Source organism: Myotis myotis, unplaced genomic scaffold (genome assembly GCF_014108235.1).
Source record: "Myotis myotis isolate mMyoMyo1 unplaced genomic scaffold, mMyoMyo1.p scaffold_m19_p_1, whole genome shotgun sequence".
NCBI lineage: Eukaryota > Metazoa > Chordata > Mammalia > Chiroptera > Vespertilionidae > Myotis > Myotis myotis.
In genome coordinates, this window is record NW_023416313.1 from 163168757 (window position 1) to 163232583 (window position 63827).

Below are 63827 nucleotides of genomic sequence, written 5' to 3' on the forward strand. Positions count from 1 at the left end.
GCTCTGGTAGCCAGCCTCCAAGATGGACCTTAACTGCACATTACAAAATTTAAAAAATATTCTTAAAACACCAACTAGTCAAAAGTCAGTTGTGAGATTTATTGTAACATTTTATAAAATGTATTCCTTTCTTCCACACCTCCCCCAAATTTATTATTTATTTATTTTTTGGTAGCAAAAATATTTTTTATTTATAATTTACAGTTTCACAAGTGAAAATCGTAAGTTTTTACACATACAATTTCATTTTGTAAATTTGCACACATCTACAGAACTTTCACACAAACAAGCACCTGAAACTGTGCAGTCAGTAGGATATGCAAATACTAAAATGTATCTATTAACCAAATGATAGCTGAAGGCCCTGCCTCAGCTAGACAATTTATATAGATAGTTCTATATATACATAAAAAAATTCTTCACCTACATCCAAACAGCAGCTTTTTAAAAAAAGAAAAACATATCTTTCTCATTTTATTTAAACTGACTCAACTGTATCATTTTCAGTTTTAATTTCAGTGGGTGTTGCTATGCTCTCCTCTGTACAAGCTGGTGGGGTATCGGTTTGTTCTTCCTTAACTTTGGGACTTTCACAGGGTTCCTGCAATTCATTTTTGACAATGTTCAACATAATGTTCAAAGGGTTTTCAACTGGTGTCTTGCTGGGAAATGGTGTACAATCAAATGAAGATGTATTTTGATAAATCTTCATAACATGATGGATGATAAATCTTTCCATCCACTCTAATGGCATTCTTTAAATGCCACTCCTCCTCTTCTTCATCCCAGATTTGTTCAAATTGTTCTTGACAGATTTCACAACTCTCCACTGCTCCAGCTGGCCCTGCCGGTACACTTTGGAACTCCTTTTCTTTAGCAGCTTCCTGAGTTTTGAGCGCAACTTCATCATGCACCTTTTCAAAAAACTGGCTCTTTGCACGTTCTTCCAAATCAGCTATTTTCTCAAGTTCTATCCAGTCTATTAAACTGTAGTACCAACGTCTATGAGTGACTTTTCTGCTAACGTCTTTTTCAGTTCTATTTTGCCAATAATGCCAGTCCAAGTGATCTGCATAAACATCTGTCTGTGATGTTGTAAACCTCATTCCACAAGAGTAACACTGAATACCAGTGTACAGTCGATTTATAACACTATCATAATGTTGTTTTAACTCTTCAATTGTAAAATTGGTAAGATCTGGAACATCTTGATCTTCATTTTGATCTTCCTCCTCTTCAGTGGGAGGCTGAGCAGCAACTTCATTTACTTGTGTTGTAGCTGAATCAGGCTGGGACAATTTGAGAATTCCTGTTCTTAGCAGTTTTGAAAATAATTCATTTACATTCGCCTGACTGAGGCGATTATCAGGATATGCCTTAGGAAGGGCTCCTGAAGGATTCTGAACAAATGCTCCAGGATTTTGTGGGTGAACTGGTAAAAATTGTTGTCCCTGGCCAAATGGTACTGGTTGAGCAACACCAGTCAGAACCTGTTGAGATGCCTGAATGTTTCCTACTGTTATTGGAGCAGGTAAATTGCCAGAGTTTCCAAATTGAGAACTTTGAAGATTCTTTTCATCAAAATAGTGTCCAGAAGCTCTGCTAAGGGGATTTGAGAAACTCTGGTTCCCAGGGCCATGTGGTCCATTAAAATTTGGTCCTTGAGGTGAATCAAATATTTGTTCATGTCTTTGGAATTGCAGTCCTTGGGATGGGGCATTAAAAGCATTGCCAGGCGGCTCATTATATGGACCAGTCTGACCGAAAGAAACAGATTCAAGCCTTTGTGAAGGATGATTGTCAAATCGTGCGCCTTGAAGACCAAGGGGAGTATCAAACCTTGCTTGCTGGTATTGTGGACCATCAAATCTTTGAGGAACACCATCAAATCTTGGTTGAACCTGCTGTCCAGGTGGTCCATCAAATCTCTGTGGGCCTGGTTGACCAGTTCTTTCAAATCTAGGACCTGGTTGACCATGTAATCCATCAAATCTTGGTAAGAGTGATGGCTGACCTGGCTGCCCATCAAACCTTAAAGCATGACAACCTTCAAATCTTGGACCACCTTGACCCAGAGGCCCTTCAATTCTCAGTCCACCTCCTGGTACAGGACCCTCAAACCTCATTCCACCTCCTTGTTGGACTAAGGGTCCCTCAAACCTGATCCCAACCCCTGGTTGACCATGTGGACCCTCAAACCTAAGGTTTCCACCAAGTTGATTATGTTGTCCTTCAAACCTCAGACCAATTACTGACTGACCATGGGGGCCCTCAAACCTCATTCCAACTCCCTGCTGTAGCAAAGGGCCCTCAAATCTGATCCCACCTGCTGGCTGACCATGAGGTCCATCAAACCTAATTGCAGCTCCTGATGGACCATGACCCCCCTCAAATCTATGTCCACTTACAGGCTGACCTCGGGGATTATCAAATCTAAGTCCACCCACAGGCTGACCATGAGGTCCCTCAAACCTCAGACCTCCCACAGGTTGACCCCAATGTCCCTCAAACCTGAGCCCACCCACAGGCTGGCCCGCTGGTCCTTCAAATCGTAGACCACCTGCAGATCCCTCAAACCTCAGACCAGGGGAACCTTCAAACCGAAAACCACCTCTGCCTGCTTGACCAATTGGCCCTTCAAACCGCAAGGTGTCCCTACTGGTCCTGGAGGACCTTTAAATCTCAAAGGACACCTGCCTCCTAGCTGACCTTGTGGTCCTTCAAATCTCAAAGGACCACCATCCCCCATTTGTCCAGGTGACCCATCAAATCAAAGAGAACCTGGTGCAGGAGGTCCATCAATTCCAGGGCTTAATTTATTAGGTCCTTCAAAAATCATCTTGTTTGGGCCATCTCTTGTCACTGATGGCCTATTAGGTCCATCAAATAATGGTCTGTCTTCAGCTAATGCTGTAGTTGCTGATTTATATTGAGGCCAGCGAATCGTGATGCTGGGCTATCTACAAATGGTTTATCTGCATCTTCATATCTAGGTCGCTTAAGTGGAAAACAATCATTGAATGGTGACCTCTGCTCTTCTCGCACACCTTTAGCAGAGACTTGCTCGTCATGTCTTCTCTGGCCTTCATGGGGTGAAAGATTCTCAGCATAAGAAGGACTCCCAGATATAGGAGAAAGACGTCTTGCTCTTTCACTAAATTGTTCTTTTCTGTCAAACTGTGCTCCACTATTCCTACTTGCATGTTTACTTTTGGATGGCTCACATTCTATTCCAGACAACAAGGCATCAGTCAAAGGGTAGTCAAAAATATCAGGATCTAAGAGATCAAGTCTTGGAAATGAATGCTGAACCTGTGTCCTTTTCAGTTTTGCTTTATGTTCATACTAGGTTAATTCAGCATCAGATAAGAGAGGTTTCTTTTTTAATCCACCTTTATTTTCTTCTGGACTACCACGTACATTGCATCTATGTTTACCTTCTTGATACTGAAATAGTTGTTGAATTTGATGCACACCAACAAGGAACTCATCCTGTGTAATTTCACCAGATGCTAAACATTCACTCATCTTTTGAAGTAATTCTCTTTTGCTGGCAAGAGTTAACGCTTTAGGAATCTGAAGATTGGCATCTACACTTAATCGATGCTGTTGCTTTGGGGCTCGAGGTGACAAAATTCCTTTAGTGCTTGACCAGCTTTCCCTATGCCTTAGATGAGGAGATTTACTATGGTCGTCACCTTGTAAGCTTTTATTTTCTTCCCAACCAGATTTTCATCTTTTGTTAGACTTGGAACTTGACCAATTTTCTACATTCTCCTTTGGTTCAGTGCCTGCCTTTGTAGAACATTGACATGTAGTTTCTTGCGGTCATTCCTCTTTAGTCTTCTTTATTCGCCTTGGATCTCGAACATCCTGTTTAGTACTTCTCTTAGCATTTCTTTCTTCCCTGGAAGGTGGCACAAAGTCTTCCATATATGACTGCTTACCTCCAGATTGGCGAATCTTTCCAGCTTTGGCTGTCGAGGTTGGAGACATACTCCTTTGCCTTTGTTTGGGTGACCGCCTATCTCTTCTCTTAGGAGAATGTATAATTGGTGGCCGAGACTTGGGTGATTGTTGGGGTCCAGCCCCCGCAGGTCCAGGGGTCCCCAAAGGTGTGGACGGAGTCAGCAAAGAAGGAATGACACAGAGACAGCGTGCAGTAGATCAGCAGCCTAGCCAGGATCTCTAGCCAAGTTCTGTGTTTTATTGTCTTGTTACATCTGTATTTATCCCAGTTGATTTTAATCCTATCAATTTCTATTCCAAAGGTTAGGGTGTTTCTTATCTCCATTCCAGGGAGTAAAGATTATGTAGCTTAAGCGTGATTGTTCATAAAGTGATTAACTACCCAACTGGCACTTAGTTAAGGGGTTGTATTCCCTCCCTAACTTCAGGGAAAAGTCCCTACCTGGGGAAACAACCTCGGAGAGGTGACCTTGGTTAAAACACATAGCACCAAGAAGGGGAGCAAACATATTAAGAACAGTATGCCATATACGCCAGGTCCCTTGAAACATATGCTGTGCAGATGTTTCTTCCCTGCAGCGACTGTGTCAAGCAGCAAAGATGGACCGGCTTCTGGCAGGTGATCTCGATCTTGATCGCTTTCTAGTACTTGATCTCCCTGGTTTTATTCCCTATTTTTCTGAGTCTTCCGTTATTGCATCTTGTTTTTGTACAATGCCATTAACGATTTTATTTTGACTTCCAACCAGACTATGTTCAGATGATTTCATATGCTCATCTTTATCTTTTTTTTCTGAAGTTTTTCTCTTCTCTTTTGTATTATCATCTTTGCTATCAGTCTTATCTTGAAGATGTTTTTTTTTAATCTTGGATCTCTCCTACTCATGTCAGACAACCTTGGGCATTCAGATTCTTGATTTTTCAAGTCTTTTGTGTGAGAGAATTTGTTTTTCAAAGGTGATTTAGATTTAGATTTAGAATCTAACTGGTCAAGTTCTTTCTTGGTTATTTTTTTCACCTGATTTACTTTTTCCTTGTTTGGATGAATTTTGTTTTTCAGAAGATATAGTTTTACTTGTCTTAATATCAGATTGGTTTAATGTATTCATTGGGAATTCTTTTCTGTGACTTTGATCTTTTCCGTGAGAAGAATGCTGACTTATCCCATTAAGACGGGGATCCCGGTTTGTTCCTTTCAAGTCCTGAATTTGTAAGGATGGACCTGCACGGCTTTTTTCAGGTTGCAAAGGAATCTGATGGGGAGTTTTAACCTCCATAGGGGGAATTTATGAAACATGTAATTTGGATGGTGCAGATCCAGGACCTAAGTTGGATGTCTCCTGCTGAACACTAAGAGAAACTGCCAGTTGTGCTTTAGTCTGCTCTAGTTCAAGCTCCAGCTTTTTCTGCTGAAGTTCTAATAACTGTTTTTGTTTTGCAAGTAGCTGCTGCCTTATAGTTGTTCTTGGGTAAGATTCTTTTGTATATCAGGAACCATTGGAGGAGTGGAGATGCTAGGGGAAGTGACCACTGTGCCAGGTGTTGAAGGCTCTTCAGGCGATTTATTTAAAAATTTAGGGTTCACATGGATGCTAGGTGTATTCACATTGGGGGGTAGAGGTTTAATAGGCCAAGCAGGATCTAATAAATTGACTCTGACATCCAGGGCATAAAGTTTCTTCAATGGGAATATCTCATCCCATGTGGAACGTAATTTAAATAAACGTTTTCTAGTATTTTCATCCACCTTTTCAAACACACAAATAAATGTTGCAACTAGATTTGTAGTAAAGGTAATGAGATACTCTCGTCCAACGTTTTTCACGCTAGAATCCATAAGGTACATAACAGGAAGCTTCTCTGAGGAAGGAGCCTTGGCGGTTTGGGCCTCGATGAGAGAGAAGATCTCCTTGGCGAAGGGCAGGTTCTCCTCGGCTAGAATGGTCAGCATATTGATGTGCGGTTTGCTATTGAAGGTCAGGTCTTCGAGGGATGACTGATAATCCCGACAGGCGTCCTCCCGGGCCCCTGGGATACCGGGCTCGGCCGGTGTCGGCTCTGACATTGCGCCGCGGCCCCCCCGCCCCCCTCAGAGGTTCGCCGCAGCCGAAGCTGAAGCCGCTCTCGACACCCGCCTCCCTTCCGACTGCGCTTCCTCTTCCCGGCTCTCTTGCGGCTTCGGCCTCACCACATGCTGACCGCGGAGGGGGGTTGGAGGATGACACGGGGTGTGTGTGTGGGGGGGGGGGCCGCGGGTACGCAACGCCGCCTTCTCAGGGGTGATCTCCCTTTTCCAGCCGCCTCTGGAGCCTCTTTCTCCACAGGCACAAAATGGCGCCGGCGCAGGCGGCTCCAGCTCTGAAAATACCTGTATTCCCAACCGCTGCGTCGTGCGAACTGAGCTAGGGGAGGGGAAATGTGCGGTAAAGGGGCGGGGCCGTTGAGCAAGAACGAGCGTGATAGGCTGGCCGTGTTGACGTAACAAGCCCCGCCCCCGCCCTTCGGCAGAACGTCTGGCACGTCTGCTCGCTGCCTGGACCCGGGCTTTCGCAACACCTCGGGCTCAGAGGTGCGGTGGAAAAGACGGGCCCTCTCATTGGCCAGTTCGTAAGGGACTGTGCAGTCATTTGTTACCATAACAACCCATTCTGGGAGCCCGGGAGGCCTGGGGAGGCCCAACCCAACCGTTTAAGGGGAAAGCTCGGCCGGCCCCACTTCGCCGAGCCCTCTGCGAGCCCCTTCTTTACAAATAATAGCATATTAAAATTTTTTTCATAAATAAGTATGTAATGACTTCTAAAACCTGAAACTTGTTGACCAAGTAAGACCTAACTAGATAATTTTTCACTATTTTTAAAAATAGTGTTCAGGCTAGCCACTGATCAGCTTTGTCAATCATCCTCCTCCCGCCCTCCCCTGCGGCAGGGCGGGGTCTCAAATTTATCGTTTTAAATAATTGATCACTTAATACAGCTGGATCCACAGTGATAGTAAATTCTGTCTAAAATGACTTTGAACAATTCTAGAGTGCCAGAACGAGATCACAGAAATGAAATGCAGTTGTTGCAATACTATTTTCTGGAAGAACAGAAATCTTCAAAGTGTAAGCATTAAAACACTGATATATTCAATCAGAGGCCTATAGGCAAAGATACGCAGTGATTAAGTGACTTACATATACCTGCAGCTTTTCTTCCAAATATTAAATATAGGAGAAAACCTAATTTTAAAAATTCTCAGGTAGTTTTGATGGTTTATGAATTACAGGAGGGGCTGGAGGTTGAATTGATCACCAATGGCCAATGATTTAATCACTCTTGCCTATGTAATGAAGTCTTCATAAAAACACAAAAGGTCAGGATTCAGAGAGCTTCCGGGTTGGTAAACACAGACATGGCAGGATGCCTCAGATAGGGCATGGAAGCTTCACCCCCATCCCACATACCTTGCCGGATGCATCTCTTCTATCTGTATTTTGTATCATGTCCTTTTATAATAAATTGGTAAACTTAAGTAAATGTTTCCCTGAGTTCTGTGAGCCACTCTAACTAATTAATGGAATCCAAGAGGGTGGGAGGTCATGGAAACCTCTGATTTACAGCCAGTTGGTCAGAAGTACAAGTAACAACCTGGACCTTTGGTGTCTGAAGTCCAAGGAGAGGGTCTTGGAATCTCCAATCTATAGTTGATTGGTCAGAAGCACAGGTGTTAGCCTGGTCTTGCTGAAGTGGAGGGCTATTTGGTGGGACTGAAGTCTTTGCCTTTGGAATCTGATGCTTTCTCCAGGTAGATAATGCCAGGATTTAGTTGAATTGTAGGACACCCAGCGGGTGTCCTGAGCATTGCCTGGTAGTGTGTGGGAGGGGCGGGGTGCCGGGGTCCTGCCCCAGCAGGTCCAGGGGTCCCCAAAGGTGTGGATGGAGTCGGCGAAGAAGGAATAACACGGAGACAGCCAGGTTCTGTCTCTAGGTTCTTCAGCCAGGTTCAGTCACCAGGTTCTAGTCAGGTTCTCTTGCCAATTTCTGTAGTCAGGTTCAGTCCAGGATCTTTTGCCATGTTCTCTCGCTAGGTTCTGTCTCTAGGTTCTGAGGCCAGTTTCTGTCCAGGAACTTTTGCCATGTTCTCCAGCGAAGTTCTTCTGTCTCTAGAGAACGTTCTGTGTAGGTTCTGTGCCTAGGTTCTGTCTCTCTTGGTTCTGTCTTCTTACATCTGTATTTATACCAGTTGATTCCAATCCTATCAATCTCTATTTCAAAGGTTAGGGAGTTTCTTATCTCCATTCCAGGGAGTAAAGATTATGTAGCTTAAGCATGATTGTTCGTAGTTAAAGTGATTAATTACCCACCTGGCACTTAGTTAAGAGGTTTTATTCCCTCCCTAACTTCAGGGGAAAATCCCTACCTGGGGAAAAAACCTTTCTCAGAGAGGAGACCTTGGTTAAAACACATAGTGCCAAGGTGAGCAAACATATTAAGAACAGTATGCCATATATGCCAGGTCCCTTGAAACAGCAAGCATGGACCGGCTCCCAGCAGCGGGGGCGGGGGTGGAGGAGGGGGAACCACTCACATATTGAAATTAGTCTCAGAACCATTAGACAAATACTTCATCTTAACGTATTTCCAATGAATTTTTCATCTCGCTTATAAATACTCATTCTGTGTTTGTGGCTTACCCTTATTGTGCCTGGTTTTTGTCTCTTGTGCCAAACTTGATTTTATTTGTGCCTCAGAGTAATGCTTTTAAATTTGCTTCAGCCCAAACTTTGTACCTCTTCGGACATTCCTGACAGTCCCCTAAGTCAACACAGCCTCCCAGAAGCCCAGGATAGGTATGGAGCTCCAGGCGGGATATTTAAACATATAACCAAATTGTTATCTAATTGTTAACCAATATATTCCTGAAGTTCAGCATTAGTGAATATCTAGTAGGATAGATTATATAACAATTTGACCTTAAAGCTTAGAAATAAGGGTAAGCTTTTCTGGTATAGACTAACTTCATAAGAGTTATTTACTATTACTTACAAGGTGTCTGAAATCATAGCATAATCCAGCATTCAACATTCTACACAAACACAAAGACTGGTTGGACTGGCTAGGCCAGTTGGACTAAGTTAGCTGATCCTAATTATTTACTATTTTCAATCAAATAAATATTTAATAACTAGGTTTGTTATATCAAACAGCCATAAAGCCATTGTAATAGAATAGTCCCAAACTCGTTGGCAACTATGTTTCATGTCTTACTCTAGAATGTTTATATTATTCATATGAACAAGATATTGGGTTTTTTTTAGAATTTATGATTTATAAGCATAAATTGCTTGGGGTGAAAAGCATAAATATTTTCTATTGAATTCTTTTAACTCCTGCTTTGTTTTCTGAAATGTTTAGCCTCCATGTGTGCTCGTAGAGTTTTTTTAGTCAGCCTCTGTTTTAGTTTATTTCTGCATAATAAACCACCTCCAAACCTTGCAATGTGAAAACAACAGTTCTTTTATCCTCCCAGAACTCAGATAGGGCATGGTGGGGTTGTTTTGTCTCTGCTCCACTATGTCCTGGGCCTCAGCTAGGAAGACTCAGTTCAGAGGGGTGACTAGAAACTCGAAACTTTTGGAGGCTTTTCACATGTTGGCACCTAAGGTGGGATGATACCAAGGCTGGGCTCAGCTGGGGCTGTTGACCAGAGCACCTACATCGGCCCCTCTCCTCTGGCCTGGGCTTCTCACAGGATGATGGCTAAGTTCTAAGAGGGAGCTTCCTGAGAATTAGTGTTTCAGGAGACCCACATGGGAGCTGCAGGGCTTTTTATGATCTAGTCTCAGAATTCATATAATATCACTTCTTCCGAACTCTATTGCAGGGATCAGTAAGCTACGGCCAAATCCAGTCTGCCACTGTCTTTGTAAAAAAAGTGTTGATGGAACACAACCATGTCCATTCATATCATCTATGGCTGCTTTTGTGCTATGATGCATTCTTGAGTAGTTACCACAGAGACCATATGGTCGGCAAAGCCTAAAGTATTTACTATCTGGCTCTTTACAGAAATGGTTTTTTGAGCCCTGCCCTATTGATTAAAGCAATTACAACCCTGCTCAGTGTCAAGGAGGGGAGGGGGAAAGACCCCACTTGGTCGGAGGTCTGTCAAAGGAGGTGCCACATTTAAAAATACCACCTTAGCTCCTGTTTGCCCCTCAGATTTCAATGATTAAGTCTTTAATTTTGTCAGCTCCTGAAGGTAAATGGTTGGCTAATAATTCTTTCAAAGAAAGGTTAATATGTGTTCAGAGTAAATGTCAAGGGTAAAGAGGACCTTTAAATTCTTTAAAAGAGAAAAAAAATATGAGGGTGGGAGTGGCTGAGGAAAGATCAATGGAGGAAAAAGAAGACATATAATACTTTAAAAGTAAAGAATTTTTAAAAATAGTGAAAAATTATCTAGTTAGGTCTTACTTGGTCAACAAGTTTCAGGTTTTAGAAGTCATTACATACTTATTTATGAAAAAAATTTTAATATGCTATATTGGTATCATTTGTATTACTCCCCCCCCCCCGCCCCAGTTTCCTCATCTATAGAATGAGGGACCAAAATATCTGGAGGTAGGGCCCCCACTGGTTGGTTGGTTGGTTGGTTAGTTTGAATAGGAAGGGAGAAGGAGAAAGGTAGAGACATCAATGATGAGAGAGAATCATTGATTGGTTGCCTCATGCACACTCCACACGGGATCGAGTCCTCAACCCGGACATGTGCCCTGACTGGGAATTGAACCATGACCTCTTGGTTCATAGGTCGATGCTCAACCACTGAGCCACATCGGCCGGGCCCCACAGATGTTTAAAGCTCCTCAGGTGATTTTAATATATACCCAGAGCAGAGAAATGTACAGTTAGGTGAGTTTAGGCTTCTTTACAAATAAGATTATCTTGTTCTGTGATTGTAAATAGATATGAAAATGAAAAGTTTTCCCATATTTTTTACTTATTAGTATGCTACTGAGAAAATTATATGGAATGCATTTTACTATGATAAACCAACATTATTTCAATATCTCACAGTCGTTTGGCCTAGCTGATTTAGCATGAACCTAAGTCAAATATTTTTATTTTCACATATCTTTTGACCTACTGATTATTTCTGTCATTTCACACTGAAGTAAATCTTTTATTTTTCTTGTTTGTTAATAAACATGCTAGTGTGACACCTCTTTTCAGAATGACATTGAAACCTATCTGCACATATGTTTTAACATAGTGTTTCTCAAACTTAAGCATGAACATGAATCACTTGAGGAATCTTGTAGATTGATTCAGTAATTCTGCAATGAGAATCTGGCTTAAGAATCTGCATTTCTAAAAAGCTACCAAATGATTCCCATGCTGTCCAATCATCATCCATGCACTACACCTTGAGTAGCAAGTTAAAAACATACTCATCCAAAGTAGCTAGTTTAGCTCAGAATTGCAAGTTCAATCTCAGAACTGACTGAGGAAAAAGAATGGGGTCACAGGAAAAAGGGAAGAGGTGTTAGAGTGATTTTAAGTTGTATTGTACTAAGCATAATGGCACCTCTTATTTATTTATTTGTTGTTTTCTTTAAAAAGTATTTTCATAGATTTTTAGAGAAAGAGGAAGGGAGAGGGAGAGAAAGAGAAACATCAATGTGAGAGAAGAACATCCATTGGCCACCTTCTGCATGCCCCCTACTGGGGATCCAGCAGAACCAGGGCATGGGCTCTGACCAGGAATCGAACCATGCATGGGAGGATGCCCAACCAATTGAGTCACACCGGCCAGGGCTCTTTTTTATTTAAAAAACAAAAAACTCACTGAGAAAAGTATAGAATTCTGTTTTTATTTCTTCCCATAGGTTTTACCAATAATTACTTTCTTCTGCTGTGTGATACCTGTCCTCTATACTATAAACCTCATGCAGTGGCTAATCCTAAGGTAAGTTTAACAGCTGAGAGCTCCTTTTGTTAGAGACAGCATGGTATAGTGGCATATGCATTCGACTACATGTTAAAAGACCTGGATTCTTGTTTTTATCACCTTTGGCCTTGTGACCTTGAGCAGGTCATGTAATCTCTTTTAGCCTCAGTTTTGTCTTTAAATCTAGGCTAGTAATTCCTATTTACTGTACAAGGTATTTAAAAAAAGTAAATAAGATCGTCGTGAAAGTGCTTTGTAAATAACAATGTGACTTGTACACGTAACTTATTATATTTTTCACAGCGTATTCTTGACTTTAGACCCACATACAAGAATACATTGTCTATGATGCTGTTAACCTTCAACTATCTTCACTAGTACAAGGAGCACTAACAAGAATTAGATGATAAATAAGGCACCTGAAGACTTTCTCTGTCTTAGAAAGGCCTGTGTTCAAAGAATTAAAAAAAAATAATGGAGTTTTAAGAGTCATGGAAGAAAGTTTGAATAAAGATTCCTGGGAGAAATGGTGGTGAATGCATACTCTTCATCATCCTAGAGATTGATCACTGTCTCCTTTTCATTTCCTTATCTGGCATTAGGGAGCATCAGTTGGTATTGAAGCGAAGGTCTTAAACTGATTGTAATTAAGAGCCAATTTTGAATAAAAAAATAAAAGAAAGGAAACAGGTTTCTCTGATTTTTTTCAAGGATCTCAGTTTAGAGCAGTGGTTCTCAACCTTGGCTGCATGTTAGAATCACCTGGGAATCTTTTTAAAATCCTGATTTCTGGGCCTCATCCTCCGGAAATTCTGTTTCTTTGTTACTAATGTTGTGCCCCCCCCCCCATAACAAAGAAACAGAATTTCGGGGGGGGGGGGGGATGAGGCCCAGAAATCAGGATTTTAAAAAGATTCCCAGGTGATTCTAATGTGCAGCCAAGGTTGAGAACCACTGGTTTAGAGGAATAGTTAACATTATGTCTTTCCTTTACTCTCTAGAATGCATGCTGCAGACTAATTTACTCTTATAGTTATAGAGCAAACCAGGAGGTGTGGCTTTCACTACAGTAGGGGAGTAAATATATGAGTTTCAAAAAAATTAATTCAGCTCCTATGGTTGGTTAAAAGTCTATATGATGATTCAATTAAGTTTATGAATGACCTCGCGGTGATAATCTGCAAGTGGAAAATTGAGTTGGCTCTATATGTTAAGAGCACGAGGCAATTTTGCCTGAGCTCATTCAAGCAGCCATCTCTGCACTGGGGGACCTGAGGGAGGACCTGGAATGGAACCCCATATAAAGTAAACTCCAGGGGGATTGACTGAAACCAAAGTAAAACCACTGCCCAGACCAGTAAAGTGACCCATATGGTTCCAGTGAATAGTTCTTGGGATTTATTTAAGTAGAGAGGATAATACATTTTTATTGTGTTTATTTTTTCATCTTGCTTGCAGATTACTTTGGGCACAGTAGCCACAGAAGCTCTTAAGTGTAGCAGGAAACATTTTCTGGGGTATGGTAAGTAGTATATATCTTTTTCATTAGGTAACCTCCGGTGTTTTTATAAGAACATTTCAGAGACCCCAAAGCCTGGCTGGGAATAGAAGGTTTTTCAATAATTTTCTTGTAAGAACTTTCCACAATGATAGAAAGTCACCCTGCTGTTTATGTCACTTGAGGTCTTCCTGACGGTTCACTGCCTAATTCTCCAAATTTAAGTTCCCACACTTGCTACTTCCACTTCTGAGGTTGTTTCACGAGCAGAGTAGCGAATGTTTTTTTTAATTTGTGGCTGCCCATATCTTGTTTCTCTTTCTTGTTTGTAGACAGAGACACATCTAACTCGTCTGTACATTGCAGACTGTTGCTCTTTAAAATCATGCCTTAATGACTGGGGACTTTGCAGGAAGTGTGATGTGTGTCTACATGTCTTTTGTTAAACTTTTGGCAAAAGCCAGAGTACCAGACACTGATCCATGGAGGAAATGTAAGCTTCTAATATTGCATATTAGGCATGTAATATGGCTATATACCTATCCCTTCCAGAATAGTATGGATCTGGAATATGTATGTAGGCATTTACTTACCAGGTTTGATAAGCATTTTGGTCCTTTAGGGAAGAGTAAGGTAAAAGAATGAGAACCCCAGCGAATTTCCATTGAATTCCTTGAATGAACACACCCTAAATATGGTGTTCTTTTGGTCTGTCTAATTTATCCCTGGGAACATTGCCTGAATAGCAATAACTATTTTTATAGTAGCCCAACTTTCCAGTGTGTATGTTCCAGAAACCACCATGATAAAGATGTTGAGAAATCCCTTCAGTGTACTTTTCCTGCCATCCAGTCCTAATCTTAGGAGGAGACTGAGGAGTGCTAGTCTGTCCGCACACTTTAGGGTGGTTAAGGGGTCTCTTATACATTCAGGGTAGACCCAGAGAATAAGCCTTTGAGCAAAAGCTTCTCTTTAGTCTTGGGTTAGCTATTAGGAGAACTCCAGTGGGACAGTTTTGTTTTAGGTCTTCTGAGCATTTCTTTTTCCTTTAAAGAATTCCAGGGCATTCCAGCTTGGCTCAGAATATTTGGAGCTTAACAGAAGTAAATACAAAGCTTTCTTGGAATAGCTGTGAGCTAGAATAGTTTCACCCCATCCCCACCTCTGTCAGCCTGCAGTCTATGAAGCTTCCCTGAGGTGCAAATGTGGGTTACTCAAGGACTATGTACTCCCCAGGGATGCCCAAAGATGCAGATTCTATTGCAGCAGTGCTTGTCTGATACAAATAATATTGCTTTAAATCTGCAAGTTAAATTTTACTCTACCCAAAAGAGGAGGATAAACAAGCATCACTCTATACCATTACTGAGACCAGTATTCCTACTGTCTAACATGAAGTTTAATTCTTGCTTGATATGCCAACACTGTGAATGATATGACAAGACTCGGAGATGTGATTGTAGGAAATACTTCAAGAAAATAGATTGGGATTTTATCTTTTAAAGTTTATGAATTTCTTTCTCCTCTAATACTTATTAAGGAAGAAATTGCTTTTCATGGATTCTGTCCATGCTGGAAAACTGGGCTGATCTGAAGGCAGCTTGACGCCAATGTCAGACACATCATGTAGACAATTTCTCTTCTCTATTTTGGAGTCTGTTCTCTAGAACTCACACCCACAAAAATATATACTAATATAATCACAACAGTTTTTCACTGCTCTATGAGTTATAAAGGTAAAGTCTGGGGGAATATTCTTAGAATGCTATGAGAGAGAAAGTTATGGTGCAATATTTCAGGTTCCTGTGATGGAAAATTGTAATGTTACGTTGTTCTGCTTATAGGCCAAGTAACCAGTGTCACATGATCTGGTCTTTGTTCTGTTGAGCCTTTAATTCAGCAGTTCTCAACCTGTGGGTCTCGACCCCTTTGGCGGTCGAAAGACCCTTTCACAGGGGTCTCCTAAGACCATCCTGCATATCAGATATTTACATTATGATTCATAACAGTAGAAACATTACAGTTATGAAGTAGCAACGGAAATAATTTTATGTTTGGGTCACAACATGAGGAACTGTATTTAAAGGGCCAGACGGTTGAGAACCACTGCTCTAATTGCATCCACAGAATTCTTGTGACAGTTCTTTTCCATTGAAGAAAGATGACTGATGGTGTTTTCTGTTTTACTGAAGCTATAACGTTCACTATACTTAAATGAATTAAGAATCTCTAGTGACATAGTCTTCATGCTTTTCATCTAACTTTCGATATTTATTTTTATTATAGTACAGAAGAAACAAAGTTTGCTTTGCAATTGTTTTCTGAAATTGTTCAGACTTAAACAAACCCAAACCTATCAAATAAGACAACCGAGTGAGACTTTATTATCAAGATGAACAACTTAGTCAGACTGCCCAAGTTTTTGTCTTTGTCTTTTGTTGTCACATCGCTTTTCTTTTTTGTTAATCCTCACCCGAGGACTTTTCCCATTGAGTTTTGGACAGAGTAGAAAGGAGTAGGAGATACACAGAGAGAGAAACATAGTTGTGAGAGAGACACATCCATTGGTTGCCTCCTGCATACATTTAGACGCGGGGTGGGGGACTAAGCCTGCAACCGAGGTGTGTGTTTGTGACCGGAATCAAACCTAGGACCATTCAGTCTGTGGGCCGATGCTCGCTCTGTCCACTGAGCCAAACCAGCTAGGGCCGTGGTTCTCAACCTTCCTAATGCCGCGACCCTTTAATACAGTTCCTCATGTTGTGGTGACCCCCAACCATAAAATTATTTTCGTTGCTACTTCATAACTGTAATTTTGCTACTGTTATGAATCGTAATGTAAATATCTGATATGCAGGATGTATTTTCATTGTTACAAATTGAACACAATTAAAGCATAGTGATTGATCACAAAAACAATATGTAATTATAGATGTGTTTTCCGATGGTCTTAGGCGACCCCTGTGAAAGGGTCGTTCGATCCCCAAAGGAGTCTCGACCCACAGGTTGAGAACCACTGAGCTAGGGCATCACATCTCTTTTCTTGCCTCATCTCATATTATTCCAAATCAAATCCTAAATACCATATTATTTTATCCATAAATGCTTTCCATATACATTTGACTAAGGCCAGTTATATCAGGAAATTAAATTGATTTATAGGAGCCAATGCTTTGTGTACAACCCAAGTAAAAACAATGTTTTATAAAGTGGCAAATTATATGATAGATATAAATATCTATTGCACAATAGCTATTTCAGCCTTCTTTGACTCACTGAGAAGTCGCATGTTTTAGTTTGTCTACTGTGGTCAAAGCACAAACCATGTAGTCCACAAATATCCACAAAACTTCTTCTAGCCTCACATAATATCTTGCATTCACATAGAGACTCCGGAGTTTCCTGATTACATTAAAAAAAAAATGCCAGTTTTCAGTAACTCTACACATCAACACTTTCTACTCTTTAGTGTGCATTCAAGAATACATAAGTTTGACATGGAAAAGCTGAATTTTGCTGATTTATTTGCACATGTATCACAAAACCCTTTTAAGGGGCAAATTTTTTTAAACAATTTTTCTCCACATCCTTGAATGAAACTGACACTCTGAAAATGTGCCCTAGTTACTCTAGAGCTTTGAGAACTCCAGTTATAATGCTACAGTCTTAATATATCTAATTATAATATATATAACCCCAGCAAGAATGCTGCTGCTTGAGAACAGAACAAATCTGAATGTGTGTGTATTGGTGAGAGAAGGAAAGGTGAAAACTGCTCTAGGGCTATGACATGTATAAGACTTCAAGTTGATCCCTCTTCATGTCAGCAGGTATTAGGGCATTAATTTTTTGGCATGGAGAGAGTGCAGTAGATAATGATTTTTTGACCCCCCTCCCCCACTTCTTTCTCTACTGTTTCTCATTCTTTAACCCAGCTGCTAAATTAATCACTCTTTTCCTATCTTTCCCTCCAACTTTGTATTGTGGAGCAAGGGGAAAAGACAGGTTTGGAAGAAAAGAGCCTATCTAAGAGTTTTTTTCTTAGGAGCTGGCTCTCTGCCCCTGCTCTTGAATAATTGTTGACAGTTTAATTCATTTTTAAGTGCTGATCAAAACACAATTATCAGCAATTATTACAAAAAAGTATAGCAAGTCCACCTCATGAAACTCTACAGCTGGCAATGCTAATTGTCAGAATAAAATTGTCATGACATTATTCCATAATCTAATTTTTTTATATCTCTCTCTCTCTCTCTCTCTCTCTCTCTCTCTCTCTCTCATTAATTATTACATATCTCTAGAGTACCTACTAAGTGTGAGGTGGCAAGGAAAGCTCAAAGGAGATAAAACCTGCACATAAAGATATAATACAGCCGGGCTGGCAGGACTCAGTAGTTGAGCATTGACCTATGAACCAGGAGGTCACGGTTTGATTTCCGGTCAAGGCACATGCCTGGGTTGCAGGCTCGATTCCCAGTGTGGGGTGTGCAGGAGGCAGCTGATCAATGAGTCCCTCTCATCATTGATGTTTCTGTCTCTCTCTTCCTTTTCCTTCCTCTCTGAAATCAATAAAAATATTTTTTAAAATATTATAATACAAATTAGAATGTGGTATGTTCTATGTCAGTACTTCTGAGACCACCTACTACATCGATCTCTGGTTGTAGGGATCAAGAATCTGCATTTTAGCAAGCCTTCTAGGTAGTTCTCATGCACATTTAAGTGCTTTATATGTTTAAATATAGACATAGAAAGTCTAGAAAGTGGTCACTGGGACTCTGAGCACTTTGTTGAACCCAGAGGAAGCAGTTTCTGACAATGTTGTGGAGGGAAAACTTCAGATATAAGTGGTTGGAGTGGATGGTAAGAAAGTAGAGATGGGAAGTATAAACAAAGCTTTCATGAAATTTCACTCCGAAAATGGGGGTTAAGGGGGTGAGAAATGAGAGGTAGCTGAGAAATTATGTGATTTAAGGGAAATTTTTGTTAAAAATAACAAAAATTTGAACATGAGCACTTAACCTTTGTCTCTTTTTTAATAAGGAAAATAATAACCTATCTTGAAGTTTGTTAGAAAAGTCAAATGAGATAAAGTATGCTTTGTACCTAAGATGATGCCTAACATATGGTAGGTTCTCAATAATAGATGTTAATATTCATATACACCATTTTAAAAAATAAAAACAACAGAGTATATGCTTCCCATGTTACTTTGTTATCAGGTTTTTAAATATATATATATATTTTTTATTGATTTCAGAGAGGAAGGGAGAGGGAGAGAGAGAAATATCAATGAGAGAGAATCATTGATCAGCTGCCTCCTGCACACCTCTCACTGGCTTTCGAGCCTGCAGTGCCCTTACTGGGAATCTAACTGTATCCTCCTGGTTCATAGGTTGACACTCAACCAGAGCCACACCAGCTGGGCTGTTATCAGGTTTTTAAACTACTTTATTTAAAATCAAGATTGTACTCTAATCGAGGTATTTGGAAAATTTTCAAATAAATTGGAAGTTAACTAATTGGTCATGATTTGATCAGTTCAATCATTTTGATTTTGTAATTTCCTCAGCTTTCCTCCTTTTAGACTGAGTCTAATCTTTTTAGTCTAGCTTCACATATGAGCTACTTCCCTTAGTTTTTTTTTCCCATTGTTTTTTAAAACTACAAGGCAATCGTACAAATGATTACAAATGAATCATGCAGATCTTACACTGATTTGGTATATTAGTAGGTTTATTTTTATTCACATTTTTGAACATAACCTTTTATCTGTAAGTCATTTATGGAGTTACCATATGATCCAGCAAGCAATTCCACTCCTTACCCAAGAGAAATGAAAGCAAATGTCCACACAAAAACTTGCACCTGAACGTTCATAGCAGCATTATTCGTAATTGCCAAAAAGTGGAAATAACCCACATGTTGGAAATAACCCACATGTCCATTCAACAGTTGGAAATAACCCAAATGGCCCACAAATAAAATGTGGAATATCTATACAATGGAATTTTGTTCAGCCATAAAAAGGAATGAAGTCCTGATAAGATTATAAAATAAAACTTGAAAACATTTTGCTGAGTGAAAGAAGCACTTAACAAAAGATCACATATTGTATGATTCCATTTCTGTGAAATGTTCAGAATAGACAAATCTATTGAGACAGAAAATAGATTAGTGTAGGCCTAGGGCCTGAAAGAGAAATGGGGAGTGACTGCTAATGGGGTATCAGGTTTCTTTGTGGGATGGCACTTGATAGTCTGTGCCTGACAAGCTGCTATCTGGAGTCCCTGTGGATATGTTTCCGTTGAATGTTGTTTTGCCGAAGGGGTCTTTTCTCATCCTGCATCTGTCAATCAGGTTGTGTGGGTACTTTGTATAGAACACTCTATTTTTAGAAACCATTGGAAGCCTAGATGGATGTTCTCTTTCTTCAAAGAATAAATTTTTATTGCTTTAGTCAGGTACAGAGTAGTGCCAACAAGCAGGTATCATCTTATTCCAATTCCAGGCCAGAGATTCTTCTGTACAAGCCAGACGATTTGAATCTGGGCTGCAGACAGTGCAAGGGCCGGTTACTTTCACTTCACCTTAATTCCTGGCGTGCAGCTGCGGTATGCGCAGCCCACTGGGGTTTGAGGCAAAAGGAACATCAGTACTACTGATCCTGTCTTTATTTTAAAGTTTGATATTTTGTTCATCATGGATTTTTTTCATTAGGTTTAACTGCATTAAAGTTTTATTTATCTGGATTACTGAGAGTTTGGGTTCCCCTAAATTGTGTGCTCCCAGGTCTGCTCCCAGCTTTGGTATTTCTATATCTACTTTGAGATTTTTACATCCTGAGAGTTTGAATAGAGAAAGATGTTCGTTCCCCAACTTCCTCTAAAATCCCATAGTGATTTTCGGTGCACTCTCTCAATTTCCTCCTTTACCATGCTCTTTGGAATTAACTGTCTAAAGACTCCCACACTACCAGAGACTGAAGTGGATTAAACATAAACATTTATCTTCATTTCCCCCTGAAACTGCCCTAAAGTGATAGTAGCAGAATAACAAGGTAAAAACCTGCAAGGACTAAGGGAAAAGAGAAAATAAGAGCTGTCCAGAAATTTTTGGAAGACATGCAGCTGATGGAGGAGTGATGTCTGATCTCGATTTTCAAAGTATAGGAAGCAGAGACCCGCTACCGACAGAGACAGATAATGAGAAGCGAGCCAGCTCACCCCACAAAATCCCACTGAAATTGTGTTGTCCTTACTATCAGTCATCAGGGAGAGGCAACAACAATTTGCATTCATGTGTGATAGTCTATAATACTTATTTACTGTATCACCTCAAAGATTGTTGTAACTCTCCCATGTCACAATCTGGTCAGGTGGGACCTAGATCTAGTACAACTGAGCAATGTTCTAACAGACTATACTGATTATCTCAGAAACTGAGTCAAGCTTAAAGTGACCTTACTATGACCATAAATCATATAACGGAATGATTGAGGATGATTGATTGATTCCAAAAATCCTGGGCCTTGCACAGACTGTAATATTTGGGGCAACTGGATGAGCTAAAAGGGTAACAAAATGGAGTTTCGGTTGACTGTTGGGACTTTGCTGTGAGGCAGCCTTTGGCTGTGATGCGTATCTTCTAACATTGTTGGTGTATTGTGTCCTTTTCCTGCAATAAACTAGGTTAGTGAGCTAAGTGATGGGAATCTGAGTATTTTTTTTACATTACTCTAATTTCTGAAAAGAATGTATGCACCCAAAGAGTTGACCAAAAAAAATCAGATGGTTTCTGTTTGCATTCTCCTAACTATCGGCTAGTATTCGTATGTAGTTACAAGTTAACACACTGTTGTGGTCAGATCCATGATCTTTATTTTTTAAAGGCTATTCCTGAAAGGAATACTTTACTTTTTACTAGGAACAAGGCTTGCTCTACAATGTCAATATTAGATACTTTTATTTAAAAAGTTTATTCTTCTTATGACAATGGTCCATCTTAATATGCATAACTATTTCCTCTAGACAGGGAGTTACAAAGAGGCTTGGTGTTCCCTAGGAAGAGTGATAGCCGGAAGTTGTTGGCATGTTATCTGGACACCTGAGAACAGAGGGTGGGCCTCCTGCAGATCACAGAGAAGCCACTGGGTTGCAGGAGTGGTAGATGACAGCTAGAAAGCTGAGAGCAGCTGTAGTGGAGACTGGGCTGCTTCTGTTTTCCTCCACAACCTTGACAAAAGAGCATATGCAAGAGCAGTGTCACAAGATCTAAAAATAGGGAATTTACTAAGTCACTCAGTTGAGCTCTCTTTGCTGAAAATATTATCTTGTTTAATAACAATGCAAAGGCCAATGGGAGGGACAAGATGAGATGAGGAAGAGGGAAGAGTCCAGGATGTCTTGGTGGAGAGTCAATTGTGACATTGTGTTGAGCCTGCTATGTCTTTGCACATCCAGATAATGTCTACATGTAGCAGGACAAAAAGAAACTAGGAAAATTCCAGGGCAAGTGGGAAAGGGAAACTGAGACAAGAAACTTAAACAAGGCCAAACAGTTTGAGCAGCTTGCAGCCAGCGTAAGAACTGCAAGGCCTTATCTTCCCAAACCAAGGGCACTTGGGAGCAAATGTTTTATACCCTCCTCCCTAACCAGAAAATACATAGTTTACATCAGCCTGGCCTGGGAAAATAGAGAACAATGATCCAACAGGGCCAGCTAAACCCAAGGACAGATGAGGTTGGGGAACAAATAACAAAAACCTCATTAAAGCCAGACAGACCTGCAGTAAAAGCCAAAGCCCAAAGAATAACCCAAAACTCCCCTATACACTCATTTTAATACATCAGCATATTAAAAATGCACTGGGAAAGCTGATGAATATCCTACTGAAACCCTCCCCTAAGATTTTTTGCCTATAGAAAGAAAGAAAAAAAAAGAATAAAAAGCCCTCAAGACAAAGACTCAAAGCGGTCTCACTCTAGAGTATGCCTATGCCCCTTCCCGAGCATGAACTTTTTATCCTTCTTACATTCTAACGGTCCCCACAGGACTTGCAGCCAGGGGAGCGGTGGGCAGTGGCAGCTCTACCAGGGCTCCCTTTTCTCTGACCTCCCAGTGAGCTAACAGCAGCCCTGCCTTGGCTCACTGCTTTCCTATAACATTTCCAGAGCCAAAGCAGAGCACCGCCTACCAGGGGTGGGCAAACTTTTTGACTCGAGGGCCACAATGGGTTCTTAAACTGGACCGGAGGGCCGGAACAAAAGCATGGATGGAGTATTTGTGTGAACTAATATAAATTCAGAGTAAACATCATTACATTAAAGGGTACGGTCTTTTTTGTTTTAGTTTTATTCATTTCAAACAGGCCGGATCCGGCTTCGGGCAGTAGTTTGCCCACGGGCCGTAGTTTGCCCACGGCTGGCCTAGGCTCTCTCTCCACTATTGTTTCTTCTACTCTAGTTTCTTCCTTTGTTTCACTGTCCCCAGCATTAATAAGAATACTCTCAAAGCCATCTGGACTCATGTTGCGAAATCTTTCCTACACAAAGTCAATGACCCTACAGGCTGGCCTGAGGCAGACCTGCTCTTGGCCAGCCCCTGCCCAGTCACAGGCAGACAGTTGGGAACAGGACCTGGAGCAAGGATAGGGCAAGACTATAAGTGTAGGCATAGGGCCTCCTCCCACATGGCCCGTGGGAGTTATTAGTAGATATGTGAATGGGGTCACAGATGAGACCACCCAGGATCTTAAGAGAAGAGAGAAGGTCCAAGGACATCCACCTCTTAAGAGGAGGAGGAAAATAATTTAGAGAAGGAACTTGAATATCAATAAAAAGAGATGGGAGAGCCCTGACCAGGTGGCTTAATTGGTTGGAGCATCGTCCTGTACATGAAAAGGTTTCAGGTTTGATTCCCAGTCAGGGCACATGCCCAGATTGTGGGTTTGATCCCTGTCGGGGCACGTATGGGAGGCAAGGAGTCAAGGTTTCTCTCTCACATAGAGGTTTCTGTTTCTCTTCCTCTTTCTCACTCTGTCTTTTCCTTCCTCTTTCTCTAAAAATCAATGGGAACATGTCCTTGGGCAAGGATTAACAACAAAACAAAGGAGATGGAAGAGAGTGGTATTAATAGTATCCACTGGAAATGACACTTGAGAGGTCAGGCCAAAGATATCATCAGTACTTTGCAGTGCTAAGGTAGAAATCAGATAGCAGGAGATTGAGGAATAAATAAAAGGTGAGATAGTGGAGATAGTGGATGTATTCTGGAAGCTTAGCTCTAAAGGAAAATGAAGTTGCCATAGTTTTTGTTTGAATATTATTTTGAGCTTGATTATTTGCTGAGGGAAAACACACACACACACACACACACACACACACACACACTGGAGTTGTAGAAAATATGATAACTGATATAGCTGAAAGAGAGATTAGAATCAAAGTTGTACGGAGTAGACATGGTTGGTACATTTGTCTCTTTTTCTGCCTCAGTGAGAAAAGTGTCTCTTTGTAGAGGGTTGAGAAGTAAGCTTTAGAAATTTAGCTAGTGAAGGCAAGGAGAAAAATAACTTTAACCAGAGAATGCAAATGCAAATAAATTTGTACGGGATTGGAACAGAAAGGCTGAGGGAACTGACACATGATGGCTGCCATTTTTTTCTGTGAAAAATGAAGTAATATGATCAAGTAAGAGAACAGAGTGAAGGTTTGGAATAGACACTGAGGAGAATGTGGAGGGTGTGTAAATAGCATGATCAAGTAGTATTTTGGCCGGGGAATGTATACCCCAAGTGTGCCCCAATCCACACGATCATATAGATTTTTTTAAAGCAGAAGTCAGTCCAGGTGTAGGACTGATAGGTGTTTCTGTGAGGGACGAAAAAGACAGCAGGATACACAGGAGCAAAACTGTTGGCAAGGGCATGGTTGAAACCTATCTCCCACCCCCAGGTTTTTCATTAGTCAAAACATTTAGCATCTTGAACAGAGACTCTTTTTTTCTTTTCTGGGGCCTAGGATGAGTCCCTTATATTCAGAAGACATTCAGATATTTTTGAATGAGTAAATTAATAAACAAAATTGGACTCTGCTAAACATTTCTGAATACAAGAATTAGGCTTAAATTTTTATCTACTAGAGACGACTATAGTGATTATATCAGAGCATTAGAATTCTGTCCCAAGGGTTACATCCTGTAATTCGCTCAAAATAATTAGATTGACACCAAACTCTAATAAAACTCATTTTCTGTAACACAAAACTTTATTAGAATAAAAATACACATACAGTATTCAACATTAAAATTACTTCATATCACATGTAGGTTTTACCTCTGTTAGTTTTTAATGTCTTTAAAATCTGCACTTTAAATAATTTGCACATCTGTAAACAAATCTTAGATTACCAAAAGGTGTAATATATCCATTTGATGCTGAATATCAAAATTTAGAGATGAGAACTGGTAGTTATATCCTATTGCACTAAATATTTCTATAAAATTATAATCAGAGAAGAAAAAGAGATGAAAACAAATCACTTGAAATGAGGTAAGTTGTATGGAAAGGTTTTTAGTAGCAAACATCACCACTATTGAGATGAGAGTATTAAAAACATTCATGGAAAATTTACTTAAATGTTTGTATAGTCTAGGTTATTTTTTTAACAAATAAAAATTACCAAAATTCATTAGAAAAAGAGACAATTATCTGGTTCTACTTAAGATTTGTGAATATTCTAAATCTTTCATTAAGAAAAAAGAAGTGATACTATCATTCACAAGTGTAACAAAAAGTAAAAAAAAAAGTGAAGATTAGGACTAACAGTTCAAGCTGCCTTTTGGAAAGAAAATTAAAAACAGAGGTAGATGGTTAAATATTAGTGGCCAAGTTACTATATGCTTGAAGCCAAATAGCAAATAAATTTAGGAGCAGAAAGTAAGACATAGCACAAGTTATTTTCCTTGTAACAAAGAAAATGAAGGCTTAAGACCCCTGTAAAGGATATGATTGTTTAAAGCACTATAGTTCATGCACTTCTTAAAGCAGGAAAATGAACCTTGTCCCTACGCCACAAGCCCCATCGAGTGTGGTCAGTCAAAGTAGGACTGTAGGGTGCCTCGGCGCCGGACATCGCAGGTCCAGCAGTGGAAGCCTCCTCCCAGGGAATTGGCACTACGAATGTTAACCTTAACGGTACTGATACCTGCATTGAACGAGAGAGACGTGGCCAGTTAGATGGATTCACATGCAGATTCTCCTATAGGAAGTAAGCCTAAAGAGGGCAGGAAGCCTACAGTTCTGATCCTTAGGTCTATGCCAACCCAGGGGAGTCTTTCAATTTTATTTTCACCAATTATATTTTACCTGATCTGTTCCACTGCTTATATAAAACAGTCACCAAAACGTCAGCAAAGATTCTGAACTCTATTTTGTGCCACTGACTATTCACAAGACAACAGGTAGGATGAGCAGATATGTCTATCAAATGTTCAAAAAACAAGCAAGCACTAACATTTCAAGGCCTTTAGAATTATGCTGTAACTATTTTGCCAGACTGCTTCTAATTTTACCAGGTCAACTTAGTAGGAAAAGTCTAATTTACCCAACCTGAAAAGTTGGCTTTACTTACATACAAGCAAAGTTTATCTGATATGACTGATTTTATACCAGGCCACCTTAAGGAAACATTGAAACAGAACTCATATTTTCATATCCGGTTGTATGGTCATACCGGTACCAAAGGTACTGAGACAATCAATTAGTTTAATCTGGCACTATTTGTATTGACAAGGCCACAATGTGCCAAATCAACCAGTGGTATTTAGGAAGAATCTGTTGTGGTTGGCATAATGGGGTTTTAAAAAGAAAATCTGTTCTCCTCCCTCAAGAACCCATTATTTTGAAGGGGAAAAATCAGCTACAGAGTCACTAAAGGTTCCATTGGTATGGTCAGGCAGGGGAAGGCAGCAGGAGCCATCGGAAAGACTTACCTGAGAAAGTGAGACTGAGCAGGGCTTTGAAGAGTAAGAGTAGGTAGGGCAGAGGTAAGGAGTAGGCTTGGGATAAGGGGTGAGCTTTCAATACAAGCATATGTTTCCTGATAGATGTAGCTATCTTACTCAGATTTCTAGATCCATATTAATCCTGAATTGGAGAAAATTCAATTCCTTGAAAAGGTTTGCTTAACAAGTCCCCTGTCTAAAGAGAGTCTAAAAAGACTTTATTACAAAAAAAAAATTGTAAATCAGATCTTGGGTACTTGATAATATTTTAAGTTGAGAAATAATGAAGTCTTAATGGATAAAGAAACTGAACCCAAGCAATTGGGTTACTTAATGAAAACAGGGGTGGGAGGGGCATAGCATTAGGGGTTAAATCATTAGATTGGGCTCAGTCTGACTCTGATAGACCAATTCTTTTTATACTGATATTAGAGGCCCAATGCACGAAATTCCTGCAAGAGTAGGACCTTCTTCCCCCGGCTGCCAGCAGGCACCCAGGACCAGGCTTTCCTCCAGCCGCAGGCAGGCACCCAGAACCTGGGCTTTCCTTGAAGCCCTGGCTTTGTCTGGAAGGTTGTCCAGAAGGACGTCTGGATAATTAGCATATTATACTTTTATTATTATAGATTACATTAAGGAGAGATGTGTTAAAAGGGTCAAACATTTTTTTGGGGTAGTGCACCTGAAATAAATCAAAACATGACTCAATGGCAACAAGTGGACTACCTGGCTTTATTTAACACTCAAGATATGTCAAGTATGTTAAGAGTGATCAACACACATACTTCTGTACTCTATATAACAGCTATATGAAAATCCCTTCTTTCAACACTTTCCTCCATAGTATTAGAATACCTGGTCCATATTTTGAATATTAGGATAAGCAAACTCCTACCTAAATAAAAATCAGTTTTACTTTTTAGTTCAAAGATGATTTACTGACATCCTCTACTGCATTTCGTTACTTTGTTCACTGTGCTTATCATACATATGTCACTTATGTGTTAGTACCCTTTGTCATTTATAATATGTAATGACATTAAATTGTTTTAAAGTACCCTCAACAATTTCTTGTTTGGGGAAGGGCTGAATAATGTATATGCTCAACTACAAAGGGGCAGTTCTCCAAACATGGGCCCCAGGAGGTTAGGTACGTCATAGAAGATGGGTACACTTATTGCTAGGGGGGAGACTGAGGAGCCTGGGATGCACCTCCAACCTTTTGAGGTTATGTTGTTGAAAACAAAAATATTGTCCATCTACAAAATAACAACTTGGTACCTCGAAAAGGAACAGAAAAGGAATTAGATAAAGCATACATCAAACCTAGCTTGCCATTTCTTCAATTCTTCATATATGACAACATGCTTCATATATTGTACATACCCAGCTTCTCAAACATCTTTTGAATTGGGACCTCATTGGCATCCACCATAACACGTTTTTCATCTAGCATTAAGACATTCATGGAAAGCCATTTGGATGACATCCAGAGTGGGTGATCTAAAAATAGCAACAACTTTTAAATTGTGTCTGTAATCATTTTTATTTAAATCAAGGATTTGAAAGTGAAGAACATTAAAGTGACAGTTCAATTTTCAGAGTTCACTTTCCCTCCAAAATTTTTATCTTAAGGCCATTTATAAATGCTATAAATCAATTTATACTCATTACACATGTGGATTTCACTTTGTTTTATTTACGACGTCATTTCTTGCTTTATGAGATGTTATTTCATACTGATTTCCCCATCTTTTCACTTTCACTTTCTGTGGAAGGAGAGGGTAAACACAGTGCAGCGTTGTTTTAGTCTCGGTGGCTCTGAGCGCCAGTTCACTCCTTACTGCGGAAATGTTTTCTCTGAATTTCTAAAAATGTGGGCTGCTATCTATAGGTGAAAGAGTCTTGGTCACTGAAGTAATCACTTAAGTCTGTGAGTACATAAAAGTAAACATACCATCTGGAATGACTGGTATTGGAGGAGTAACTATGGTCCATCCTGCTTTCTTGAAAAGATCAATCTGCAAGACCGAAAAAAAACAAAGAGGCTTTCACCTATTCTTATCATTCTTGGTCTCTAGTAGCCTTTGTGATTAATAATTATTTTTGAGAAGCTATCTTCTCAATTGTCAATATAAAGAAATTAAATTTTCAAGACTTTGGATGATTTTCTCTGAATCCTAATTTAAATTATACATAAAATCCCCAGATTACCAGATTAAAGTTTAGAAATAACAGAAATGTTAAAGCTTTTAAAAATATTCTTGTGCTTTTCTCAGGTTCAGAAATTTTAAAGTGCCAACGACACTTTTTTTGAGAAATTCTCTTGAAAGAAAATGAAAATATTTTCTATTTAGTTATAAGAAAACAAAACAAAAATGTGACTGTCAATCCCATAGTCCATCCACTTCATAGTCCATCACTTTGTATCTATGACCATGGTATAAAGACAAATGTTAGGGTTGTACTCCTTAAGAACCCTAATTATCCTTAGTGACCTATTTATTATAACTCAGCTGTCCCTATGTTCACTTACCCACTTACTAGTAGTATAGCAATGAATTATATTGAAATGAATAACTAATCTTGGTCATTTTGTCTAAATTTATGGGATAAAAATGAAGAGTGACATGGTAAAATAGTGATTTTAAAGACATGTACTAAAGCCTAGCAAATAACAAAATCACTCACCAACCACCCAATTGGAAGTAGAGGGCAGCAGGCGGAAGTAAGAGGCTCAGGTGATGGGGACAGATCAGTTGCAATGCAGCGGCTCTGCTCTTCCCCCTGGGGTGGGGCTGGCTGAAGGAGGCCTGACCCACTAGAGAGGGAAGATATGCACTGCCCTGGGGCAGTGGCACTGCCCCAGATATGCAGGGATCATCTTGTTTGCAATGCAGCTGCAACTGGAACCTTACCCATGGTTTTGCTTTCTGGGATTTCAGTTACCTGAGGTCAACTATGGTCAGAAAATATTAAATGGAAAATTCCAGGTATTTTGAGAGAGAAAGAGAGCACATTCACATAACTTTTGTTACAGTATACTGTTATCATTGTTCTATTTTATTATTAGTTTTATTGTTGACTTCTTTCTGTGCCTATTATTTAAATTAAACTACTATAGGCATATATGTATAGGGAAAATATAGTATATATATAGGGTTCAGTACTATCCATGGTTTTAGGCATCCACAGGGGGTCTTGGAATGTATCCCCATGGATGAAAGGGAGCTATTGTAATACTACTTTGTTTAAGAAAAACATACATATATGTGCACAAGCTTGAGGCTCTCACAGCACAGCCAAAGTCTGATGACACTACACTGTATATGTCTGAATGTTGGACATCTTGTAGTAAATATAACAAGCAATCTAATTTCAATGATAACATTGTTGAATATTGCTGAATTTGTCATTTAAAACCATTAGGATTCATGGAAGTGCTTAAAATAAAAGTGGCAATGACTTCCATTGCTAGACTCTATTACTTTTCCAGAGTCCTAACAACTTCCTTACCTGGTGACACGGTCGGTCCGGGTTGGAAAGCACAAGACCAGGTCCAATGATATTGAAGGTGGCATCAATATGCATTGGATTAGGATCTTTAAAGGAGATGATATGCACTTTGTAGTGTGGAGCAAGATGCCTACGCATCCATTCAATGCCCAGGTAGTTTGTAACCTGAAAACAAAAGGAAGACATAAATCAGGAAACTAAAAATAGGATGGAAATATTTGAATTTGGAAATAAAAAAATACAATAACAAAATGTGTGGAATTTCAGAGGCATCCTTTATCAACCTGGCTTCTCTGTGCAAAAATATCTCTTCCAGCTCGAATAAAGTCAGCAGCATCAAAGCATGGCTCAAATTCAGTCGTTACAAATTTTCCCTGAGCAGCCAACTTGTGTCTATCTTCTACAGAATGGATGGGGTAATCCTAATTGGAACAAGAATGAACACACACAATGCATTGGTTCATGAGAAAACTATTTATAGGACATTTTTTATTAAGAAAATTCATTTATCACCATCATTTCCCAACATACTACTACCCTAAAACATGTAAGATGTAGGCACATGCTAACCAAACCAAAAAAATAAAAAAAATAACAACAAAAAATGGCATGACAGCATTTTCCTGATACTTAGAAGCAAGTGGTACAGAGGCAGTAATGTTTCTGAAAATATTCCGTGACCCATAATTGATTTATGTACCTACCTACAATATTGACTGTCAACAGGATGAAGTCATTCTGTTCTTTTAGAAAAGGAATTTGGTCCTGAGCCTAACTCCTGCCATAAAATGAGATGTCATGTTTCCCTGCCAAATTTGATTGGGTGTGGTAGAATGAATTTATTATTTATTTCTGTCTTTAAACCCCTGGAAGAAGTTGGTTTTTTTTTAAATTCTTTCTATAAATGATCAAATCGTACATTATCTAATAAGGGGCATATACTCCCTTTTATGTGAATTTAGCCTGTAGACCAAATTCTTTTTCTAGAACAGAATGGAGTGTAGTGACTTTTCTCTCTCCACCGATGACTCAGGCAAATTTTGTGTGCCTTCAGGCAAATTTTGCTGCTCCCTGTAATGGAATGATACTATTTCCTCATGGGGTGGTTGTGAAGTATACAAAGGACTGAGGATGTAAATAAAGTCCTTAGTTCAAGACCTGACACATAGTAAGCACCAAATAAGTATTAGCCATTACAACTATTATCACCACAATATCATTTACTCTTATTTTCATCATAAAATGCATAACAAATACAAGGTATCAGAGAATCTCCATCTCACTGTGGGTCATTTAGAAAAGTTACTAATAAGCACACCTATAATTTGGGACTTACCTGGTCATAAAGCTCATCAGCCATTGTGGGCTTAGGAGCTGTTGTCCACTTGGCGCCACGGTGGAAGTAGTCTTTGATAATTGATCGGTATGCACGGTACTCAAAGAATCGAGCTCGCCATGCCATGGGAGCCTCAATAATCTCATTGCCCACAACCATCAAGATGTCTCGAGGCATCGCACCATATAAACCTATCGGACCGAAAGTTCCACAATAGCCTTAGTAATGCTAATTGCCAAGACAGAGAAGTCTATATAATATGATCCCATTTTTCGGTAAAAAAAAAAAATTTACAGAAAATCTGTATGTGTGAATGTATATAATTATGTGCAAATGAAAAAAATATGGAATGATAGATACTAGATTGTTAACATGAATTCTGTGTGAGGATCCTGAAGCCAAACCAAAACAAAGAAAAAAGTGAAGCAGTAAGATTCTTGTTCAAAATGGTCTTGAACCCCAAGTTTGCACCTTTTGAAAGCTTTTTTCTTGCTACACAGAAACAGAATTCTTCCGGGAATATCAGTATGATAAGATAAAAGTTGGGACAGGATAGCTTCTAGAACTGTGAATTAGACTGAATTCAGGCACAGGAACAATCTTGTAGTGGTGTCAATTAAAAAAAGGGGGGGATGTTTCTGTTCCTCTCTTAACTTCGGTTCTTGAGGAAAATTAAACAGAATCCACTCTTCTTATGTAAGAAAATTATCATAAAGTTGAGAAAAGTGGATTCTTTCAAGGAGATCCCAGATTTACAATGAATTTTGAATGTATACAACTTAATCATATCAAAAAGAACCAAACTGTTCCTAAGTAATCCTTACAGTTTTGAAGAATTATTAAAACAAAGGAACCTCTGAGAAATTATCAGAGTTTTCTCCTTACACATTAAGAAAGAAATTAAAAATTAAGACACTAGCAATTTAGGGATCTGACCTCACTTACCCGTAGACTCGAAATCAGGAGTTTTATACTTTAAGGACCAATCAATGGGGTCAGGCCTCCTCACTGTCACTCCTTCCATTTTTAAAATATTGCACATTTCTTCAATTTCAGCAACAGCCTTTTTCAAATGATCTTTGGGAAAATAATGGCCTCCATGCTTCTGGTAAAATGGCCAGTACTTTTCATATGTGTTGGCCTAGAAGCAGAAGAAAGTGAAATACAGAAGAAAAATATGACTCACGATAGATTTATAGGTGGTGAACCATAATTTGTATAGCTTAACAGAATTGAGACTTAAGACCACGTCTCATCCAGTGTTGGACCCCAGCATGGACACAGTGCTTCTCTGGGAAGACATTAAATATTTGTTGAATGAAGAAGTCTAAATCCCTTTGATGTTTTAAGAGACAACTGAATGGAAAACAGTTGAATGCTTTTAAAAAGGCCCAATCAATTTGCTAAAAATTACTGTTAAATTAGGGTAGATACAATAGTAAAATATTTCAAAAGTATAAAAATCTAGAGGATTCTTCATTGAGATTGTTTTGCATGTGGCTAAGTTTTCAGTTAATTTAAAGAAATACATTGAGAAATATAGGTGATGCATATGAATGTAACCTATCAAAATAGATGAAGCAGAATTCCAATCGGAAGATCCAAAGATAAGAAAAAGCCTGTGACCTTCACCAAAAGGTTGGCAAAGCAATGTACATTTATATATTTTAGTTTTGTAAAATGTTTAAAGCCAGTATTTAAAAAATATGTCCATATATCATTGAATAAGTGACCAATTACCAGTCCTGATCATGTCAGTTAAGAAGGTTGCCATCACTGATCAGACAATTTCAGATAGTGGTAAGTGCTTTCAAGAAGGGAAAACTGAGTAAGGAAATATAGTTTGTCTACATGTCTAACTCTTTAATGTCAAAGACGGTGTCTTCCAGATTTTTGGCTATACTCCCATCTTTACCTCAGCCTAACAAATATCAAACATATGGAAGCAGACCTGCCTCTTCTTAGTTCAGCATCTAGGTTCACATCAGTTAGGCTGGAGCTGAACTTGCTGGAGAAGGGTTAGGAATCTAACTAACAGGTCTTTAGCAAACATGAAGAATGTCAGTAAGCTTTAAAACAGGGATTGGCAAACTAAAGTCCATGGGTTAAATCTGCCCTCTGCCTGTTTTTGTACATAAAGTGTTATGGGAACGTACACACATTCCTTTACACATTGTCTGTGGTTGTTTTGCACGACAATGGCAGAGCTGAGCGTGGGTACTTGCGCAACAGAGACCTATGGTCTGCAAAGGCTGAAATATTTATCTGGTCCTACATAGAAAAGTTTACCAACCCCTGTCTAAAGTATTAATTGCTTTACTTTGGAAGATCTATAGGTAAACAATAGACTTAATATCTAGCCCCAGAAAAATGTTATCAGTATTAAAAATTTGAGTACTTCTTTTTTCATTAAAAAAATTTTTTTTAAATATATTTCATTGATTTTTTTTACAGAGAGGAAGGAAGAGGGATAGAGAGTTAGAAACATTGATCAGCTGCCTCCTGCAACCCCCCACTGGGGATATGCCCGCAACCAAGGTACATGCCCTTGACCGGAATCGAACCTGGGACCCTTCAGTCCCCAGGCTGACGCTCTATCCACTGAGCCAAACCAGTTAGAGCTTCATTAAATTTTTTTAATGTTGACACTATTGCAGATGTACCTCATTCCCTGTGCCCACCCCCACCCCCCCATAGCCCACTTTCACCTACTCCCTCTTCCCCCTTCTTTGGTCTTCACCACACTATTGTCCCTGTTCATGGTGTGTGCATATGTTTTTTAGCTAATCCTTTCACCTTCTTTATCCAGTTACCCCTACCCCCTCCCTTCTGGCACCGGCCAGTCTGTTCCATGTATCTATGTATTTTTTAGGATCAATCCACTCCTTTAAAAAACAAAACAAAAGCACTCCACTGTTATATACGCCTAGGAAGTCCTGCAGCAGCAACCAGAAGGAGAGGATAATAATGACTCTTTATATTCCTCTCAGACACATTCTGGTACTCCATCCATTCACCACTTCTTCCTTCTCATGCCAGGCACATCTCTTATAATCCACTTGGGCACAAGAAGCCTTTGAAAATTTAACACTGGGTCATGGCAGGTGCACAGCCATGTCGTCTTGCCAGGCACATTCCAACGTAGCCTATGTGACTATTTGTGCAGATCAAAGCTTGCCTAAACAAATATAAAGTAAACTTCCCCGGGAGAAACAAATTATTTGAACAAGTGTGACTTGTATAGCTCATACTCTGGCTAAGGTTGGACAAAGTCCAGATGATCAGGGTACATTGTATTTTCCAGGAGATGGTTGGAAACCATTTACACTTCCTTTATAACCCTGCTAAATGAGTTACCAATCATTTACCAAGTGTCTGCAAGATAAAAAACACACACTAAAACCTGTTTTTAATAATGTGGAGATGTGGCTGTATTCCTAGAAACTTTATAGTTTTTCAGAGCCTAAAATCTTTCAGCAGGGATTGCCAAATCGATTTTAAATACAGTCTTTGGAAGGCTAGGAAACCTCAATAGAAATTTCTTATTTATCCAGCTACAAACATATTACATTAACTTTTATAGATTTTATACTTCATAAAAGGTCTTTTATCAAAGGCTTTATAAAAAATAAAAGCAAAACAAAAAGCACATATTTGACGGAAAGTATTAATTATATTTTGCAGAATTAAAAAGCCATATAGGTTTTAAAAATTGTGTTTTCTGACAACATAAAGTTTAGCTAGCACCCGCATCTTCCCACATATTTTATGCTGTAATTGCATATAAATAATTTACTACATTGTTTTATCTTTCATTGTCCCACAACTGATTAATACATCGGTGTCATTTTCCTCCAACTAGAAGATGCTAAGGCCTTGCCCCCAGGGATCGTGCATGTCTTAGATTTGCTTTCTGCTCCCTCAATACCTAGTTTTTAGTATGTGGCATAAAGCAGAAATATCCAGACAAATAAATGAAATCAATACTGCTAATGCTACTAATATCTACAACTATTATACCTCCAGTGTACTTTTATAATGTAATTAGCAAACTGGATCCATACAACTACAATGAGTCATGGTTTTGTCCTTTAAAATACTTAACATGTAACCTTTTACCTTCATATTTAATTGTGTTAGGTAGATATCAAACTTCTTAATACCTTGATTTGACAGAGGCCCAGAAATTTGTGGAATTTTGCACAAGGTAAAACCACTGATTAACTGAGACTAGTTATCAGTCTTTATCAAATACCTAATTCAATCCCAGTCTCCTGATTTCAGCCTGGTTCACTTCCCACATCCCATGAAATTACAAAGTCCAAAGTTATAAGTCAAGGAACATAAAACTAAAAATAATGTCTGAGAATTCTGATTACATAATATCACATTGTATGAAAGTCAATAATTTTAAAGACAAGTAGAAGGATGGGGGAAAAGGGGAGACATATGTAATACTCTTTGTAATACTTCAAGAAATAAAAATTATTAAAAAAATAAAAGAAGGATAAACTATTACCTGAAATTGAAATTTAACTTCACCAAATTAAAATGATTAGGGCCCTAACTGGTTTGGCTCGGTGGATGGAGAGTCAGCCTGTGGACTGAAGGGTCCCAGGTTCGATTCCAGTCAAGGGCATGTACCTTGGTTGCGGGCACATCCCCAGTAGGGGGTGTGCAGGAGGTAGCTGATCGATGTTTCTAACTCTCTATCCCTCTCCCTTCCTTTCTGTAGAAAATCAATAAAATATATTTAAAAATAAAAATAAAATGATTAGGGGATGGGACATCTTTGCAAGAAAGGATTTTAAAAAGATCTTGCCTTTTAAAATATGTGGCCCTGGTTGGTAGGAGCATCGTTCAATACATGGAAAGGCCAAGGGTTCAATTCCTGGTCAGGGCACATGCTTTGGTTTCTGGTTCAATCCCCTGGCCCAGGTCCGGGCACATGCCGGAGGCAACCAATCAATATTCTCCGTCACATTAATGGTTCTCTCTCTCTCCGTCCCTTCCCTTCTCTCTAAAATTCATTGGAAACTGTCCTCAGGTGAGGATAAAAAAAATTAAGACATGTTGATGACATAGAAATTAATCTGTTCTTCAAAATCAGAACCAAAGATAAGTTTCAGAACAATTAGAAGTTTGTTACTTTTCCTACTCTGTCTTCAAGGTCTAACTCAAGAATCATTTTCTTCTAGAAGACTTTCCAACTATTCTGCACCTGGTCATTGCTTTTTCCTTAGCTCTCCTATAACTTCAGTTCAACTGTCTTCTCAGTTGGTTGGCATAAGATACTTAGTATTAGTCTTCGTTTCTATATGAACATAATATCTCTCCAAATACTAAGTTATTTTCTGCTCATACCTCTGGAGCCCTGGTACAACGTAGGCAACATTTCTGATGATGATGACAAGGATGTAAAAGAACTTATTTCCTCAATCCACATTACAAATACAAATGTCAACATTCAGGAGGAATTTAAGTACATTGAAGATATATTTGTAACACATGATTAATGGAAGGGTAGGCTGTGTCTACAATATTGATGGCACTCCCTCAGCTATGGGACCCTTATGCAGTATACAACCTGAACACCAAACCACGGAGGCCCTGGCCATAGGATAGTACAGATGAAGAACACTGGGAGTTTTTTAAAAAGAGAGATATTACTCGTTACAGGGAAATCCTGTAAGGCTCTGTGGCAGGTGCCATGGGAGCTAGTCATGGTAAGAGGGGTGCTGGAAGAAGGGTGGAAGAGACCTAGGTGTGAGAAACGGCTTGTTTGGGGACTAGTGAGTAGTCTGGTTTGGCTGCGTATATGGTTATCTTTTAAAGTCTGTCGAAAACCAGGGTGGAATATTATAGGTGAGAGAGATCCAGTAGGAATGCACATTTGCTAACCTGCCATACTAACACATCCCTAAGATGAGTCAGTGAGTGAAATGGGGAGTCCTGGAAATGCAGACAAGAGCCAAATTGTGAAGGATTTTGAATACCACGAGGACTTCATCCTAAACAAAGAGGTAGAAAATACAGCAGTGATGAGTAACATGACTGAATTTTGGTTTTTAAAAAATCACTCTGATAGAAGCTGGAAGGTGGTTGGGAGAGAAGAGTGAATAGGGGAGACAAGTAAGGAGTTAACTGCAATAGTCCAGACAGTAGATGACAACCTGACCAAAGGCAGCGGCAGAGGATTGGAGGCAAAGTTCACTTTGACAAAAGGCTTGTTAGATCTTGGAGAATGAACGTGGAGGATGTGACTGAAATAGGAATCAAAGATGATTCCTTGGTGTTTCAGCTTGGGTAAAGAGGAATGCCAAAAACCGAAAGGAAAAAGTGAAGAAGCGTCCTGCTTAGCAGAGTGACTGGCAGTTGAATTCAAGATGTTTGAGGTCCTGTGGCAACAGCCAGTAAGGAGTGAGTGGAACATGCTGATCTGGACAGAGTTCAGGAGAGAAATTGGGGCCCGAGTGGAGGTAGGATCTGAAGCTGTGAGAACAGCTAAGAGAAGAGGGCCAGCCCCAGCACTATAGCCAGAGAAAGAAGATGTAAGGAATAGTTAAAGAACTAACATCCCCAGAAGGGAATCTCTCAGAATCCACAGAATTCTGTGTGAATAGTGTCAAATACTGCAGAGATGCCAGTTAAGAGAACTCAAAATCAACCCTGGATTTGGGACTCTGGAGTAAGTAAAGAGAAAGCAATTAAGGTGAGGAGTGCGGGAGCGAAGCCAGACTGCAGAAGGTGAGGAGGGCCCCCACTTCAGACATGTGAACACGCTTGCTTTACCTTCACCTCCACGGTGAATGGTGGAACACAGGCGTTTTCTGCTCTGCCCACTATCACTTCCTCCAAGGGGTCCCATTCGTTGTAAGAAGAAACCGGGCAGTCCTTGGGCAGAGGATCAGTGGCTTTGTCCTCAGCTGCACAGGAATTCCTGGAGGAAGCCGTAGCTGCCTGGGTGCTCTGGAAAGTTCGCTGCACCCATCCCGTTAAGGTTCTTCCAACCTTCCAAGAACAAAGAAGAGATTATTGTTGGTCAGGTACAGTACTTGGGGCGAGGGGAAGTAGAAGTGGGATGAAAACCCAGGGTAACAAAGTGAGACATTTAGAATCCTTTTAGAGAGTTTAAACCAAGATGTTAGTTTATAAGTAGGTACTGGTGTCAGGTGAGTTTTACCTTCCTATTTATTTATACATTATCTTCTTATCTATTATGTTAATTGGCGTAACTCTTTAAAACACCTCAGAAGATGTTGTCCCCAACGATCATAGGCCCCATTTATATCTCAGAATGGTTTTCTGCTGTCGAGCTTTAATTAAGCAACTGGCCTGCAGATGATGGGTCACCCTCTTCCCAGAAAAGCACAGAAAGCTGCTCCGAGTCTCCCTGCCAAGACCAGCTGGGGAGGGAGTCGCCTTTCCTCTTCAGTATTAAAGATTACCAATATTAGATATTTTTTTCCCCAAAGTGAAAATATATAGAGGGCTTTATCTTTTAAAATAATCAGTTTCAAACCAAAATTTGTTCATTGCTGACACACATTTCACATTCTTTGGCACTTCAATTTTGAGAATAACCAAGTGCCACCTACTCCATTTTACAGATGGTCCATGGCCAAGATAAGGATTCACCTAGGCACAAATTTAAACAGCTAGAAAGGAGATCTAAGCACGTGGGGAAAAAAGCCTTTTGAAAATGCAGGGCCTTTAAGAATCAAGAGCAGGGAGAGTCCCTCACCACAGGGCAAATCCCAAGTCCCCAAATCTCTATCCTGCCCGGTTAAGGCCTTAGCAAGGAGGCAGGAGGGGAGTCAGGGGTGGGGACCAAAGCAAGGGGAGTGACAGCTGTTCTGGAACCAGTTGCTGGGGCTGGCGGGGGGGGGGGGGCGGGGCGCAGAATGGCCAAACTGCCTCGATAGTCCTGGCTTTACATGCTGGGAGAGTCTGTAAGCGCGCGCTCACACACCAGGGAAGTGGAGGGCGGGGACCGGACAGAAACTCTGGGCACAGACCAAACCCGCTCCAACTTCTCCTCGCGACTCAGCATCCATGTTACACTTAGAGTGGGCCTGCCCGCTCCCTCTCCGTCCTAAATCCCCGCTCTGCCCCTCTCCCGTCCACCCCACACGCATGCCCAACTCTATGCCCACAGAAGGCACTGAACCCCAGTAACAGCACCTTTTTACTAAAAGGTGCTTTTCTCACTCCCGTCCCCTCCGGGCCACAAGCTCGGTGGAGCGAAAGAGATGCGGCTGAGGAGGGCGGCGTCCCCTGCGCTGATGGCCACCGCGGCCGGAGACGCGCAGAGACCCAGGGCACCCTCGGGGTGTGTCCCCAGGCCGGGGGCCCCGCCAAGCTCCCGGCAGCCAGCAAAGATTCCTGAAGCCGAGCTTCCCAGAGGGAGCAGAAAGGACCGGGTCTGCAATGCCGGCTGGGGCAGAGCGAGGCGGACGGCGCACGCACCTGAGACCCGATGTAGTGCACCGCCTCGGCGCCGCGGCTCCCGCCGCGCAGACACCGCACCCGCAGCATCGCGCCGCTCCCGCCTGGTCCGCCCGCCGAATGGTCCTTGCGCTGCGCCGCGTCCGCCCGTCCGCCGTCCCGAGAGCGCGCCCGCAGCGGGGTGTCTGGGCGCGCGGCCCGCCGCCTTTTGTAGCCTCGCCTCGCCCGCCCCCGCCCCCCCTCGCGCCCATTGGCTGCCGGGAACAGGTGGCCGGGCCGCCCCGAATTAGGAATGGTTAGGGACTGTCCCCGGCGCAGAGTCAAGTGCCCGGGGCCTGCCTTTTTTTAGCCAGGCAGGCCTCCGACTGACGGGTGCTGCGCTCAGAGAAGCCCAGCCGGGGTCCCCCCAAGGAGGCCCCCCGAGTGTCACAGGGAAGGGGAGAAGCACGTGACTTCAGACGAAGTAAACTCAGTATATACATCTATTGTTTTAAGTGTACATTTATGGACTTAAGTATGCAAAGCGTGAGTACAATCACACGTTTAAATTCATCTGTGCGCACTGACCTCGTGTTACTATGAAGGAAACCACCTCGCGTTTAGGCGGCTGCTTAGGGCAACACCGGGGATGAGACTGGAGCGTAAATCAGGCTGGAATTCAGGTCGCTCCGCTCCTGTGGAGGCTGCGCTTGTTAGGTGTTCTGCGGATCTTTGCCAAACAGTTTTGGCCCTGTGCCCTTGGCTTGAGAAACTCGATCATGAAAATAGAGACAAATGTGGCCAGAAGGGAGGAGTACAGACAGTTTCTTCCCTTCCATTTCATGTGTTTACATTTTTTATTCAATTTGATTAAGATACAATTGTTAGGAAAGTAGTTCCCTAGCTGTGCAAAGTCTAAATTGCTGTGGATTTGTGCGCAACTAGAGAACTCAGTTTAACGTTTAAGTTCCTAGCAGGAGAGGGTCAGAGAGATTTGAGTATTTCATTTTTCTACATACAAAATAAGTATGCATTCATTTATTTTTTTTGTTAGTCCTCACCCCAGGATTTTTGTTTGTTTGTTTTTAGAGAGAGAGGGAACGACAGAGAAAGAGAGAAACGTCAATCATCTTTTGGTTGCACCCTGCAGGAGTCCGGACCAGGGCCCGGAGGAGCCTGTGACTATCATATGTGCTCTTGCCAGGAATCAAACCCCTGGGCCCTTTGATCTGCAGGCCAACGCTCTATCCACTGATCCAAATCGTCTAGGGATATGATTATTTATTTTTAACTAGAGGCCCCGTGCACAAAAATCTGCGCACTCGGGGTGGGGGGGGGGGTCCCTCAGCCCGGCCTATGCCCTCTTGCAGTGTGGGACCCCTCGGAGGATGTCTACACCAGTGGGGACCCTCACCCCATGGAGGTTTGGCCACACTGGGTGAGGGGCTGATGGCTCTTTTCAGGCTGGCCACACCCCGTTTAGGGTGGGGGGTCCCCACTGGGGTGCCTGGCCAGTCTGGGTGAGGGGCTGAAGGCTGTTTTCAGGCTGGCCAAGCAACCTGGTGACGAAAGCTCCCAGCCTCTCCTTTTTTTCTTTTTCTTTTTTATTCTGGGATTTATTTACCTTCTATAATTAAAACTTTGTTGCCTTTAGCGGAGGCCTGCGAAAAGCTTGGCTTCCTCTATTGCCAGGGGAAACCCACTCCTGCTCGCTCCAGCTCCGTAGCCACGGCTGGCTGAAAGCAGATATCTGGGGTTTACTTACCTTCTATAATTGAAACTTTGTTGCTTTCAGTGGCTCTCAGAGCCAGGCAGTGGCAGGAGGGGAAGCTTGGCTTCCTCCATCACTGGAAGCTTGGCTTCCTCCATCACTGGAAGCTTGGCTTCCTCTATCATCTATCACTCAAGCCTCCTGCTCACTCCAGCTCCATGGCTGCCGGTCGCCATCTTGGTTGGGTTAATTTGCATATAGTCGCTCTGATTGGCTGGTGGGTGTGGCTTAAGGCATAGCAAAAGTACAGTTAATTTGCATGTTTGTCTTTTATTAGTATAGGATAAGCTGAACTGTCCTTGTAATTCTGGTGTCTCAAACTTGTTTTCCAAAGTTAATTAATGGAAAGCACCAACCACGATGGCATGGTGGAGAGAATAGGAAGAACTGCATTCTAATCTTGACTGTTTTTGTTGTTAATCCTCACCCGGGGATATTCATTTTTAGAGAGAGTGGAATGGAGAGGCAGAGACAGAGAAACATTGATGTGAGATCTCACATCTAGTGGTTGCCTTCTCCACCTACAGATCAAGCCTGCAACTGACGCACATGCCTTTGACCTGAATCCAACCATGGATCCTTCATTCCGTGGGCTGATGCTCTATCCGGCTAGGGTAATCTTGACTTTCTTATAGACTACTATAAATCTTCTTGAGTTGCAATCTTCTTATTCTGGAAGAGAGAACAATTGCATTTATTGTCCCTAGCACACAGGGTCATTGATAGGCCGAAAGAAGAGACTGTACATGCAGACTTGGTGTGCACCTAGAGTTATGTGAATATGAGGTAATATTTTACCAGCCTAACAATAAGGAGGCCTCCAAGTGAGATAATAGGATCAGGTTCATATCTTAGTTCTACTACTAATTTGTTGTCTGACTTGGAACCAGTTTCCTTCACCTTCTAGTGAAGGTTTTGGGAAATTCCTACCATTTCTTAAAATTTACAACGTGTCTTCTCCAAACAATTAAATGCAGCCACTAATAAGGTCTAATTCTGTCAGTATACTAGAGATGTGCTCCTCAATTAAGGAATTTCAGAGTTCAGTATGAACACATAACAAATGGTATTGACATTGCTTTATACCATTTCTGTCTGAGATCTGAGGATTCCTCATGGCTCTCATTAAAGACACTTTTAATTTTGCAGTAAGAATTGGATCTGCCTGGAAATCATGAGTCTAGGGCAGTGATGGCGAACCTCTGACACGCAAGTCAGAGTGACACGCGAACTCATTTTTTTGGTTGATTTTTCTTTGTTAAATGGCATTTAAATATGTAAAATAAATATCAAAAAATATAAGTCTTTGTTTTACTATGGTTGCAAATATCAAAAAATTTCTATATGTGACATGGCACCAGAGTTAAGTTAGGGTTTTTCAAAATGCTGACACGCCGAGCTCAAAAGGTTTGCCATCACTGGTCTAGGGTATCATTAAGTTTTACATATTTACTTATTTTTAAAAAAATATATTTTATTGATTTTTTACAGAGAGGAGGGGAGAGGGATAGTTAGAAACATCGATCACCTGCCTCTTGCACGCCCCCTACTGGGGATGTGCCCACAACCAAGGTACATGCCCTTGACCGGAATCAAACCTGGGACCCTTGAGTCCACGGGCTGACGCTCTATCCGCTGAGCCAAACCGGTTAGGGCTACATATTTACTTATTATAGCCATGGAACATACACTTATCTCCTAGAATCCAGGGAAAAGTATGTGTGTAGAGCCACCAAGCCAGTTCTACTGTAAACGCAAATCAAAGCATTTACTTTCCTCACTCCCTCTTCCTTCTTATTTATTTTTTGTCCTTGAAAAAAAAATCTGTAATAATTTTTAGATTGACCTCATCTATTGCAAGTACAAATATTCCATACTGGCTTGTTTGTCTAATATTGGGCCAACTCTGTAAAGTGTCGATGGTGATACCTAAGAACTCTAGTCTTTAATATTTTCAGACCATGGTTGATCTCAGGTAACTGAAATCCCAGAAAGCAAAATCATGGGTAAGGGGGGGCTACTATATATCTTAAGGTTCCAATAGCAGCTGCATTGCAAACAAGATGATCCCTGCATATCCGGGGCAGTACCACTGCCCCTAGGCAGTGCATATCTTCCCTCTCTAGTGGGTCAGGCCTCCTTCAGCCAGCCCCACCCCAGAGGGAGGAGCAGAGCCACTACATTGCAACTGATCTGTCCCCATCACCTGAGCCTCTTACTTCCGCCTGCTGCCTCGCCCCTGCCCCCCGCCTCTCCCCCCCCCCGCCCCCCCCCCCCCCCCGACCAGATGAAATGGTATAGACTGTGAACTCCTGGCTTCTTCTTCCTCATTGGCAATAGGTTAGTTTTTGTGTGGATGTATGTTTTCATTTCTCATTGATATATACCTAGGATTATAACTGTTGAATCGTATGGTAACTCCATGATTTACATTTTGAGGAACTGGCAAACTATCTTCCCAAGTAGCTGAACCAGTTTTACATTCCCACAAGCAATGTGTGAGGGTTCCAATTTTTCCACATCCTCACCAACATTTTTATTATATCCATTCTAATGGGTGGGACATAGTATAATGTTGTGGTTTTAATTTGCATTTCCCTTATGACTAATGATGTTGATAATCTATTCGTGTGCTTATTGGCCATTTATACATCTTCTTTGGGTCTCCTTAATCTTAGGAGAGGTACAAATTGAAATACCTTGATTTAGGAAGGAATTGATGCCCATTTAGAGGAACTAACATCCTTCTTTGACTCGAGGCAAAATTAATGGCTGTTTAAAATACAAAGTGAGAATACTTCTTTAAATAGATTGCATAGGACTCAGTTTAAAAACACCCTTTATCTTTAAAAAAAAATTATGAAATGTAACCTCAGAGTTAAATGATTGAGAGGAAATTTCTCTTTTAGAATAGATAAGTAAGTAGTGAATACAGTTTACTCTTAAAGAATTAAACAATGGGCTTGTAAGAGACATTATCACCAATATTCCTACCTTTTGGAGGAGACTTGCTTGGAATTTAGTAGATAATGTAATAAATCTACGGTTTTGTAAAAGGTAAAGTTATCATTTTAATATAAATAAATCCATATAGAAAAAGATAAAGTATTTTTGTGTATGGGGTTGTCTATCACATGACCCTGGCCTTAGTGCTCAATTAATATTAGCTGACTTTAACTTTAAAGTCACTCCCACTCTTCCTAACAGTAACAGTTACTGTTTACTGAGTTGTTACCATGTGCCAAATGAAAGCTTCATATATGTTATCTCATTTACTCATCTATGAGGAAGTATTCTTACAATAATTTCATGCAGAAGAGAAAACTGAGTCTTAGAGAGCTTAAATAAATTGCCCACAGTTAAACAGCTGCCAAGTAGCTGACAGAGCCAAATTCAAACTCAGGCCTGTGTGCCCTTAATTTCTATACCTCTTGATTTTCTCATAAATTCTCAGGGAAAAATCTATTGCATAATACAAGGTATATATTTGGTACAACTTCTAATATTAGATTCTCTCTTGTAAGCTTCATGTTGTATCACATGCTCCCAGTATCCTTCAGGATATCCCTGAGTGTTTCTTCCAGGAGCAATTTATCAGATAATTGCCTTCTTAGGATAACACCGTGCCCATAAGATTGTGTGGTAATGAGTCTTTGACAAATTAAACTTCCGTAGGTCAGGCGTAGCTGAATGCTGAAGATAAAGACCAAACACGGCATGAGGCCTCTAAACAAGTGCCGAAATGGCCTAGACACTTTGCGAACTCTGTAGAGGCGAGGGAAGGTATTTTAACATAGGTGTAGCCGTTGCCCCATGCCCTACAGTCAAGGAAGAGAGATCACGAGGAAGGGGCAGGATGCTCTAGAGCAGCGGTTCTCAACCTGTGGGTCGCGACCCCTTTGGCGGTCGAACGACCCTTTCACAGGGGTCGCCTAAAGACCATCCTGCATATCAGATATTTACATTACGATTCATAACAGTAGTAACATTACAGTTCTGAAGTAGCAACAAAAATAATTTTATGGTTGGGTCACAACATGAGGAACTGTATTTAAAGGGCCAGAAGGTTGAGAACCACTGCTCTAGAGGGTCTATCCAATTGGTTCTGGAAATAGACTACATATTTATTCCCACTCAAGTCCAACCTCAAGATTTTTAGCAGCGACTAAAATAGCTCCTCTCACCCTGCAGAAAGAGTTGTGCCTCAGATACTAATAGCCTGGCACTGTTTCCTAACCCAAACTAACCGCGTCACTAGAACTGGTAGAGCTGCCCAGGGGTAGGCCACAGCTAATCAGCACCCAAAAGAAAGGAAGGAATATTGGCCAATTCCAGAAATGATGTAGTAGTGAAATATGATTATGTTACAGAATGTCATTACCACAAAAATTTCTTTGCCCATAAACCTGACCTCCTATTTTCACATCTGGCCTAGATCCTCAAAAATGTTATGAAATAAGAAATGATTGAATAACCAACAACTAAAGAATGGTTAAGGAAATTACAACACATTCAATATTTGGCTCTAATGTGAACAAATAAATTTTTCTTAATGAATATATATATATATATATATATATATATATATATATATATATATATATAATTGATTTCAGAGAGGAAGGGAGAGGGAGAGATTGAAACATCTATGATGAGAGAGAATCATTGGTTGGCTGCCTTCCGCACTCCCCCTACTGGGGTTCGAGCCTGCAACCCCAGCATGTGCCCTTGGCTGGAATCGAGCACGGGACCCTTCAGTCTGCAGGCTGATGCTCTATCTATAGAGCCAAACTGGCTTGGGCTGAATATTTCTTAACTGAATAAATTTAGAGTTTAGAACAACTTAACCAAAGGATAAACATGCAGCCACTAATAAGAATGTTTACAAAGAATGTTAATAACTTAGGACAGTTCTTATGTCATGCTGTTAAGAACAGAATATAAAATTGTATATATATGGTAGTCTCTCAACCATATTGAATATCTTTGCATATAAAATCCTGGAAAGAAATTCACTAAAATTTTAATAGTGACTATTTGAATAAAAATATAATGGGAATTCTTTATATTCTTCTTTCTGCTTTTCTGCAACTTGTATAGTTTTCTCCATGAGCCATTATTACATTTACAATCAGAAAAAGAAACATAATGTAAAAAGAAGCAAAGAGTTCTGTGTATTCCTACAAAGAACTCTCTTATTGTTACAGATGTTGTCCCTCACAGCTCTCCCCAAGAGAACGGTAGATACTGTTCTGGGAGAAAACCTCCCAAAGCCACCTGGCTCCTCGTGTCCACACATGCGGTGATCTGGCAGGATGGGGAGATTAGTGTGGGAATGCACTTCTGTCTATCCTGCACTCTGCCCCCTTCTCTCAGGTCTGTGCTTGCTCTTTCACTGCTGCCTATCCCACTTGTTGCTGGTGAGGAATTTTCCAGAATTATCACTCCCAGCAAAAGGCACCTCTCTAGTTGGGCCCTGGGAAATGGAGAAGTAACATCTGCCAGCTTTCTGTACCCCTCTGGAGTATTCCTTCTTGGCTTGGTCAATATTCCAGGAGAAAGCACTCACTGCTCCCCCACCCCAAAATCATTTAAGTGGCACCCCCACCACTATCACCAGTCATGTTCTCCTTACTAAGGAAAGGTCTGTCCAAATAGAATTATTCAGAATTTGCAAACTTAGGGTCAAAAGGTGGAGCCAATTTTGAGCTTTGCTTAGGGACCCTAAATTTCTGTTTCTACCATGCTGTTCAGAATTTAAAAGCCAGGCCTAAGCCACAATATTCAGTCATAAGATGGGAACGAAATGATCAGAGAGGCATGAATTTTTTATGAAGGCTTGATTTAGAAATGACAGAATATAACAGCCAACACCTGGCCTTTCCTAACATGTTGTTCATTGACAGCAATTAAGTCACCTCAGGGGACAGATTTCATGCATATCCACATTCCCAAGAGAGTGAATCTGCAAAATGAGACAACTGTGCTTTTCTGGCCCAGCTCTGTAGCAACCGCATTTCTGACCTAGCAGCTAATTCATAGATGGGGAAATCCAATAATCCCAGATTTTCATGTACAGCCAGTTGTAATAAATGACTACTACTATAGGGTTGACTCCTCACTGTTTAGATCGAAGAGTCACATTTCATGATCTTCCTACTTTCCTAGATCCAAAGCCTTCCCTGGCTCCACAGCAGAGGGAAGCAATTCCTCCCTGTGCACCAGCACACCTTGTTAGCACCTCTTTTAAGGATCTTGTCGCCTGGCTGTAGCAGCTTCTATACAGACTGATCTCTCTCACCAGACTGAGACCTCTGGAGGACAGGCACTAGCACCTAGCATAGTGATCACCTCTGACTGAGTGTGTGTGGAATTAGCTAATCATGATGTTGATATTTTCTCCTCAGAATTGATACCACACCTTAAAACAATGTTTAAAATATTTGAGAAAGGAGTATTTATAGAATTTTAGAACGGAGAGGGACCTCATTTTGTAGATGGGATAACTATGGCTCAGAAAGACCAAACAACCCATCTATACTCATCACACATTGCTGAAATGACTTTTCAGTGCAATTCTGTTTCCAAGAGTTAATGAGCTTTAGGACCTGGATTTTATGCTCTGGGAATTCAAATCTGTAAGCCTTTAACTTCCAGGTTTAGCAAAATGTTTCCCAAGAAGAGAGTTAAGTGCGGATGTTATAGGTAGGCACTTCGCACAAGTCTGCCCTCTAAACTTGTGGAATCTATATGTCAAGAGAAATCTTACTTTAATATGTTTAAACCATTTGCATGAGTTTGTGGGAAGTTTTATTTTATTTTCCATTACAGGTTTTAGATTTATAAAAAAGTTACAAAGATAGAACAGAGTTCCTGTATGCCAATTTGCATTTCCTTCAATGTAATCATCTTATATTAATTGCCATGGTACATTCGTCGGAAACAATACTCTGCATTATTACTACTAACTAAACTTCAGACTTACTCAGATTTCACCAGTTTCCCACTAATGTTCTTCTTCCATTCCAGAATCCCACATTGCATCTAGTTGTCATGTCTTCTCTGGTCTGACAGTTTCTTAGTCTTTGTTTTCATGACCCTAATAGTTTTGAGGAGTACTGTTGGTTGGTTATTTTGTAGGTTGTCTCTCAAAGTGGCTTTGTCTTATGTCTCCCTGTGATTAGACTGGGGTTATAGGTGTTATGGGAAAGAATACCAGAGAGATGAGGTGCCCTTCTCATTGCATTATATTAGGAGGTAGGAGACAGCCCCATGGTATCACTGGTGATGTCAATTTAACCCTGATCATTTAGTTAAGGTGGTATTTGTCAGGTTTTCCCTTGTAAAGTTAATATTTTTCCTTTGCATTCTCTATTTTTTGGAAGTGAGTCATTAAGACCAGTCTGGAAGGGGGAAAAGGTTTATCTTCATATATTATTTAGAACTAGAGGCCCGGTGCATGAAATTCATGCATGGGTAGGGTCCCTAGGCCTGGCTGGCAATCAGGGCTGATCAGGCTCCCCACCTCCCTGCCTCCCCACCTCCTCCTTCCCTCGCTCCCTCAGTGCCCCACCACCACCACTGGTCACCTGCCATGTTCTGTGCCGCCCCCTAGTGGTCAGCGCATGTCATAGCAAGTGATCAAACTCCTGGTCTCTTGGTTGAACTCCCAAGGGGACAGTTTGCATTTTAGCCTTTTATATAGAGAGATTCTTATGTAAGGGGATTTATCTCTTCTCTTCCCTTTATAAAAATTTTAGTTTAATAGATAATAGCAATTGATTGAATTTATGGGAAGTTAAACTAAATTTATAATGGTTTACTAGTAAGACAGTGAGTTTTGCCCAGCCGGCATGGCTCAGTGGTTGAGCGTTGACCTATAAACCAGGAGGTCACAATTTGATTCCTGGTCAGGGCACATGCCCGGGTTGCAGACTAGATCCTCAGTAGGGGTTGTGCAGGAGGCTGCTGATCAATGATCCTCTCTTATCATTAATGTTTCTAGCTCTCTCCTCCCTTCCTCTCTGAAATCAAATATATCCTACCTAATTAAAGAGAAACATGGTAATTGGCGTACAACCGCTACCCTTCCCATTGGCTAATCAGGGCGATATGCAAATTAACTGCCAGCCAAGATGGCGGCCGGCAGCCAGGCAGCTTGAAACTAACATGAGGCTTGCTTGCTTCAGTGACGGAGGACTCCAACGTTCCCCGCCTGCCACTGCAGGCCTCTGACCTGCAACTCTAAGCAACTATGTAACAAATATAGAAGCTAAACCAAACCCCAGAAACTGGCTTTAGTCCCGGGCTTCAGCCAGCAGGATCGCAACATTGTAAACAAAGGCCAGAAACCTACTTTTAGCAGCGGAGGCCTAAGAGCTGGAGCCAAGCCTCAAAGCTAAAACTGGCCCAGAATTAAAAAAAAAAAAGGAGTGGTTGGGAGCTTCAGTCACCCCCAGCCTGAAAACAGCCCTCAGCCCCTCACCCAGACTGGCCAGGCACCCCAGTGGGGACCCCCACCCTGAAGGGTGTGTGACCAGCTACAAACAGCCATCATCGCCTCACCGAGGCTGGCCAGGCACCCCAGTGGGGACCCCCACCCTGATCCAGGACACCCTTCAGGGCAAACCAGCCGGCACCCACCCGTGCACCAGGCCTCTATCCTATATAGTAAAAGGGTAATATGCCTCCCAGCACTGGGATCAGCGGAGCCGCGAGGCCTCCCAGCACCAGGATCAGCGTGACAGGGGGCAGCGCCCAAACCCCCTGATCGCCCTGCGGCTCTGTGTGTGACGGGGGGGGGGGGGGTGCCACAACCCCCCCGCCCACGGGCCCTGCTCTGTGTGTGATGGGGTAGAGCCATAACCTCCCCATCAGCCCTGCCCTGAGTGTGAGAGTGGCGGTGCCCCAACCCCCTGATCGGCCCTGCTCTGTGGGTGACAGGGGGCAGCGCCCCAACCCTCTGATCGGCCCTGCTCTGTGCATGACAGGGGGTGGCGCTGCAACCTCCCCATCGACCCTGCCTTGAGTGTGACAGGGGGCGGTGCCCCAACCCCCCAATCAGCCCTACCCTGAGCGTGACTGAGGGTGGCATCACAACCTCCCTGATCGCCCTGCTCTGTGCATGACAGGGGGCGGTGCCCCAACTCCCCAATCGGCCCTGCTCTGAGCCCGACCAGGGGCTGCACCTAGGGATTGGGCCTGCCCTCTGCCACCCAGGAGCAGGCCTAAGCCAGCAGGTCGTTATCTCCCGAGGGGTCCCAGACTGCGAGAGGGCACAGGCCGGGCTGAGGGACCCCCCTCCCCCCCGAGTGCACAAATTTTTGTGCACCGGGCCTCTAGTATATATATAATAGCATATTGAGTTAGAATATGGATTTAAGAGGTAAATACTTCTTTGGGGACACCTCCATGGCTGAGACATTTCATAGCAATAAGTTTTCCAGATAACTGACGTTTATTCCTTTAATCACTAAAAGTGTTTTAATATATAAATTTATCCCATTCTTATGGCTGCCTTTCTAAGGTGTATTATATGTTTTTAACTGCTTGAACAGAATACGCTGAACACAATTTAACCTTTTTACAAACATTGAGCATTATACTGAAATTCACAGCAATAATGATGGTTGAGTTTGATGACCTCTAAACTTCCTTCCAATCCAAGATTAATAGCTATCTGGCAAAATTAATGAAACTACGTCCCCAAATAACCAAAGCTTCTTTTTGTCCACCTAAGGTTTTACCTTGGGAGTGGGGATACAGTGGACTCACCCTTACTCTAGACCAGAGAGAAACAATATATGTTCACACAGAAGCATCTAGAACGGCACATCCAAATCATTTGGGGAGGTTGTTACAAGGTAGATTTTGATTCACGCTCGAGATTCTGCATTTCTAACAACCTCCCAGGTGATGCCAGTGCTGCTGGCCCATAGATCACTCTCTTTGAGTAGCAAGGATCCAGGGGACCCCACATACCAAACTTTATAGTCAGGTTGTTTACGGGGCTTTCTGAGGCCAGGGAGTCCCTGGTACAGTGCAGAGCTTTTCTCTCATGCTGCAAAGAGCTTTGAATAGCTATGGATCATCCACAAAGTAAAGCCAAAGCTTAGAAAAAGAAGGAGCTAGGTCACAAAAATAAATACCTCATTCTTCTGATATACACCAAAGGAAGGAAAGGGAATTCTCTTTCTTAAGAGAACTACTTTTGGGGCAAACACTTCATTAACTCTGTGGTTCCTTTGGTGTTGAAAAGAAATACCCAGACCACATCAAAAAGACAATACACTAGATTTATGTAAAGATTAGTTTTGTGGAGAGAAGGTACACTTCTAGAAACTTGGTGCTTGTTATCTAAAATTACACTTGAAGATTTTAGGGTAGCACTAATGTACATTTTATGCGATTGCTTCTACTGCTATTTTCTGACAAACAGAAGGTGAGCCTCTCTGTCCTTCAAGATCTAATCCACTGCAAGCAAACTCTTAGCTGTGTTCTAATTAAGCTTATATGATATATGGAATCTACTTATTTAAATATACAATGAAATTATGATTGCTGAATGAAATGTAGTCTCTTTATTAGGGCAACTAATAAAGTTTCTTGACTGTGAAGTCTTTCACATCATTGTGTGCAAGACAGCAGCTTGAGATAGTTCTAGTCAGAAATGCAGTGCTGAGGGAAGACTACACATGCTGGTCTGGAGACCTGAATTCTAGTCCCTGCTCGATCAGTAACCACTTGGATAACATTATTACCCGAACAAGTTACTTAACCTCTCCAGGCCTAATTATACAAACTAGTTCATCTCAAGGTTTCTTCAAGTCCTAGTGCAGGGGTGGGCAACCCCTGGCATGCGTACCAAACATGGCACACCAGTAACTTTTGCTGGCACGTGAATCCTTCTCAGAAAAAGAAAAGAGTATTCAGCACATTAAAGATTTGTCCGTGAACAGGAAAACAGTTAAGGATAGGATACTTAAGTTGGTGAGTAATACTGCTGAACAATTAACAAAAGATTTGTCTTCATGTCAATTTTTTTCTATTTGTATTGATGAAAGTACAGACATTACATCGTCATCTAGGCTGGCCATTTTTTCTCGTCTTTGTAAAGGTAATGAAATATGTGAAGAGATGGTTGCCCTTCTAACTCTACCTGAGCTGAAATATATAAAGCAGTTATGAACGAATTCTCTTCCCGACAAATTGACATTTCAAAAGTAGTGTCCGATCAACCCGAACCAATATGCTCAATTAATATTTGACAAAGGAGGCAAGAACATACAATGGAGTCAAGACAGTCCCTTCAATAAGTGGTGTTGGGAAAATTGGACAGATATATGCAAAAAAATGAAACTAGACCACCAACTTACACCATACACAAAAATAAACTCAAAATGGATAAAGGACTTAAATGTAAGATGGGAAACCATAAAAAAAACTAGAGAAATCCAAAGGCAACAACATCTCGGACATATGCCGAAGCAATTTCTTCACTGATACTGCTCCCAGGGCATTGGAAACTAAAGATAAAATAAACAAATGGGACTACATCAAAATAAAAAGCTTCTGCACAGCAAAAGAAACCATCAACAAAACAACAAGAAATCCCACTGCATGGGAGAACATATTTGCCAATGTTATCACCAATAAGGGTTTAATCTCCAACATTTATAGGGAACTCATACAACTTAACAAAAGAAAGATATGCAATCCAATCAAAAAATCTAAATAGACACTTTTCAAAAGAGGACATTCAGAAAGCCAAGAGACATATGAAAACATGCTCAAAGTCACTAATCATCCGAGAGATGCAAATCAAAACAACAATGAGGTATCATCTCACACCTGTCAGAATGGCTATCATCAACAGATCAACAAACAACAAGTGCTGGAGAGGATGAGGAGAAAAGGGTACATTCGTGCACAGCTGGTGGGAATGCAGACTGGTGCAGCCACTATGGAAGACAGCATGGAGTTTCTTCAAAAAGTTAAAAATGGAACTCCTATTTGACCCAGTGATCCCACTGCTAGGAATATATCCCAAGAAACCAGACACACCAATCAGAAAGGATATATGCATCCCTATGTTCATAGCAGCACAATTCACCATAGCGAAGATCTGGAAACAACCTAAGTGCCCATCAGCAGATGAATGGATTAGAAAACTGTGGTACATCTACACAATGGAATACTATGCTGCTGTAAAAAAGAAGGAATTCTTACCATTTGCAACGGCATGGATGGAACGGGAGAGCATTATGCTAAGTGAAATAAGCCAGTCAATGGAAGAAAAATACCACATGATCTCACTCATTTATGGATAATAAAGACCATTATAAACCAATGAACAAAAAAAGATACAGAGGCAGAGCAGCATTAAACAAACTGTCAAACTACAGCGGGAAGGCTGGGGAGGGTTGGGGTGTGGAAAGGGGGGAGGTAAGAGATCAACCAAAGGACTTGTATGCATGCATATAAGCATAACCAATGGACACAAGACACTGGGGGGGGGGGTAGGGGAGGCCAGGGGATTGTCAAGGGGGGAAAAAGGAGACATGTGTAATACTCTTTGTAATACTTTAAGCAATAAAACAAACAAACAAAAAAAGTAGTGTCCGTCACCACTGATGGTGCTCCTTGCATGACTGGTGAGAAGGCAGGTTTTGTAAATCTGTTTGCGAAAGAAGTTGGTCATACACTGATAGGTTTTCATTGCATCATACATGAGAAGGCTTTATGTGCAAAAGCTGGCCTGAGGGAACTGCAGGAAGTGATACAAACAGTTACCAACGTTGTTAATTACATTTCTGCTCAGGCTTTAAATAAAAGACAATTTCAGGCTTTACTGAATGAGGTAGAATCTGTGTATAAAGGACTGAAAATGTACAACAATATTCGATGGCTTAGCCGAGGTTTGGTTCTGAAACGATTTGTTGAATGCTTAAATGAGATACCGCTCTTCTTGAATAACCAACATGTTTCTTACCAAGAATTGTCTGACGCCATGTGGGTTTCTAAACTGATGTTCTTTGCAGATTTTTGTGAACATTTGAATGACTTAAATGTTAAATTACAAGGAACTGGCAAGACACTTAATGTTATGTTTGGTTACATAAAGACTTTTGAAAAGAAACTGGAAGTCTTTAAGAGGGATATGGATGGTGAGAGATTTAGATATTTCCCAAACCTCAAGAGGCACCCAAACCTCAAAGACCTCCCGAAAGATGACAGAACAGACTGTCAAAGCCTTCAAAAGCTGTTTTTAAACATCATCGAGTCAACTATTGAGCAGTTCTTCTCAAGATTTGCGAAATTCAGAGAACTGGAAAAGACAGCAAAATTCATGAGGTTTCCAGACAGCATGAAACTGGAGGAACTAAACTTACAAATGTTTTCATGGATAGACATGGCTGACTTTGAAATGCAGTTGATTGAATTTCAGAGTAGCTCAATTTGGAAGCAGAAATTTATTGACCTTAGAATTGACTTGGAAAACATTGAAAAAAAAGCGATTAGAGATAGGAGTACCAGAGAGAAGTGTCGAAAACAAACTATTGAGGACTTGGAATGCCATTCCAGAAAATTTTTTCTGTTTAAAAAACTTTGCAACAGCGTTACTCTCCATGTTTTCATCCACATACGCTTGCGAATCTTTGTTCTCAGTGATGAATTTTGTTAAGTCTCATAATAGGAGTAGTAGCCTGATGGATGAAAGTAGTAGCTCGTGCATATCTCTGAAGGTCATGAAATATAAGCCTGATGTAAAATCTCTGTCATCAGTGATGCAGCAGCAAAAGTCCCACTGATAATATCAAACGGAGTCATAAAGTTTTCTGTTGGACTATCAGTGTACATGTATACATTAAAAAATAAATGCATTTTTCATCATCATATACTGTGTTTTTGCCGCTCGAATGAATTTTATTATTTCTTCAAGGTTCTTCACATACGTTCACCTTAAGAGATATCAAGTAGGCGTAACATGTTCTCAAAAAATTAGGGTTGGCACGCAGAAGAATTTTGAGTCAGAGATTTTGCTGGTTTTGACACGCACTCACAAAAACGTTGCCCACCCCTGTCCTAGTGTTTCACCAGCCTATTCTGATATTTCAGAAGATACTTTGTGTGCATTTCAGAACATTACTTATCCCTGTTTATAATGCCATTAAGAAAGCTGATTCAGCCAAGTTGTGCCTAACTCTTGAGCAAGTAGCAGCTTGAATGCTATCTCATATCAAGCACCCATCAGGAAAAATAGCTGGGATTTTGACCTCATTTCTTGCATAGATTCGCTTGTGGCTATAAGCTAGCTAGTGGTTTGATTAATATTATGCAGAATTACTGCTAAATTCCCTTTCCCCCAGATAATGACTACAAATCAAAGTTTATAACACAAATTATTAATAGTTGGTAATATTCTAAATCTATCATAAGTGGGTAACAAATATCATATTAGAGTTGACTTTATTATTTTTTAATATATTTTTTATTGATTAAGATATTACATATGTGTCCTTGTCCCCACGTTACCCTCTTAGCCCCCACCCCCCTGCTCATGCCCTCACCCCCCCCCCCCCCCCCCCGTTGTCCGTGTCCATTGGTTAGGCCTATATGCTTGCATATAAGTCCTTTGGTTGATCTTTCCCCCTTACCCCTCCCCTCCCCTACCTTCCCTCCAAGGCCCGACAGTCCAATCAATGCCTCTCCGTCTCTGGATCAGTCCTTGTTCATCAGTTTATGTTGTTCATTATATTCCACAAATGAGTGAGATCCTGTAGTATTTATCCGCTCTCCAGTTCCATCCATGCTGTGGCAAATGGTAAGAGTTCCTTTTTCTTCTTCCTCTTCTTAAAGAATACCTTTCAGCATTTCATATAATGCTGGTTTGGTGGTGAGGAACTCCTTTAGCTTTTTCTTATCCGTGAAGCTCTTTATCTGACCTTCTATTCTGAATGATAGCTTTGCTGGATAAAGTAATCTTGGTTGCAGGTTCTTGCTATTCATCACTTTGAATATTTCTTGCCACTCTCTTCTGGCCTGCATGGTTTCTGTTGAGAAATCAGCTGACAGTCGTATGGGTACTCCCTTGTAGGTAACTGACTGTCTTTCTCTTGCTGCTTTTAAGATTCTCTCTTTATCTTTTGCTCTTGGCATTTTAATTATGATGTGTCTTAGTGTGGTCCTCTTTGGATTCCTTTTGTTTGGGGTTCTCTGCGCTTCCTGGACTTGTAAGTCCATTTCTTTCACCAGGTGGGGGAAGTTTTCTGTCATTATTTCTTCAAAAAGGTTTTCAATATCTTGCCCTCTCTCTCCTTCTGGTACCCCTATAATTCTGATGTTGGTACGCTTGAAGTTATCCCAGAGGTTCCTTACACTATCTTCATATTTTTGGAATCTCTTTTCTTTTTTCTTTTTCGGTTGGGTATTTTTTGTTTCTTTGTATTTCAAATCTTTGACTTGATTCTTGGGATCCTCTTGTCTGCTGTTGGATCTCTGTAAATTATTCTTTATTTCAGTCAGTGTATGCTTAATTTCTAGTTGGTCCTTTTTCATGTCCTCCATGGTCTCACTATACTTATTGAGGGATTCATTAAATTTATCAGCGGTTTCCATAAAATTCTTGAAAAACCTCATAAACGTGGCCTTGAACTCTATATCCAGTCGTTTGCTTTCCTCCATTTCTGCCATTTGTGACCTGTTTCTTTGTCTCCGCATTTTGGCTGCTTCCCTGTGTTGATAGAGTGGCCCTGCACGCCAGGTGTCCTGTAGGGCCCAGTGGCTCAGCCTCCCCAGTTACCTGGGGTGGACACTCTTGGTGCACTCTTAGTGCCTTGGTTGTTGTAGGATCACTGGGAGGAATTGACCTCCAGGCCAATTGGCTGTGAGAATCAGCTGTGTCTGAAGTGGGAGAACTTCTGTGCTGAAGACACCCTTCTGGGGCAAGACTTGCTTCAGTGGGGCTTTGGTGCTCACTGAGTCTGCTCCCTGAGTGTGTCCCTTATGGATCTGAGGAGTTGCAATCTGGATGGTCCCCCTCTGACCACTGGGTACAGTGGCTCCTGGATCTAAGGAGGTGCTAATTCAGCCTCTGCCTGAGGCCACACAGCAGGAGCCAGGAAGAGGCTCAGCTGTGAAGCAATGCAAGCCGCTGCGGGGCCTTGGGCCTTCTCTTGGAAGTTCCGGGTCTGCCTGGCTTGGCTGCAGTTAGGTACATTCACATGCAAAAGCCTCTGCCGCAGCCTGGGTGGGGCGGGGTCTCAGGGAATCAAAGGGCAGAGCAAGCAGCTATGGCTGATTCTCCACCCGCCCAGAGTCACGTGTTTCAGTGACCCGATAATTGCTGCAAGCACCTCTGAGGGAAAGCCGCCCTCAAGTTCGCCCGCTGCCTGACAGACCAGCTTCTCCCCGTATGAGTCCTGGGTCCCCAGAGACTTCCCGGAACCGGAGTTCAGAGCAGTCGGGAGCTTGTGATTCAAAAAGACAGCCGCGTCCTCAGGTGCCACCCCCTTTCCGCGCGCGTGCGAGCTGCCGTACCTCTGCACTTCACCTCCGCAGCTCCTCTGGCTCTCAGTGTGCTTTTCTTTCCTTCTAGTTGTAGAATTTACACTCAGCCAGCCTTCCTGTTGTTCTGGATGATGTCTGCTCTGTCCTTTGCAGTATTTTTCAATTGTTGTGGGAGGCGGCAATTTCCCGGTGTTTATCTATGCCGCCATCTTAGTTTCTCTCTAGAGTTGACTTTAAAAGGTAAAAAGAAAAAAATGCTGACTGCTGCCTGAAAAAGTGTAACTTGGTAAATCTGTATCTAGGACAACGGCAGGCGCTTATGGCAGAACGAGATGCCGCACAGCAGAGTGGGCTGCAGGGCTCACTCCCAGGTGGGAAACCTGACTCTTATCACTTATGAGCTGCATAACCTTGTGAAGTTATTCAGCCCCTCTGGTCTCAGCTTTCCTGAATGTAATCGGGGTAATACTAGTATACAACTCACAGAGTTATAATGATTAAATGAATATAGGTAAAGCACTTAAAACAGCACTCACTACCAATTAGCTATTGTTGTTATTATAATTAGGAACTGAAATGGGGTGAAGGGGAACCAGTCAGGACAGGAAGGCAAGCTTAGTCGAATTAAGGAATAAAAAGATGCTGAGAGCTAGTTCAGAAATGGGGAAGATAGTACTTCCCACATCTGCTTCTGACCTTGAGAATTATCTGAAGTGCATGATTACAACAGTCTTGTATGAAAACTCTGCACTGTGTGTGTTTAGTATTGCAAAGGGACTTCAGGTATATCATCTCATTTGGTTATCAGCAATCTAAGAGGTAAAAAACTCTCTTATACAACCTAGCAAATACTACTTACTGTCACAGAATGGGGCAAGGCAAGCATAGGATGGATCCTGAGAGCAGCAAAGTGCAGCACAGCAGGCCATTGTTTCTATGTGGATTCTGAGAAGTGTTGCTGGGTTTTTTAAATGTCATCAGAGAAGTAATGTGGGGCTATTTCATTTCCCAAGGTGACCTCATCATACATTTCCAGAAGTCATTGTATTTGATCTTCATATCTTCACACTCACTAACCGTACTTCAAATTCCTTGGTAGTAAGCATGTTTTACATGCCTTAGTTGTGCATCAGAAAATAGCCATTTAAAGCATTTTGTCTGTTTAGCCCTGAGAGATACTTGTATTGCAAGGCAGTACCCTATGGAACACTGCCGCAAAAATGTTTCAGATAGAATTAGGGTACCAGTAGAAAATGGCTGTATGGTGATGATAGAACATAATCTCTAGCCAAATAATAGGAAATATGTATCAGAAAAGTTAGTGCTTATTATTACAAATTAAAATAATAGTGATCATTGATCACTTACTATATTCCTGTAGTATGCCAAGTGTCTTATGTGAATGTAATCATCATGGTATTGGAGTATAGCAAACAGTAGGAGCTCAATAAATATTTGCTGAGTAAATGAATCTATGGAGTAGGGGTTACTTTTATTCCTTTTACAAAAGATGAAAATTAGATTTAGAGTCTTCAGTTTTCCCTAAAGTCACATAATTGTTAACTAGTGAATGTAGTTCGTACTGGTAAACCCAAATTTGATTATAGCACAGCATATAGTGTAGTGGTTCAGAGTGGGAACTTTGGAGCCAGTCAGACCATCTGGTTTTGATTCCTAGCTCTGCCTTGGGGAAGTTAGTTAACCATTCTGTGCCTCAATTCCTTCATCTGTAAATTAGAAATAATAATTTAAACCTCCCAAGTTTTGGCAGGTTAAATGAGATCATACATGTAAAGCACTTGGAACTGTGCCTGATACAGTATAGCTAAAACTGTTTAATAGAGCTTTATATATCAATAGAGCATCCTGCTTTTCAAAAGAAATTTCCATAAATTATCTCATGATATCCTTGCAAGGCAGGCAATAATAATGACAATTAATATAATAGTATGTTACTTAATCCTCATAATAATCCATTTTATAGATTACTAGAGGCCCCGTGCATGAATTCGTGCACCAGTGGGGTCCCTCAGCCTGGCCTGCGGGATTGGGCTAAAACCGGCTCTCTGACATCCCCTGAGGGGTCCCATATTGTGAGAGGGCAGGCCAGGCTGAGGGACCCCACTGGTGCACAACCAGGGCCAGGGAGGGACGCAAGAGGTTGATCAGTGGGGAGGGACCACAGGGGGGCTCCAGGGCATGTCCAGTCCATCTTGCTCAGTGCTGATTATCTGGACCCCAGCAGCAAGCTAACCTACCAGTCAGAGCATCTGTCCCCTTGTGATCAGTGCACGTCATAGCGAGAGGTTGAGCAGCCTTAGCATATCATTAGCATATTACACTTTGATTGGTTGAACAGCTGACTGGTCAACCAGACACTTAACATATTAGGCTTTTATTATATAGGATAAGAATCAGGCTTAGAAAGGTTAGATGCATTGCTCAAGATCACACAGCAAGTCAAGAAATAGCTCTTGTTGGGAAAATGAAAGATTACAGATGACTAACACACAATGTCAACTCTTAAAATCAGGAGGGAGTAGAGGGAAGACAGGAAAATGACTAGTTCCTTAAGGCAAAATGAAGCCATATGCAAAAAGAGGTGGTTACAAGCTGAGGAAAGCCTGAGGAAGAATCAATGAGTTCTGTTTAGAGGTGGTATGTTTGCCTAGATTCCATCCCAATGGCATAAAAGCAGGTCAGACACTGCTTCATGGTAATGAAATGCTGAGTTTACTTGAAGTCAGAAAAGTTTGAAGGTCTGGGAGTAGAACAACATGAAAAAAAGTTTCATAAAAAACACAAACCCCCACCACAGAAAAACAAAACACTGAAAAATGCCTGGGCATTCATGGCTACTCCCACACATTTTTGGATGTGGGAAGGAAACAGTGACCTTCATTTCAACAGACAAATGAACTATTCAGTACCAAGATAATGTGAACAATGTGATTATTTTAAAGAAAGTTCCCTTTCTGCTTGAGAAGATTCAGAATGTGTATCTTCCTGTATCTTCAGTTTTGCTACTTTGGAACGTAGTGGATCAATTTCTTCTGGAGTCAGTCCTCCCATTTTGAGGCCAAAGGGTTGTGAGACCTCTCTCTATTCTCTCTCAGGTCTTATACTCTTCCAGCAAGGCATTGCCAATCATTGAAATATAATGGTGCAGCAAAGATATTTCTGTCTCCTCTGCCTGTTCTTGATGCCTTGAAAAATAGAAATTAAAGCTTTCATTCTATTCTTGGAAGGGGTATAGCAAAGGACTAGAGCAGTGATGGCGAACCTATGACACGTGTGTCAGAGGTGACACGTGAACTCATATTTTTGGTTGATTTTTTTTTGTTAAATGGCATTTAAATATATAAAATAAATATCAAAAATATAAATCTTTGTTTTACTATGGTTGCAAATATCAAAAAATTTCTATATGTGACACGGGACCAGAGTTAAGTTAGGGTTTTTCAAAATGCTGGCACACTGAGCTCAAAAGGTTCACCATCACTGTACTAGAGGGAACTTAGATGAAATAAGTACCAGTGAATTATTATGAATAAACCATTTTCAAATAGTGTCTTCCCCATTTCTGTAGACTGCCTTGTTTCTGGTTCAGTCCCCAAGACCAGATTTTATATAATACTATAGGCCTGGTGCACGAATTCATGCATGGGTGGGGTTCTTGCCGGCCCACCCCAAGTGGGGCCAATTGGGCAAGGGCCAACTGAAGGGGCTAGGGGATGTGGGAGGTTGGCTGGCCGGCCCCGACCCCAATAAGGGTGTGGGGGGCTGATTGAGGGTGGGGCTGGCTTGGGGGAGGGGTCCCGGGTGGTTGGTGGGTCAGCCCCGCCCACTGGTCGAACTCTGAGTCAAGGGGACAATTTGCATATTACCCTTTTATTATATAGGATTAGTTTACTTACTCCTAGACAAGTTTTAGAGTGTGAAAGCTCTAGGATTTGTTATGATAGACTAGAATTCTCAGATCTAGTATATCTCAAATATAATGGTCAAACCAGATTTTCTGAGATTCAAGCTCATTGTCCTAAATTCCAAGCAAATTTCTAGTAATGGAGAAAACAGACATATTTAATTATTAAGCATTTAGTATTTTGCTTAATCTTAGGGAGTGGGAAGCAAAAATTATAAAATATTAGAAAAGAGTGGAACAAATTCCTAAATCACTTAAAGATCTCACTGGAGAGATAATAGAAAGTCACATTGCCTGACAACAGAAACAGACTGCAACTAGATGTAAAAATGTATGAATATATGCTGGGCTTCTTTCTGGCCCAGTTTCCCAGATAAGATCTTACATAATATTATGTTCACTCTTGGACAAGTTTGATTGTTTGAAAAACCTAAGATTTATGAAGGTAGATACAACCAGTCAAAGCACAGCAGTTTCCTGGATGGATTAATATAGTAGTCATGTGAGGAGAGACTGGAGAGATGGTGTTTAGATAGGAGGCTGCTGCAATACTCCAATAAAAGTGATAAGGATTCCTATTGATAGTAGGAAAATGGAAGATGAATGTGTAGATAAGTCAACAGCACATGGGTTTCCAATTGCATGTTACATTCAACCTTAAGATGCAGTATTTGAACATCAGCAATGATTATGGTGACAATACTGAATTTTAACAGAGTTTTATTAAATGCTTGATTTAACTGAAATTTTAAAATATCAAAAGAGGGAGAGACGTATAATAAGTGGCAGGAAGGGTGGCCTTAGTGAGGAGCAAGGACATCCTCCTTGAAGATTACCCTTGAGGTCTACCTGAGTCTGCCCTGAATAGCATCTGATGTGTCTGGGAAGAACAAGATCTAACCCACATAGCCAGACTCTATCCCTAATTTCAATCCAACAAGTATTTATTGAGCACAACTATAATCCAGCACACTACTAGATTCCTGTAAAGTATACCATAGATACATGTTTTAAGTTAGTTTCTATCTTTAAACAACTATCTATGCAGAGTAATAAAATGTTCATCTTGTTTTACATGTGTAAACAATTAGAAAAAAAATAGGATATAAGTGCCAAAGGTATGGTAAAGACAAAAATGGTTTTCTTTTTATTTCTTAAATATAGCAACCATGTTCTACTCTTTCTTCCTGACTGGTACTCTGACCCCCACCCCAATTCTTCTGCTTGGCTCCCTCTTTCTCACCCTTCAGGTTTGAGATTAAATGTCACTTCCTCAGAGAGGCCTTTCCTGCTTCCCTGTGTAAAGTAGCCCTTTTCTGTTTATTTTTCCTCATAGCAATTTCATCACCTTTAATTATCTGGTTTATTCACTTATTGAGCCCTTTAATGTCTGACTTCCTCACTAGACTATAAACTCTATGAAGACCAGAGTTACATTTCATTTATTTATTTATTTATTGCACTATTTTATTAAATCTTTATTGTTCAGATTATTACAGTTTTTCCTCTTTTTCCCCCTCATAGCTCCCATCCACCTGGTTCCCACCCCACCCTCTGCCCTTACCCCCACCCCCACACACACTGTCCTCATCCATAGGTGCACGATTTTTGTCCAGTCTCTTCCCGAATCCCCCACACCCCTTTCCCCCCGAAATTGTCAGTCCACTCCCTTTCTATGCCCCTGATTCTATTATATTCACCAGTTTATTCTGTTCATTAGATTTTTTTATTCACTTGATTTTTAGATTCACTTGTTGATAGATATGTATTTGTTGTTCATAATTTGTATCTTTACCTTTTTCTTCTTCCTCTTCTTAAAGGATACCTTTCAGCATTTCATATAATACTGGTTTGGTGGTGATGAACTCCTTTAGCTTTTTCTTATCTGTGAAGCTCTTTATCTGACCTTCAATTCTGAATGATAGCTTTGCTGGGT

At 41.0% G+C, this 63827-nt stretch overlaps 2 protein-coding genes across 4 annotated transcripts; both read right to left on the reverse strand.

Annotated features, from left to right (window-relative positions):
- Positions 1-447: 447 nt before the first annotated feature.
- LOC118651283 (pre-mRNA cleavage complex 2 protein Pcf11-like) lies at positions 448-6034 on the reverse strand. The gene is given in 9 exon segments (XM_036300277.1): positions 448-703; positions 705-2647; positions 2650-2916; positions 2919-3047; positions 3438-4075; positions 4594-4829; positions 4832-4981; positions 4983-5428; positions 5431-6034. Coding segments are annotated over 9 exon segments (4638 nt in total). The 3' UTR covers positions 448-478.
- Positions 6035-24647: 18613 nt separating this feature from the next.
- On the reverse strand, positions 24648-39887 carry GATM (glycine amidinotransferase). 3 transcript variants are annotated; one of them, XM_036300291.1, is made up of 9 exons: positions 39729-39887; positions 38052-38270; positions 32205-32400; positions 31260-31450; positions 30208-30345; positions 29924-30088; positions 28365-28428; positions 27794-27910; positions 24648-25608 (listed from the first exon to the last, which is right to left on the reverse strand). In XM_036300291.1, the coding sequence occupies exons 1-9, from the start codon at positions 39795-39797 to the stop codon at positions 25496-25498; spliced, it is 1272 nt and encodes a 423-aa protein (XP_036156184.1). In that variant the 5' UTR covers positions 39798-39887; the 3' UTR covers positions 24648-25495. The 3 variants fall into 3 exon arrangements, with proteins under 3 accessions (XP_036156184.1, XP_036156194.1, XP_036156205.1); XM_036300301.1 differs by lacking the exon at positions 27794-27910; XM_036300312.1 differs by lacking the exons at positions 24648-25608; positions 27794-27910 and adding an exon at positions 27921-28176.
- Positions 39888-63827: the final 23940 nt, after the last annotated feature.

Coding starts and splice junctions, on each gene's coding strand:
- GATM (XM_036300291.1), bottom strand. CDS start 39,797: ATGCTGCGGGTGCGGTGTCTGCGCGGCGGGAGCCGCGGCGCCGAGGCG. Junction 38,271..39,728: donor TGCACTACATCGGGTCTCAG/GTGCGTGCGCCG, acceptor TGTTCTTGGAAG/GTTGGAAGAACCTTAACGGG. Junction 28,429..29,923: donor CGGACCGACCGTGTCACCAG/GTAAGGAAGTTG, acceptor TCGGTCTTGCAG/ATTGATCTTTTCAAGAAAGC.